We start from the raw sequence: 65,554 nt of genomic DNA, 5'->3' as shown, positions 1-65,554 counted from the left end.
TGGTTCGAATATAGTACTATTTTTTCGGATCGGATACAGTTCGGTTCTTTGGATTCGGTATTTTTGCCTAGCCCTAAATATATCTAATGAATTAGAGTGAAAGCAAAGTAATATTTTAAAGCATCTCTAGTGAAAAATTCTTAAAATGAAGTTTTCAATTTTAATCTAAATACAAGTATATAAAATGTCATTATTGAACCATAATTATCTTAAAGTTATGAAAAATATTACAAAATTATCCAACACAATGAGTGGGTTTAGAGTAGAAGAAAATAATAAAAATGTTTGAAGTGGTCAAACCGAGAGATGAGATATTTACAAATTATAACCAAATACAAATGCTACCACCCACCCCCCCCCCCCCCTCCCTCCCCAAAGGTCTCATATAAACCGAAAGATGAGCCATCTCTCTGTCTCGATATATTCTGTCTATCGTTAGCTCTCTTTCTCTATCTCTTTGTCCACAACTCTCTTTGTGTTGGCAAAACTGTAAGTCACCAGAGAACAGAGATATGGACTTTGATGAGGAGCTTAATCTTTGTACCACCGAAGGTAAAAATATTGATACTTCTTGTGAGAAGCTTCTTCAACAACTCCCCCAAGATCCATGAAGAAGATGAAAAATCTTGATCATCGACCTAAACCCTATTTCTCATTTTCTTCCTCTTCTAGTTCCTTAGAAGCTTTCCCTTTCTCTGTCAATCCAACGTTTTTCAAATAATAGAACAACATGTTCCTGTAAACAACAGAGACCATCCAGTCCCACATAATGAAAAAGAATACAATCGGCTCAAATAAAACACTCAGGAACATGTCTTAACGTTCTGAAGACAAATATTCACGACTTGTAATCATCACCACTCGCATGAATAACCAGAATACATCAACATAGCATATAGTATAAACACTACCAAGCTTATTCATTCTTAACTAGGATAGAACAATTGAACCAACAAACAAGTAACTTAAGGATGTTAATCCCAACACAATCAGATACAAACTGGCTCTTTCACGAATGAAACTCAAATCTAACTCTAATTAAAGAAGTCTAATCTCCTCCTTCAGATCAAGTTAGAGCTTTGCATCTTACAAAGCCATGAACCATATACAATAAAAAGTGAATACCTTTTGCTCGCTATCAGCACCGACTTGGAAGGAAGAGAGAGCTCGAGATGGGTCGTCAATAGAAGAGAAGAGAGAGCTCGAGATGGGTCGTCAATGGAGAAGAAGAGAGAGCTCGAGATGGGTCGTCAATGGAAGAGAAGAGAGAGCTCGAGATGGGTCGTCAATGGAAGAGAAGAGAGAGCACGAGATGGGTCGTCAATGGAAGAGAAGAGAGAGCTCGAGATGGGTCGTCAATGGAGAAGAAGAGAGATAGCTGCTGCGTCATCTATGGAGGAGAAGAGAGAGCGGCTGCATCGTCTATGGAGGAGAAGAGAGAGCTCAAGATGGGTCGTCCATGGAGGTGAAGAGAGAGCTGCGTCAATTACTTAGGTTTATTCGTAAATAATGAAATAGGTTAAGGGTAAAAATGTAAAAAGGCTAAGTTAACACAGCTTTTTTGACTCAGCCGCTGATAATTCCGGCGTCCAGATTTCATTGACGCCAGACGCAGCGTTTTGACGCAGCATCTATGACGCAACAAAAGCGTCAACGAAACGAACAAGATTTGAAAAAAACGATGACACCGACGCCGACGCAGTACCTGCGGCGACCAAACGAACAGCACTTTGGATGATATGATTTGTCTCTCTACCTATAAATGCCAGTCTTACATCAAATGTTAACAGACAGTTAACTGGATCAAAATCTATCGAGGATGAAGCTTGGGATCTATTGAGGCAATCCATTTGTTTATTACTGTGGCAGTCCTATTGGAACAAACGCTGCTAATATTGACATTAACTCTACCAGTGTACTCAATTATGAATCAGATTTTTATTCGTTACTTCATTCCCTCCGGGGATCGCCTTTCTTATCAAAAGTGACTATGACATTCTCTGCAACTTCATTCTTTATCTAAGTTGTAAAGCCATGACAAGTAATTCGACATGTGTCTGTCCGGTTAATTCTAGTGATAGAAGTTTATATTTTTCAACCATGTAAAAAAGAACATACATATATAGTTCTTTTTTGATAACCCAGTATCCGACCACTAAGCGTGATCGACTAGCCCACCGGGCTTATGCCCATGCCATTACAGGAATTTTTAAGCCTCCACTTAAGGGCTCCTGGTTACGCGAAGTGGTCTGGAAGGCGAGAGAAGCCCATGTAAATTCTCTCGTGGCCAACGCGGATCGAACCCAGGGCGGGCACTCCAGCCGGAGTTCCTTTACCACTAGGCCAACACGCGTTGGTTATACATACATATAGTTCTGGTATCATGTTACTTTCGATGTCATGTTTCAAATGTTTTAAAACTCCAGGCTTGTGGTGGATTATATTACTGAGAGCTTATGGAAAATTCATTTACAGATACCAGTCTGAGAACTCTTATGACGTGGCTAATAAGTTCAACATTTATTCAGATCAGATCCCTTCGTGGTTAGTGGACTTTATGCCAAACAGAGGCGGCTATTTGATTGGAATTCTTCAACCCGCTCACATGGATTTCAGATTCTTTTCTTCTGGGAACTTTTGGTCTATTAGTTAGCAGCTTGGCTACAAATGATCAGTCACATGCAATTGATTAGTAACAAAAAAAATCAAATAATCAAATAATATTTTAAATTCAAAGTTATAAAAATAAAAGTTACCATCACAGACGTGCGAGTCAAAGTTTAGTTGTAATTATTTAGGAAAATTAGGGGTGAAGTTTTATCTGTACTTCTCTTTTAATAGTTTAGATAGTTTAGATATTACTTAAATATCTATTGTGTAAGCTTTTTGAGCAACTATGTGTTGTATAAGCTAAAAATTGTAATATGACCAGTTAGTTACTTTAATTTTTTTTGACGAACAGTTAGTTACTTTAATTCACAGCAGATAGTTGTGTAGGTGGCTAGGTCTTATAACACACCTAGCTGTTTGAAACATCAATCGATATCTTTACTTAATTAAGAAAAATAAAAAAACAACGAATCGACTTCCCAACAATTACTGGCTTCCAGCATCTGGTAAATTTTTTTTACTATATAAATCATTTCGATCTATCCAACATTTTCACTAAACCATCTTTGCTTCACAACACAATAAACAAAACTATACACTTCGAATTACAAATTCGCGGTACGTATGGCAACTCAAGGGTTATTTAAAATTTATAGGGGATTCATGATTGTATCTTTATTTACAATGATCTGTTTGGTACAAGTCTCTGAATCAATCCCAAGAGATGTGTGTATAAAAGATTGTGTCATAAATCAATGCATGAAAACATCAAAAAAGCAACTCCAGCAGTTTGTGACAATCCGTGCAAGACCATTTGTGATCCATTGAGTAATGAGCTATTCGTTACCTCTGGTCAAGGTTATCGTACTCCCGTACAAAGGTTTTGTGATACATTTAGTTCGATATGTTAGTATAGTAACTGAAAAAAATTACAAAAGTTGGCAATTAAGTGTGTAATTTACTTTTATTGAACGTGTGATCTGTTTTTCATGCATAAGTTATATATAATTTGTAACATTTGATCGAATGATATTTTATATACCTACTTTTACAACAATATTTCGTGTACCTATATTCATATTTTGTAAAACAAAATAAAATATTTAACAGTTTAAATCATTATAAAGTTCTACTCATCCCTGGAGACTTCTTGAAAAGTATATTCATGTATTTACTCTTAAAATTAATTTATTAATTATGAAAAAATATTTTGGTGAAAAATAAATCAAAACTATATAAATATAAACAGTTTTAATCAATAAATTTATATTTAATAAAATTGAATTTTTTCAACATAGAAGAGTGAATATAAATTGTAAGTCATGATTGTTCTTTGGTTAGGGTTGAGTTACATATATTCAAGTAGTTAATATTAGTGTTTTTAGGGTTAGATTCTTAAAAATATTAAATAGTTTTTTATTGAAAATAAAATTTGACATACAAGTATAGTTTTGTATATATTAAACGTTTTATAAGTTATTTATGTTTTAATGAATTCTTTATTGCTATCTTATTAAAATATTTAGGGGTAAAATAATTTTTAAAAATCTGTCAAAAAGTTATGCACTTTTAGAAGTCTTCTAGAAGTGTAAAGTAAATTTAAGGTTATGAGACTTCTTGAGAAATATATTAAATTTAACCTGACTCTGAACTTTTGTTTACTTATATAAAATTTTCTACTTATTTTCTTATGTTTCTCTCAAATGAAATAAAATGCGCGGCCATTAAAATTCTTCTTCGATTAATGGTTTATATATATATATATATATATATATATATATATATATATGATATATGTAGTATTAAGACGGTCATATATAATTTGGCAGAAACAAAACTCTCTCTCTCTCTCTCTCTCTCTCTCTCTCTCTCTCTCTCTCTCTCTCTCTCTCTCTCTCTCTCTCTCTCTCTCTCTCTCTCTTCTCTCTCTCTCTCTCTCTCTCTCTCTCTCTCTCTCTCTCTCTCTCTCTCTCTCTCTCTCTCTCTCTCTCTCTCTCTCTCTCTCTCTCTCTCTCTCTCTCTCTCTCTCTTCTTTTTGCCTTTCGCGAGGTGAACAATTCGACAACTTTGTCACCTGCAGCCACACGACCTACTATGGCAGAACCTTGAAGATCTTCAAGCATGTCTCAAACATCTGTCCAGGTACACACTTAGTTAGAAAATCCGCAGGGTTGATAGATATGTGACTTTTATTTACCGTAACGTCGCCAGCCTCAGCTATGTCTATCCTAAAATGTAGTCTACTGTCTATATGCTTAGTCCTTCTGGAACCCTCCATTCTTGCCAAGTGTATAGCACTTTGAGAATCTAAAAATACTCTCACATCTTGTTTGAGTCCCAATTCACTAAAAAAACCCCTAAGCCATAAAGCTTCTTTAAAAGCCTCCGCTAGGGCCATATATTCTGATTTTGTCGTTGACAGAACAAAAATGTGTTGGAAACCTGATCTCCAGCTTATTGTATTGCCTCCGACTTGAAATACATATCCGGTAACAGATCTTCTTCTATCCAAATCGGTTGTGGTGTCTGCATCACAAAATCTTTGTACCATGAAGTCTTCTCTTTTAGTAAACATTAGGTCTGAATCTAGAGCTCCTTATAGGTATCTCATCACCCACTTAACAACTTCCCAGTGTTGTCTTCCTGATTTGCTCATATAACGGCTGATCAAACCACTGCAAAATATAAGTCCGGTCTAGATCCCAACATTGCGTACATCAAGCTTCCAACAGCTGATGCGTATGATACTTCAGCCATGAATGTCGCTTCCATGTCTTCTTCTTCTTGTTTCAAACTTTTAAGCTTAAACTGTGGTCAAATAGGCATTGCTTTCCTCTCGGCCATGTTAAAAGTTCCCAGCATCTTCAATAAATACTTTCCATGCGATAGTTTTAGAGTTTATTTCTTCTTGTCTCTAATAATATCCATTCCAGATATTCTTGAAGCTGCTCCACGGTCCTTCCATCTCAAATTCTCTCTTCAGCTATCAGCTTTGACTCTCTTAATTTCTTTAAATCTTTAGATGCTATTAGCATGTCGTCGACATAGATCAAAAGATAGACCACATTAGATAAGTCCAAACCTTTAATGTAGTCACAAGGATCGTAGGCATTTATGTCGAAGCCTTTTTCCTTCATGAAACTGTCAAATCTTCTATTCTATTGTCTTGGTGAATGTTTTAATCCATAAAGAGATTTTAATAGAAGACAAGCTTGATCTTCTTTTCCCTTCTCAACGAAACCTTCTAGATGTGCCATATAGATCTCTTCGTCCAGCATTCCGTATAAGAAAGTTGTTTTCACGTCTAAATGCTCCAAATTAAGATCATAATTTTCAAAAGTCACAGCATAGTTCTGATTCATATGTGTTTCACAGCTGGTGCAAACACCTTTGTGTAATCAATCTCTTCAACTTGTGAAAACCCCTTAGCTACTAATTTAGCTTTGTATCTCGGCTTCTCAATTCCAAAAATACATTTTTCAGCTTGAAGACTCACTTGCTGCCAAAAATATTCTTATTCTCTTGTTTTTCAACCAGCTTTCAGGTCTGATTTTTCTCCAATAAATCCATCTCTTCGTGTATTCCTTCTTTCTACAACTTCCAGCTTTTACTTCTTCTTGCTTCGGAATAGGATTTAGGTTCATCCATATAAATTTTTTCTGATGTAGCTAGAGCATACGCCACACAATCTGAATCATCAAACCTAGAAGGTTTCTTTATTTCTCTCGTGATTCTATCTCTAGTAAGAATATAGTTATCCAGATCTTCATGTTCAGCTTCCACAACTTCTTCACTTTCCAAGCTTGAAGATTCAGTTTCTGAGTTTTCTGATGCTGGAGAAACTCCACCTTTAATTGTATCCTATGTAATAATATCAGTTGTGTGAACTGAAATTCGCACTGTCGATTTCTGTTAAATAAAGAAAGTTAGTAAAACCCTAATTTCCCAAAGGTCCCAGATATCTGCAAAATCACACGCTAAACAATCAGAAATACAAAATAAACAGACAAAAATTATAAGAACCAAAAAGAGAGCAAAAGAGATTTTATTCGAATCTGCATAAGAACGTTAAAACAAGGTAAGAATCTCGGTCACAAGAACTGCCGGTGAGTTCCCTAGACAGTCCTCACAAGAGACAGTCCTCGGAGGATATTCATTTCACAGTCCAAACTATCTTTTAAACGCTAAAACTTTGGTTTCTGCGAGATGCAAATGCCACAAAAATGATATTGAGGACAACAATTAGTTAAAAAGTGATTTGGATGATATGATTTGTCTATCTACCTATAAATGCAAGTCTTTCATCAAATGTTAACACACAGTTAACTGGATTAAATTCTATCGAGGATGAAGTTTGGGATCTGTTGAGGCAATCCATTTGTTTATTAGTGTGGCAGTCCTATTGGAACAATCGCTGCTAATATTGACATCAACTCTACCAATGTACTCAATTATGAATCAGATTTTTATTCGTTACTTCATTCCCTCCGAGGATCGTCTTTCTTCTCAAAGGAGACTATGACATTCTCCGCAACTTCATTCTTTATCTAAGTTGTAAAGCCATGACAAATAATTCGACATGTGTATGTCCGGATGATTCTAGTATTAGAAGGTTATATTTTTGAACCATGTAAAAAAGGACATACAGATTGTTCTCGTATCATGTTATTTTCGACGTCACGTTTCATATGTTTTAAAACTCCAGACTTGTGGTGGATTATATCACTGAGAACATATGGAAAATACATTTACAGATACCAGTCTGAGAACTCTTATGACGCGGCTAATAAGTTCAACATTTATTCAGATCAGATCCCTTCGTGGTTAGTGGACTTTATGCCAAACAGAGGAGCCTATTTGATTGGAATTCTTCAACCCGCTCACATGGATTTCAGATTCTTTTCTTCTGGGAACTTTTGGTCTACTAGTTTGCAGCTTGGCTACAAATGATCAGTCACATGCAATTGATTTCGTCGAAGCAAAATGGGCCGAGCTTGTAGCAGACATGCCATTCAAGATCTGTTACCCTGCTATGGAAGGTGACCAATGGATAATCATAACTGGAACTGATCCAAAGAACACGTAATTCCCCTCTTTAATATGATCTTCAATACATGTTGTATATTTTTTTGTAGTCTTTCTTCATCAATCTTATCATCTTAAGCACCTTGCACCCTTGGTCTTATCACAATGGAGGTGCCTAACCAACTTTGTCATGGAATCTATGATTAGCGCTAATCCTAGAAGGACAAGATAAAGCCCACTATTTTTTCTCAAAGTGAGCAGCATTCAATAGAAGGATACAATTTGTATAAATATTTTATCTGCATTAGTGTTTCAAACAAATAAAATAAAATAGTTTATCATTATAAACCGGAATATAATACCTTTGGAAACATAAATCCACTTGCGTTTCGAACTAAATTCAACTGACACTATGATTTGCTCTCTATGACATCTAGCTGGCTCGTATATGTGGAAGTGGTGGTTCTAGCTATTTTAATCGTAAATATGTAGACTTTTAATCGTTCTCATTTTGGTGAAATAAATAACATAATAAATGTGTGACAAAAAAAAAAATAACATAATAAATTGGTAGCCAGTTGACAAGAAGTCGGTAGCACAGTGAGTCTATTTTGTCATTATTTTCTCTGCAGGCAAAGACTCAGTACTATTGACATTTATATGCAAGAATTTAAGGTTTTGGTTCTTTTAAAACTGAATATAGATTTTATGCTCGGATTTTGTTTACTGATTAGGGGACTGGAGCTGTTATGTGACAAAAGATGGCCATGAAAAGAAGACATCTAACACGACTGAATATCATATTCATAATTTGAGTCAAAGTCTCATTCATTCGTAGACTAGATGATTAACAGTTGCACGCCAATGAAAATTGCAAATTTGTAGGTATCATTAATAGTTCATGAACACAAGGAAATATATAATTAACGCTAATCCTAGAAGGACAAGATAAAGCCCACTATTTTTTTCTCAAAGTGAGCAGCATTCAATAGAAGGATACAATTTGTATAAATAGTTTATCTGCATTAGTGTTTCAAACAAATAAAATAAAATAGTTTATCATTATAAACCGGAATATAATACCTTTGGAAACATATAGCCACTTGCGTTTCGAACTAAATTCAACTGACACTATGATTTGCTCTCTATGACATCTAGCTGGCTCATATATGTGGAAGTTATAGTGACACTAGCCCTGTTCTTTTGTCAACCGCGATGCGGCAGAGACAGCGTCGAGAAAAGTAACGCTAACAAAAAAACAAAATAGTTGCGGAAGAAACAGAAATAGCCGCCAGCAACGAATGCGGTGCTATCCAAGGCATCTCTAATGGACGCCAGTATTTTCAGCGTCATCATCTGAGTGATATATCTATCGCGCGTCTTAATCTAGCGATACTTGATAATTCTGTCATTTCCGTTTTACTTTTCTCAACGTTGTTTTTTCTCGACACTGCCGCTGCCGCAGCGCGGTTGACAAAAGAACAGGGCTACTATCATAATCTTTTATGATGCGTTGATATAATATAATGATATTACACACGGGAATTCCAATTCATTTCAGTACTTCACAGTAGGATTTTACTAGTATTCAAGCGCATAATTACTTATATATAATATGTATATACTATAATATTTATTGTTTAAGAACATGGGTGATGAGGCCAGGAATGTGAATGTTTGCCATATAATCGTCCCAGTTAATGGACTTGGGGTCGAACTCGAACGATCCATCTAACTCTTTGATGCTCTGTCTTCTCCTTCGCAGCCTTTCGGTATTTAAATCATCAAATCTGCACAAACCAAGAATATATAATGTCTGGACTTAATTAATTAAGCTGTAGTAATGGTGACATAAACATATGATAAGAACTCATGTGTAGCATAATGATTAATGTATGTTTGTTATCTATCATTAGTCTTAAGTTTTCCCTAAGTTAAGGAGTATTAATACGTACATGCCCTTGAAGAGTAAGTAAGGCTGATAAAGCTCAACTAATCTCAGAGCTAGCTTGATTTTGCGGCTGTCGTCATTGTATTTATCTCCTTGACTCCATGGGTAAATTATATTAATCAATCGAAGTATCTGAAATTGACATGAACAAAACAATAAAAAAATGAGAAACAAGTTTCATGGAAATATCATAGTGGATAAAAATGTTTGTAAAGTACCAGTAGAGGAAGCTTGTAACGAAGAGTGATGTAAAGGCTGAATTGACCCATAGTGGATAAAAGTGTTCCTTTAGATACTATGATTGGTGAGCCATTGCGAGCAACAAGAGGTTTCTTTGTAAAATAACGAGCCGTGGTCTCGTGGAGTTGTCCAAACGTGACCGGATTCTGAAAAGAAGAACCGACATGATATATGGTCTGGACCCCAGTTTCTCCCGAGTGAGCTGTGGCGGTTGCAATCATCGCGTTAACCACCATGTCTGCTGGTATCTGTAAGATGATATTGAATTTTCAATTCCATAAATATATGATAAGAGGTTTATATGTACTAACTTAAAGAAGTAATGTGTTATTTAACATGATATAAACAGATTTAGGTGTTGACTTACGATTAGACTTGTGATTTAAAAAAATTAATGGTAGGAGTTGGATCGGACTTACAAGGTCAAAGACTGTGTTTGGATCCGCAAGAAAACATTTAAGCCTTCCTTTGCCATATGCAACAATTACACTATCAATAGTTCTGCACATACAGAAAAATAAATTAAATCAAACATGAATCTTGAGTTTAACATAATTTATATAACTTGTGATATACTATCACTATAAAAAAAATTATTACTGCTACTCACCTCAATCCTTCAATCCAACCAGGAAATGGTTCGGCGAGAGTACTAGTAATCATTGTTGGTCGTACGATAACAAGTGGCAAATTTTCTCTATAGTTTCCCATTAGCATCTCTCCCATTGCTTTGGTAAATACATATGTATTTGGCCATCCATGAAGCTTTGCCCTATATAAATATTATTTGATTCACGAATTATCGGATGATCAAAGTAATGTTTAAGAACATATATAGGCTATGATTATGTGTGGCAAACCTTGTCATTCCAAGATCTTTCATCGACTGTGAGATCTCTTGTTCAGAACAATCTTGATGCTGGAGCTCTTTCAGTTTCTGTTTCATCAGCTCGAATTCAACATTGATGTCGAGTTTGTTATTTCCGCTGAGAGTCTCCCCCATTGTGAATGGTTTCTCAAGGAACAATCCCGAGTTTTCGCCGCAAACATATGCTACAAGAAAAGCAAATGTAGGTAAGCCACGGTTGGTAGCTGTTACATGTATGATGGGTGGGTTTTGTATGAGAAACATTATTACTCACCGGTTGAGACATGGAGAAGTAATTGCCCTTTAATACACTTTTTGGCGAAGTTGAGAACATTGAGAGCTCCAAATGTATTGATGCCAAGACCGATATCATATCTATGGTTTTGATTGAGAACATAAAAACCAACATAATGTTAAAAATTTCTGTATTTTCGTCAAAATCACAAGATATGAAAGGTATATATATATATATATATATATATATATATCTCTTTTTGGGTAATACCTTTCATCGAAATTCGTGGTGGCTGCGATGTTGATAATGATATCAATCTCGCTCCGCATACGTTGTAAGAGATCGGAGTCTTTGACTCCCAGATTATGGATGGATATATCACCGGGAACCGGCACTATTTTTTCACTCACCAAGTCATTCAGATTTTCTTCACCAAGATCGTTCCTCAACACCTTAAAAAGGTCTATCTCCACAACCTGTTTGTATCATTGGTCAAATAAATAAAATATATTTTTATTATCATTTGGTTAATTAATGGACTACCTCAAGATTTATCATTTATGTAAAAAGTGTTTAGGTTTATGGGATTAAATTTAATTTATGTTATACCTCGCTACGTAAGCGTTGCATGGCGGCTTTAGTGTCGGCAGCTCTCAACAGAAGGTACATCTTCTTCACATTTGGTTGCAACCTCAGAATTTTCTCTAACAGAACTAGGGAACAAAAACACACACGATGTTTTAGCTAACTCTGATACGTAGTAAACTACAAATGTATACTTCAAATACAAGTCAATTACAGCTCACATACATTCATGCATTCCAAAGGTTCTAAATATATGTGAACTAAAAACCCACTCTTTTAAACGCCACTTTTGTATATATTTTATATGCTTACACTAAATATTACTTTATAATATAATTAATACCGCTTATGAAGCATACATTTTTCACCGTTGCAACAAATTTTATAATATAGTAAGTACTAAGATCTAAAAAATTAAACATACATGGGCCACAATATTGTATGACAAGAACTGAAATTGAAAATTAATAATACTCGGAATAAGGTCAAAATCGTTAGAACCTATAATAACTGCAAGATAATATGAAGCATATAAGCGATTACGAAATTTTCATTACATTATTAAATATCAAAATCGTATAGTAGTAGAAACCAGACTGGGAGTGAACCAACATGTAGAAAGAACGTACCTTTGGCAAGAAAACCAGGAGCGCCGGTGATGAGAATCGTCTTGTCCCCAAGAAATTGAACACAGTTTGATTCCATATTGAAATAAGATATACTCAACCAACTTAATACAAAACACAAAACTTGTTTGTATTGGGTGACTTAAAGCCTTTGGAGTCAAGGTTGCTATATATATAGACTTGTAAAGATATAAATCCTTATTGTTGCCCAATGTATTTACAACTTCATCTACCACCCTATCCATTAATTACAGAAAATATTGGAAGAAATTATTAAATTAATGTTTTTCAGAATAATAAATATGACCTCTCCCCATTTAAGAAACGCAACTACATGCCGGCCCATCATCTCACTATCACAGTCCTCCCGTTGATATCATTTATTACTTTTGGTATTGGGCTTGTTTACAATGACAAACAGCTACTAATAAAATACTAAATTCAGTTTCATTAAATAAAACATGTTTAGAATAATAAAAAAGCATCTCATATGTAACATGTTGGTAATACAACGTTATATCGGACGTTAAGGGGTTAGGTCAACCACATGTCCCAAAAACTTTTTCAAAAACAGAATTATGCAGGTCATATACTAATATTATATGACTAACTCAAATAGGGAACTTGGGAGTAAAAAAATACCATAAACGTGTAGTTCAATTACTCAAATTACTCCAGTGATTAATCTTGTAGAACGTGTGGACACCTAACATATGCAATTAAGAGTTGGAAGCTGGAAGCTGCCGTTAATTTTATTTATCAATTGCCGTCAATTTATAAGGGTTTGCAATATCTGTACAATCCTGATTGGTAGCTAACATATATAATGTCAATAAAGTTTGGTAGAAACTAAAACGGTATGTTTTCCACGAACGTACATCTATTTTTGGAGTTAAGCTGTGATTGATTGCCAACTTGCCATATCTTTAGATTTTATTGCACAGTAGTCTAGACTATGCGTGCATGTTGCTCCAAACAGTTGGGGATTTTATCGCTCCAATCGGATTAGCTAAGCTTTCTGTGATTTGTTTCATTATTCTAATAAAAGATTATTTTCTATAAGAAGTTTGGCAATATGAACGGAATAACTATTTGCGTGTCTTTGACATTTTCCAAAGATAGGGTCTGACATTTTGAGTTGTGAGCCGTTCTTTTTTCACATTAGCTAGAAAGTAAACAAAATAACATATTTATTTTTATATTAATCTTATCATTTCACTTTCACCTATGCATGAGATGGATCATGTATATCTTTTATGCATTTGATCTTTTTTTTCTTTTCTTTTATGCGTTTGATTATACACCTACGTATAGCTAAGTTACAATATGGTTGGGGTTGGACGGTCTTGAACTTTTGACAATGGCTTGAGGACATCCTGAATTGTTCTAGATCAGATGCGTAAATTGTTAAAATCAGTGTAAATTTTAGTGATTTTAATCAACTCATCAGTAGGATTTTCATTTGAGGTTATGTGCAAATAAATAATGTATTAAGGAAATCAACTCATCAGTAGGATTTTCATGTAAATTCGATAGACGTTATACATTTCTGATGTTATGCAAAACATAGTTGCTTGCAATGTGCAGTGAAGGAGTAATATCACAGCAAGAACAGTACATGTAACGAGTGACACCTAAAATTTACTAAGAAGAGAAGCAAGGTGCGTAATTTCTCAAACATCTACGGGCATCAGTTTATATTTTGCTTTCGCAAAAAGATCAAAACAAATGAAATCAAGAATCCTTGGTAGACAAAAAGAGCATCCTCTGTTTGCATGGTATAGAAACAGGACCACAAACAAATTAAATAAGTATAATATAGATCATGAAGCTGTTAGAATGGCAGCCAATAGCCATGGTATATGGTAACGGAAGATTGTAATTTGTAAGAGTATCTCACCTCGAAATTGGAGATGATTCTAACACTTTTTTGCTTAAATAGTTAAATTGGGTGCATGATTCTAACACTTGCAAGTATATAAAAGATATATACCTCTCCATTCACAGGCAATGGTATCTTTTGGTTGGAAACCAAAGTCTGCTGACCAAGCTAACCGAGGTATATGTCCCCAGAGTAAGTGTTAAAGGCTAGCCCCTGACTCTCTATAGCTCATTTGCAAACTACGACCATTTTTATTAATAAATGGGCTTAGTATTATTTCTGTTACATAATTTCTAACACTTTGAAAGTAAGAGAGCCATACACAAAGAACCATCTTTCCCTATCTGATGGTCTTCATTAAGTTTGGATCCACGAAACAACGGACTTTTAAGAATCCATTAAGCCGGTGGCATTAACTGACAGGTAAGAGGAGATAAACCTAAATGTTACCTCAAGAATGTACAATAATGCATCTGCTTACATGGATCTTAAGAGTTCTATAAGGTTGACTCCATATTTGCATATCACAATCACAACTATAGAGAAAATTTGTAGAAGCCAAGAAGAACGAAGGATACCGCGTAAAAACACCGGACGACAGCTATTTAGGTAAAATAGTATATATGAACTCTTATCATTTTTGAATTTGGATAGCAACACATCATCAATATCAGCTCAAACTAGTAGCTACACATCTTTGTCATATCATATAAAGATTACAACCATACCCTAATAAAAATAAGAAATAGATATATATGGAACATGTGCAGTGGACTTATACAGACACTTTTTTTTGTTAATTATACAGAGGTATCCTGGCCCACATAAGTGGTCCAGATTAGTCACGTGTTGCCACGTGTCGGTTCTTTGTTGCCATGTGTCGGTCCTCTTTTCCTGGCGATACCGAAATGTTAATTCTTCAGTGGCCGGGATTCGAACCCAGGTGGCGGAACTCACAACTGTGAGTCATTTACCACCAGAGCTAAAAGCCCCGATTTAGTACTGAAAGAGATAATAACTGTATACAACATGTACAATGTCTAGTTCAGCGCATTTTCCCCTTTTTATAAAGTTTAGATATGGGTGTCATGTGGATTTAACTTTAGGAAACACCCTTCAAACTTCTGAACCCATACTCGACATCCCCACCTTAACGCAGACACATTTTATAACTTCAATATGATTGAGCTACCGCTGACTTATTAGAATCTGACCATACAAAAACCATTATTGTAGCTTATTAGATACTATAAAATAAAACCCATAAGATGCTTCTCTTCCTGGTCAAAACCATAAGTTAGGATTGCAAGCGGAGACGAGGGAAGGCGCACAAACAGTTAGAATTAAGGCGGACAAAATATCCGTAAAATTTGATTCGATCCGTTATTTGTTTCTATTGAATCCGAAAAAATCTAGATATCCGTAACTTTATGAATCAGAGCAAATACTAAAATTCAATATCCGTCAAATAAGGAGCAAATCACGAATACTCATCTTTATAAAAATGAATATTCGATCTAATCTGTAATGTACATATGTATATATATGTATATATAAAATTATATATAATTTAATATCTCTATATATATTTTTAGTTATTTTATGTACTAAATTAATTATTTGTTCATTAAATTCTTAAAAGTATCTAGATTTAAAATAATATGTAATGAAATATTATTATTTTATATTAAAAATTTTCCATTTCTTTAATATATTTGAAAAATGATTTTTATTATTTTCTACCAGATCAACAGATCGAATTGGATATCCGGTAAAATATACTGAATTTTCTGAATATCTGTAACACCGAATATCCAAAAAACCACAGATCAAATCGAATAAAAAATTGGATATTTGGTCCGTGCCCATCCCTAGTTATAATGATATTAAACAACCATTCGTTTGTTGACATGTTTACATAACTACACTTAGTGTCCAAACACGAACTTACACAGCCTTGAGAACCATTAGTATTTATTGTTGGAGAGAAGATCACACATTAAAAATATGTATGAGACTTAAAGCGCGGGTTTATTTTCCTTTATTTTTTTTTTAAATTGACAAATATTTAGTAAATGTCATATTTTTATATATTTGTTTTTTTATAAAAGACTTAAGTTTTTTTTATTTTTCTTTATCGTGTTTCATTTTAAAAGAGTATAGGCCAGAACACAATATTCGGACCCGAAGAACCAACCCAAAACCGACCCGAAAATCAGTGTCCCGATCCCGATCCCGATCAGACCCGGGGTAAATATCCGAATGAGTTCTAAATTGCTATATCCAAAGAACCGGTCCCGAATCCGACCTGAACCGAGAACCAAATGAGTACCCGAAGATATCCGAAATATATCTAAAAATATATATTATAATTATATTTATAATTATTTTAATTTTTAAATTAATTTTATAAGTTAACTATAGTAGTTATTTTCGGTAATTTTGAGTATTTTGGATAAAATATGATAGTTTGGATAAAAGTTTACCCAAAAAACTGTATAAAATATATATTTTTGGTTACTATTAAATAATTTGGATACAAAAATTTGAACCGAATCAGATACTTTGGTTACTTTAAGTACAAATAACCGAACCCGTTAGATACTTTGGTTATTTGGTTATTTTGCAGGTTCTTATGCATGAGAACCGAACCCACCCGGACCCAGAAAGACCCGACTCGAACCCAACCCGAAATTTTATAATACCCGAATGAGGTTTAATTTCAAAACCCGAATGGGGTTTAATTTCAAAACCCGAAAAATTCGATATCCGAAAGAACCAATCCGTACCAGAATGGGTATCCGAACGTCCAGGTCTAATGAGTATTTATGTTTAGAAAATTAAACTTTGTTTTTTAATGAATTAAGTTGGTATAACTCTGATATATTAATTTTATTATGTGGTTAATTTTTTAATAAAAAATATATACTTTTAATAAAGATTTATAATTTTCAATGAAAAAATTCAAAATTTTTATGAATGCTTAAATTATATTAAAAATAAAAAACATAATAATTAAGTTATTAATTTTTGTTCACTACACAAAATATTAAGAATGGTTGAAAATAAATTATTTGAATTAAGGAAAAAAATAAGAATTGGATCTGATTTCTTAATCAGCCCAAATGGCCCAAGAGAGATGATGTGGGCAGTGGGCTGGATCAAAAAAAAATGACCCAATAAAAATGTGTTATTAATATTACTTGATTGCCCTTAATGAAATAAACAATGTGAGTTAAAGAAAGGGCATGTTTAGTAAAAAATCCAAATGTGCTTGTACTTTAATAGTATAGATATAAAATACTTAGGCCACTTCACTTACTGCCAATTAGTTTTAAGTTAGAAACCATGAAACTTATCATGGTATCAGAGCGGACCTACACCATGACCCATAAATCCAACCCGGAGAGTGGTCCGATTAACCTAAGAGGAGTATAATGTATTCTGCGAGATTAATGGTTATAAACACTATTATCTCGAGGGAAGGTGTTGGAGAAAATATCTCATATTGGAAATATGTATGAGACTTAAGTAATATATAAAAGATTTAGGCCACTCCACTTACCGCCAATTAGTTATAAATTGGAAGCCCAAAAAATTTATCATTTATTTTATCTTTTATCTCGTTTCCGATCTATTTTGAACTTATCATGAGATTTTTAATATTCGAGGTAGTGATCTAGACCCAAGAATTTCATCTTGTGGTCGGCATTCATCTATTTTACCTCTGAAGTCTGAAGCAAGGCCAAATGGTAACAATCTAGCCAAATTTCTTTCAAACTCTAAAAGCTCATTTTTCTTGATCTTCCGAAAATATATGATTTTAGCTATTTTTCATGGATTATATGGTAAATTTTGGAAAAATCGTAATGATAAATTTTTAGAAATAAAACTAAAAACCTACATTGAAAACCCACATAAGTTTAGGTGCAGTTGCAAATAAGGTGAAATATCAGCAAACTAATATCAAAACTATTAATTTAGAGTCTACTTTTTATTTACTGTTGACAAGTATCGTAGGATCAATTAATTAATTACTTAATATGACATATTTAATCTCCTATATGTTCATAGATAAAAAATTTTAAAAATTGTAACATGTAATTTGTAATAATTAAAAAAATCTTGCTGAGTTGTCACTTAACTAAAATGTCAATTAATCTTACGTGGCAACTTAAAAATCAATTGAAAAAAATGTGGGTCCAAAATCTAATTGATAGATAACATTATATTAACCAAAAATATGAAAAGTGTGTTTTTTCTTAAATAAAAGATAAGGAATTACCTATTATGATTAACATATATATGACAATTAATCATTATGAATAACAAATATATGATAATTAATGATTATGAATAATAAATATATGAAAATTTAAGATTTGATAACATTTTTTGCATCCTTCCTCATTTTTGTTTAATGTATATTATTAAATAGATTAAACAATCATATTAACCATATAATACAAGAAATTTAAATTTTTTCTTATATGCTATATTTTATCTTTTTAACGAATTTAAATTACAAAACAATGTTAAAAATCCCTTTCAAAATTTCGTGATCGGTGAATTTTTTTTTGTTATAACAAGATATAAATTGTCATAATTTTTTTAATCTATATTTTATTTAATAGATATTCATATTAAATATAATATATATAATATCGTTTAAACTAAACAATGTACAATTTAAAATACATAAATATGTTAATTTTGAATTTTTCATTGAAAGAGTATTGAGACCTTAATATTTTAATTTTGAAATTTTCATCGAAAAAAAGACCACATCAAAAGTTTTGAGATTAATGGTTTAAATTTGTTTTACATCAAATATACAAATGTTAATAAAACCATATGAGTATAAACTCTCAATAATAAATCTTTATATTATAATATACTATATATATTTATGTTAATATCTTTTAAATATAACTATATACCATATAAAATAAATAAAATGATTATTTTGATTTATTTACCATAAATTTATTGTAAATAAACAAGTCGTATTTTTTTATTTATGTGATTACTCTAGTCTTCTATATATTAAATGAGAAACAATTGATTACTCTATCAAGTGTAAGATTTTATTAATGTTGTTCGAAATTCTTACAAGAGATCGATAAACTAAGATTTATTAGAAGTTATTGAAATAACCTAACAAAAACATGAATTACGCAAAAAAATTCTTTCTTAACCATAAGCCCCTTTCTATTCATCACAACACCGACCTAGAATATTTGGAAGTGTCGATTGAAAATTTGGAAAACCTTTAGCCTATTGTTTTTTTTAAATATGCCTATAACAGTTTTTAATGATTAACTTAATAGCTCAAGTACATAGTAAAATATGTTTTGGTTTAAAAATTACTGCATACCCAAAAACAATATGAATCTTCATCATTTTCGTTTAAAATTTTGTCACAATTAAAAATATAGGGTTAGACAAAAAATCCGAATCCAAAAAACCGAACCAAAACCAATCCAAAGAATAGTACTGAACTTTAACCAAAATTGGTTAGATATCCGAATGAGTTAAAAAATTTGGTATCTAAAGAACCAGAACCGAATGCGATCCAAACCAAAATATTTTGGGTATCCTAATATATCCAAACCAGATTATATGCTTAAATATATTAATTATTTTTTAAATTTAATATCTAAAATAATATACAAATATATAAGAAGTTTTAAAGTTATCTAAAATACTTGGAAGTATATACAAATAGTTATAAAGACATGTTTAAAATAACTAAACAATACTTAGAATACCTAAAATACTTAAAATATATATTGGTTTATTATCCAAATAGTTAAGCTAAACAATTTTATGTTAATTTTAAGTATTTGGCATACATTATTCAAATTTATATGTCATATGTCATTTTTATTATTAGATTTTGAAAAATTTAAAGTATATATACACTTTAATTTTTGAAAAAAAAAATGGTATTCAAATATTCATCCCTAATGAAATGTAAAAAAGGTTATTGATAACAAAATGAATATTGCTTATAATATTTAAGTAGAATTTTTTTTTTTAAAATTCACGCAGGCGCAGTTTATCATCTATTTATTTATATTAATTCATAATAATAAATAAATATATTAATAATAATAATCAATTTTAACAATAAATTTAAATTTTTATTTTTCGTTATAATAAAATTGTTGAGAAAAATCTAACAAAATCCTACTAAACATTTTAATTTTTTTTATAGAATAATGAATTAGTTATTTTATAATTAGTAATATAATAAAATTATAATTAATGTTGATTAAAAATTTATTAAAAAACAAAGAAAATAAAAGATTATATATTTTATAGGCTATATTATATAAATAGAGGTGTTCTATGAACTAAATATGAAAATATATTAAATTAGTAAATTAACCTATTTTAAAATGTTTTCATTTAAATAAATTTATCATTCATCTTTAAAAAGGATTAAATTTGTAAACCATTTAATATTTTATGAATAAAATTAAATTATTTATGTTAAATTTTTATTTACAACTATGTATGATATTTTTGTTTATATTGAAACTCAAAGCAATATATTACCTAAAATGATTATATAAAAAGTATAATAATACATAACTAACTTTTAGTTTATTTAAAAATATTTTACTAGAAAATTTTGAAATTTTAATAATTAATTAAAAATATTAATGACAAATTAATTTTAATATTAAATTTATATTCTTTAATTATAATAAAATCTTTTGAAATAATACTAAGCAAATTTTACCAAAAATTAAAATATATTTTTATAAAATAATGAACTAATTTAGTAACAAACAAATTCAAAAATCATATAATCTTCTAAAGTATACAATTTGAAAAAAAAAATATTAAAATTCAAATAATATATCATAGATTATAAAATGTAATTTTTGAAAAGGTAACACAAAAAAAACAAATTAGGTTGTAAGAATCAAAAGTAATATTATATTTTTAAATCTTAATTTAATAATTAAAAGTCAAAAAACTTAATACTATAACGTCCAAAAATATCCTATAAACTTTACTAAAATAATATGAAAATACTACTATGTATAAACTTTACTAAATTAATAAAATATATATTATTTAAGCATAACAATGTATATTTACTTATAAAAGTTTGCAAAATACAATAAAAAAGATAGATGTTCAAGTATATTTGCTTAAACACAATATGAAAATAAATGATCATAAACAAATATCCAATTATAGTATAATTAAATAATTTTAAAATGTATTGTATGCAAACTATAGAAATAAAAAAGCTATATTAAAGGAAATTTTGTTATTTGATTATTTCAGCCTGTGAATTTATTGTGCTGAACACGAAAATATATTAATAAATAATAAAAATTAATAAGAAAGTAAAATGTATAAAATAAATCATTGTATATTAATCATGACGAATAAGAAGTCTAACCAATAAGATTATAGAGTCATACAATATTTAATAAATGTAAATCATATATTTAAAATGTTTATGATGATATTAAATTTATAAAATTTGTAAAATAAAAAATATAATTCACACGTATGTACGGTCAAACTCTAATTATCTTTTATGTTCAGTTTTTCTTGATGAGAGAAAGAAAGAAAGTTAGAAAGAGTTGAGTTAATAGGCCGTTCTGATGTAGCCCAAAGATAAAACTCATATATTTTTGACAATACTTTTTTTTGGCAACAATTTTTTTTGTCAATACAATACATCGTTTCAAATGATAGGAACCACAACAAACAACGTCGTTGAGAAGAAAAGTAACGAACTAAACCCTCCTTCCCTCCAAGTTTCCACCCAGACTATCTGGCTCTGCTTGTTTTTCTCCCCGCGAAGTGAGTCTCTCTCTCTGTGTTCTTTGCCGCTCCTATTCAAGGTACGATGCTCGCTGTTTTGTGTCTCTTTGCCCATATCTCTCTTCTGTCTTTTCTCCTTTGTTTGTATTGTATGATAACAATCTTCTTTAACCTTATACACAAATTATGTACAGACCCTTTATAGATTATTAGTGTAGGGTTTGGTTTTGGAACCCTCTCATAATCTTATTCTCTTAGAAAAATGAGAAAAAAAAACTTCTAGATGAGTATAAAGTTTCCTACATTTAGCTTGTGTGTTTCTTGCAGACCAACCGCGTCTTCTGAAAGTCTCTGACTTTGCGGCTAATCGGGTTTCTTGGGATTGTTTGGAGCAACTTCAGAGATAATGGACAACGGGAAGGACCAACAGATTGATGTTAGATCGGCGGTTGAAGTTGTCTCTAGGTCCTTAGCTAATGGACAACATGCAATGTAGCAATCCATGCTTATTATATGAAACGGGAATAGCTGGTTTTAGTTGTCTCTAGGTCCTTAGCTAAATTTACTTTCATGTTTGTTTGTGAATACAGATATTTAACCTGCAAGTTGTGAAATCTGAATCCGCCACTGTTAAGGTGAGTTGTCTTCGCTAATTCTCTCTATGTCATCACTTTTTTAGAACCAAGATACTCTGCTATTGAAAACTCAGGTCGCTTCCTGCATTTTTATAAGAGATTGCTTCCCCAAATCTTCCTGAAAACTGTGAATTAGTTTGCTTGCCGGATTATGAAAACTGGACTGATGTAAAGCTGGAATTGATTATATATTGAACCATGACATTAGTCAGTATATGCCATTGCATAAGTCAGTATATAACGCCTTTACAAAGCTTTCATTGTATGGTTATTGGAAGTTTTTGGAGATTTGTTATTACCACTGGTGGATTATATAGCTCGTAGCAAGAGTTCACTGATTCACATTTGGTGACAATCTAGATGAGAGTGAGAAGAGCAAGTGGAGGTAATTTGGACCCATGCTAACTAAGGTGGTAACATAATTATTGAATTTCTGTTAGCTATTATTACCCTTGTCGTGTTTTTGGTGTGCAGGAAAAATCAAAGCAACGCAATACCTGGTTTCCATAATGAAGATGTTCTTCTCCTTTTCTTGCAGCTCCTAAGTTTAAAACAACAATAGACTTTGATTCTTGATGATGTTTTAGCAAATTCCTTTATTTCACCAACAACAACAGATGATATCAAAGATGATCATCAGCTCACATGTAAGTTCCTCATTGACCCTGGCCACAGCCTTGAATTGGATTTAAACATGTTCAGACGTTGGATTTGTATCCATCCACAGACGGATTGAATTCCAGTCATTATGGATCACGAAGAAACAAACATTCGAAAAGGAATGTTGATTTGTTGAATTTTGAAGACAAAGCATTGTGAATAAAGACAGCTAGGATTCCATGTGTTGTTATGTTTGATCTAGAGATGAGGAGTTTGAGAGGTCATGGGAGCAAAACGACATGGATACTTCTTCAGCCGATGCTGCTTATTGTTGTAAACTTCAGGAAATTGCAGGCCATCTTCATCACTTCTTTATTTACTCTGTCTTGTGTTCTTGTTCAAGAATAGAGAAAACGTTTTTGGACTTTTGAAAGCTTAGAGTGAAGTGGTGGAGAAACTGATTTTTCACGTGCTTACTCTCTGTTTTTAGTCACTTAAACACTCTGTTTTGTACTTGTGTTTCATCTTAACACAAGCTTACTCTCACTCTCTCATGACTCTCTCACTCACGTTTGGTTGTTGGTCTTGTAGAGAGAAGAGAGTTTATCTTGTATGTCTACATTGTTCTTTCTCCAACTTTTTTTCTTATTTAATTGGATGCATTCGTACAACACCACATATACATATTTATAGTAGCTTTCTCTAACACATATTGAGACTTTTAGCCTAACTATTCTCACTTGTCTATACCTAGACTAAGACCATCTCCAACTCCACTTCATTTTTCACTTTTTGCTTCATTTTGAAAAAAGTTTTGCTCTAACCCTACTTCATTTTTTGCTTCAAAATGAAGTCATGAACAATGTTGCTTCAAATTTGAAGATCTACTGTACATATCTTCATTTTTTTTTAAGATGAACTTTTTCATTGTAAATTGGTCCTTAACTTTTATTTATTCTTATCTTTGCCAAAATAAACAATATGCTTTAATATAATCCAATTAACTTCTAATTTCAGTTGTTATTTTCATTATATCAATTAAAAATATTAAATATACTTAAAATTTATACTAATAAATAAAATAAACTTACTTAATTAAGATAAAAAATCAAATACATAATTAATAACACAAACTAAACATATAAAACTTATTAATACAACATAAACTAGAACTTAATAATCTGGTAAATCATTTGTTTATTAACACTAAACATATAAAATATAATGTTTTTATTTATTTATTTATGTTTGGTGTAATAATTTTATTATAAGATATGTTGAACATGTTGAATTATGTTGAACAAACTAGTTGAGCAAAATTAGTAAATATGAAAAACTAGAAGGTGTTATTAATAATTAATGATAAAGTGAAGAAATAATATATTTGAAATATTTCTTTTACCAGAAACAAATGAAGCAAATCATTGGAGTGAATGTTACTTCATTTGTTTCTTCATTTTAAAAAAAATGCATATTTGAAGATAAAAATGAAGCCGACTATTGGAGATGCTAAGTTTACAAGAAAAGTCTGACCACTCCAAACAACTTCTTTGACTTCTCTTTTGATTTTGTTGGCTCTCGTCTCTTTCACATTTTTTTGGTTCTTCTTTTCTTTTTGTTTCTTTTTCTTGTTTAATCAAACTATACAATTCCAATTCAACTACTTACGGATTCACAGAGAGAATTAAATTACCTTAAACCTAGAAAGCTGTCTTAAATAACTTGATTCTGTGTGGTAACAGTCCACGAATCAACGAGCAAACAAAACCGTGATAGCTAATTGTATGCTTAACTCCGCCATAACCGGAGACTGTGCAAGTTAATAGTTTCCTTGCAACCCAAGGGAAAAGCCTAATATTAGAAAACCCGATGACACCAAAATCTAACAGCTATCTGAATCTACTCTGGTTCGAACTATCTTGGTTCCCTTCTCCTCGTACTTCACTTCCACCAAGAACCTTTATACTTGTCTGACAAGAAAACTGATTCAGAGATCAGCCAGTTGCGTTAAGTGTATTGTTGGACAAGTATAAACAAGCTTGTCTTTTTTTTACCAGTTTCAGATCATACACGGCGTACTCGTTGTACTCGAGAGGACTGTCCTTATGATCCGACGACAAAACAAGTGTTCTCGAGCATGTAGGGGGATACACACCACATGTCGAAATGTATCTCTTTCTGTGGACATGTGGCTTTTTTGTCTCCAGTTACATTAATTTCTCTGCATGCTATCATCTTAGATACAACACATGCTTACATTTCTGTGTGTGAGGGCATCTCCATCCTCAGTTTATATATTACTCCATCTATTCTATTAAAAGTGAAGTACAAATGGGAATTAACCCTCACTTCATTTCATTATTTACAATTGACTGCCACTGCTTTAAATTAAAAATCTTTTGAGTATTTTTAAGCCCATCACGTTTTTTTGTTCTAATTTTTAATGGGCTAAACATTTTTAATATAACTTACTTTTAACTGGACCTAATTGTATTTTATCTAACCATTTTTAACCAGTTCACATGTCTAATTCTAACCATCTCTAACCATAAATTGGACTTATAATCATATTTCACATGAGCACAAATCTAAACTATTATAACAACCGTTTTCTACCGAAAGAGATACTAAAACGATGGTCAGAGATTTACCAAAAATCTAAATAACTATATATATATATATATCAATATTTTTGGTTTCTTACATAATATACTTCGATGCAAAACCATTTTTTTTTCCGATGCAAAACCAGTTGGTTTGTCAAATTCAGTTTGGAGTAAAAACCATTCGGTTTTCTTATTTATTTAATAATTGCAATATTGCTCGAGAATAAATCTAATCTTTCAAACATAAGATCAATATTTATGAAAATCTTCCTTGCACCTGTCAATTCAGAAAAAATGGATATTAACCAATATATCGGATACTAATCACTTCAAATTTGTTTAGACAGACAAGTACTGATATATAATGGAATCATCTAAACCATTTATTTAGACAGACAAGTATATACATGTACTATTTCAACATATTTATTATATAAATCAGTTAGTAACTAGCGATTCAATAAAATTAGAATTTATGTTTATTTTAGTACAGATGTTAATCCAAATGTTTTATATGATAAAAATTGAGATAAACTGATTAATCATTTTATTTTTAAATGTTAATTGTAATTTTTTTCTTTTTAAAAATACAATCTCATAGTCATATATTTCTTATGATTTTAAAAATACAATCTCATAGTTATATATCTCTTATTGAAAATAAACTCCTATTGATAATAAACTTATCCAATATAATTTTTAAACTCACATTTTAAATTTTTTAATGATAGATTATTGTATATTATTTCCATATAAATATAAGTTTAGTTATTTATAAATAGGGGATATGTTTATATGATACTAATGTCGGTCAAAAAAGGTTTTAAATTTTTATTTTTATTATATTAGATCTGTAATACATTTAAAATTATTAATATATATCATTTATACAAAACAAAATTTTATTGATAAAAACGTAAAATATACACCCACAGACGTCCGCGTCAAGCTCTAATTCTATATTATTAAAATTGAAGTACTAATTATATTTGTTTGGAAACATGGATAACAGTTTAAAAACAAGTTTGTTTGGAAATATGGATATCAATTAAAAAAACAGGTTTGTTTGGAAACATGATTAGCATTATAAAAATATATTGTTGTTTGGAAACATAGATAGCAATATACTAATAAAAATAATGGGTTTATGTTATTAACAAAAATTAGAAGACTTTATATTATGAAAAACTATCTATTTGAGTCAACTTTAAAATATACGAAAATGGACTACTCTAATTACTTAAAAACATTTTTTGTCTAATATAATCATAAAATAAAATTTAAACTTTATATACATATTTCAAATCAAAATAATAATTTAAAGTTGATTTGTATCAGAAATTGATTTAAAATATGCATACATTCAAAATTTTATTTTTACTAAAATATTTTACAATAACCATAATTAAAAAATGTTTTCAATATATATCAAAAAAATAATAAAAACCCCAATTTAATGTACCGACTTAAGTTATGGTTTTTATATTTCACATTAAATTTTAAAAATATAATATATGTAAGTATTTATATGATAGTATATATAAAATACTATTAATTATATGACTATTTATGATATATAATAGTGACTTCATAAATAATAGTGACTAGAGGTGGGCGTTAGGGTATCCATTCGGATTTGGTTCGGATCTATTTGGGTTTCGGGTTTCCGGGATCAAAGATTTGAGCCCATTCAGATATTTCTAAATTTCAGTTTGAATTCTATTCGAAACTTTGTGGGTTCGGTTTGGGTTCATATAATCTATTTAAATTAATTTTAAAATTTTAAAATTCATTATATATACTTTAAATTTCTCAAAATCTATAAATAAATAATATATTACATATAAATTTGAATAACATATGTCTGAATACCTAAACTTAACATATAAATTGGTTTGATTTAAATATTTGGATCGAGAATCAATACTTATTTGGTATTTTTGGTGTTATGAGTATACTAACTATTTTAGATATTTATTTTTGAATATTTTTATATATATTAAGCATTTAAACCAACTTAAAAGTATCATATATATTCTGGATATTTTTATATACATTAAATCTAATATATATAGTATATAAATCTTTTTTTCGGATACATTTTGGTATCTGAAATACTTCACTTCGGATCGGATCCGGTTTCGATTCTCTAAAACATCAAAATTTTGAACAATTATATATTTAATCATTTTGGTTCGAGTTTGGTACTACTCTTTCGGATCGGAATCAGTTTAGTTCTTCAGATTTAAATTTTTATTCAGCCTTAATAATATAAAAATAAATAGCAACATAATTTTGAAAATACACCCGCACGGGCGTGCGGGTCAAGATCTAGTTTATTTTATAAACAGAGTGGAAAACAGAGTAGTGAACAAAAAAAGAGAGTAATGTTTTTATTTTTCCCACTTTATTTACTCTATAAATAGTGTAAAATATGGAATGTTAAAAAATAATTTAAAAAAAAATATAGAGTGTGAATGGAGATGTTGTTAGTCAAGATATTATCGAAAAACTGGTTATATATAATTCAATATTTCTATTCTATTAAATTATGAACATAACCTATTGATATATATACATTTAGTCCAAATATTTTAATACAATTATTAAAAAAAATTACTAATCATTTAAAAAAATAGTTTACACAAATATGATTACAAATAAAAACAAAAATATGATTAAAATACAAATATGAAAACTAAATTTCTAAAAAATAAAAAATAAAAAATACATCCTCCCTTTAAAAGGTGGATCAGAATCTAGTATTTGTTAAATAACCAAAAAAACAAAATTAATTATAGAGAGATGGTAGAAAGAGATAGGACAAAAAAAGGAAAGAGAATATGCTTTTGGTTACTTAGTCAATTTTTGATTTTTCTATATTATTAGGTGCAATTTCCTAAAACCTCAAAACATCTTATATTTAAAAATAACTTAAATTTTCTATAACATTATATAATTTGAAACGTGTGGAGTATTTTGTTTCATATTTACTAAAGCATGAGTTTCTTTCTTCAAAAATACTAAATTGTGTAGCTAAAAAGTGGCGACGTTTAAGTAGTTGAGAATATCTTACTGATTTTATCTTTTCGGAAAAAGTGTTACAATATCTTATTGTTATCCCACTATATATTAATTGAGAAATCACTTAATTGATTTTTGTTTATGTGTTGATCTTAGATGAACTCTTAAAAATTGTTATAATTTGATTGGTCCAAGATTTTTAATTTTTATTTATTTTAAATAGATCTAAAAAGAAAATGTAAGTCCACAACCAATTAATATTACTTGCCAAATAAACTACATAACATTACAAATAATTATTGTTTATGGTAGCTAACTACTGAAACTATATAAAGAATAATAATGTGATCAATTTTTTTATATATTTATAAACTAGATAAAATAATAATAAAAAATTTATTAAAATTTAAATAATGCTTTTATATTCATATATAAAGCCTTATATTTGTATATAAAGTATTATAATAACTATTAATGTCTATTATAGTTCATACATGTTTTATAAATCATTTTTATAAATTATTTATCCTGGCTTATATTTTTTTAAAAATTATTATAAGAGGTTGTAAGTCATTTACACAAGCTTATATATTAATTTATAAAATCAATTTTGAAATTTCAATATATTAAATGAGAACTCACTTAGTTTATTTTTCTTTGGTGTCTATGAGTTTAAGAAAAATTATTATAATTATATTTGTTAATGAATTTTCTATTTTATTTATTTTATGAGTAAGAAAATCAGTTCTAGAATCAATTTGTATCAATATCCAAATGATATGAATATATTGCTTAAAATAATTTATGGTAATTAAATATGTGATTTATATAAAAAATATATATAACACTCATAAAATCATTTTTAGTTATCAATTATTTATAAACTATATAATATTTTTTTGCTAAAATACTTAAAAATTATATAATATATTGCAGAAGTAATTTATAGAATTGATATAGTAGTTTTATATTCTATGTAATTGGGTATGAATATGTAGAGAATGTGTAACAATTATATTGTTTTAACTTTTAATCTTATTAAAGACATAAATATTTAGCTATAAATTATTTTAAAATAAAAAAATTTCAAAACTATATATCTTCAAAACTTAAGCAATTTTATTAGAAACTGGATTATAAATATTATATATAACTAATTTTACAAATTTTAATACAAAATATCAACATATATTTATAATAGTCATATTCTTTTTTCAAAAACATTATTTAACAGAAAACATATATTCAATTTTTGATGATAAAAATATATTATAATTTGACAAATTATAATATAAATTTTTTTACAAAACATTTAAAATAGCAAAATTGCGGGCATCCACATAGTTAAAATTTATTTTGCTAAGTTCTCTATTTATAGTTACTTGATCTGAAATATAAATGTGCTATAATCTGATTATTAACACCATATATTTATGATTATCACAATCTATAAAATGATTATATTGCATTATTTTATATTTGCTCTGGTTATTATTTAAGTAAAGAGAAAACTTACATTCATTATTACGCTCAAATCTATGAAATCAATTTTATTTCTTTATTGTTCTTTTATTTTATTTTTTCGTCTTAGACCATTTTCACTCGTCTCTTATTTTTATCTCTATATTTTTTTCTTAAACTAGAAAAACTAAATTTTAGAGGTAGATTTATTTCAATGTATACTTTTATAATGGAGTTCATCTTTTTATAAAAAAAAACAAAAAATTGTTATTTTCAACTCTAAATATAGAGGTAGAAAATATAATTCCTCTATATTTTCTTTTAAAATAAAAAACTCTTTTGACATATATTGGAACAAATACACTTCTATAATATAAGTCTCTATTTTAGAAAAAAATATAGAAATGTTAATTGAAAATATCTTTTATCATTTCTCAGATTTTCATTTTTTCTCATTTACTCCAAAAGTAACTCAATCACACAATAAAGTCATAATTTCAGAAAAAAAAAAAATAAGAGTGGACTCTGAATATTTTCATCAATGGGTATCCCAACTATAAATATATGAGATGTTTAGTTTCACCTAAAACCAATTCTAAACTCTAGAAGCATCTTTCCTCAAGGTTTCTCTCTCTTTCTCCTCATATTTCTAGTTATTATTTTCAGTTCTAATCAAGTTAAACATTTAATACCTAAGGAAAACATTGAACACCTAATTTTTGATGTTATTATGATTCGATCAGAACTTTTTTTTCTTAACATTTTCTTTATTCATCTTTTCTTCCTATCCTTCTCGAGAGAGGGGGTGCAGTTTATGATTTAGAATCTTAAAATTTATGCAATTATGTTAACTCAAGATTCCTTTTATTTCAGGTGTATATAGCAGTAATGATACTTTTAATGAACATTGCGATCCTTGTCTGCCTTGTTTGCTACTTTTACCGATCATTGAAGCCTCCACCACCGCGAATCTGCGGGGTTCCTCACGGTCCTCCGGTTACTTCTCCGAGAATCAAGCTCAGTGATGGAAGATATCTTGCTTATAGAGAATCTGGCGTTGATAGAGCCAGTGCTAACTACAAGATCATCGTCGCTCATGGGTTCAACGACTCCAAAGACATGGAATTTCCCATCTCTAAGGTACTCCCTGATACTGTATATAACTCATGCACTGCTCTCTGCACTTTCTATGATTGATTCTCTTGCATGTCACACATACCATTTTCACAATTTAATAACTATAATCTAGCAGCATTTAGTTTTATCTTTACATGTCATGAGACATGAACACTTGTTATGATACTTTTTCAACTGATTCCACTTTTTGGTATTTAAAGCTAGATCCATTTATTTTAAAACTATAAAGTGTTTTTCTAATTGGGACTTCTAAGACAAAAGTAAAAGAAAATTAAATGTATATATGCCTTTAGTCTACAAAGATATCTATGAGAAACTGAAAAAATAAATTATTCTCCTACAAAGTGACTTTTCACGTGTGTTACATTTGAACTCAAACGCAATCGTTACCTTGCATTTAAAATTATATGTTTTCTTTGTGTTTTCTTTGGCAGGATCTTATTAAAGAGCAAGGGATATACTTTCTGTTTTTCGATAGAGCAGGATATGGAGAAAGTGATCCACACCCTTCACGCACAGTCAAAAGCGAAGCATACGATATTCAAGAACTCGCAGATAAACTCAAGATCGGACCAAAGTTCTACGTTCTCGGGGTATCACTCGGTGCTTACTCGGTTTATAGCTGCCTCAAATACATTCCCCACCGGTAAAAACTGGAATTTACTGTTTTTTTTTTCTTTTCTATCTCATATATATTTCATTTCATTTTGGTAATTTATAGACTAGCTGGAGCAGTTTTAGTGGTTCCGTTTGTGAGCTATTGGTGGACTAAAGTGCCCCAAGACATACTGAGTAAAGCGCTCAAGCTAATGCCAGAAAAAGACCAGTGGACCTATAGAGTTGCTCATTATTTTCCTTGGCTCTTGTATTGGTGGTTGACCCAAAAGTTGTTTACCTCTTCGAGTGTGATATCTGAGAGAAGTGTGTTATGCAGCGACAGAGATTTGGTCATCCTAAAAAAGAAATTGGAGAATCATAGTCCTCGCATGGTAAAAAGTTAAAACCTCTTTTGCATTTTTATGAAAATGAGAGAGCTAATTGAAAATGGGTTGTCTGTGCAAAGTTTCAATATAATTAAAACAAAAAGAGTAAGCAAGCCATATTGTATATTTGATAACTGACACAATGGACTTTCCTGCATGGAAAGTTAAAGGGGATAAAAACAAAAGATGCCTAAAGTCAACGGAAGAAGCTGGAAATTAAGTTTGGATCCATTGCCTTCATTTGCAGTGTCTTTTATTTAAAGTTCTTACAGTTTCACCCTATATTTTATTTGATGATCTATTATAACCCCAGGGAAAAGTCAGGCAACAAGGAGACCATGAATGTCTTCACCGGGACATGATAGCTGGATTTGCGACATGGGAGTTCGACCCGACTGAACTAGAAAATCCATTCGCGGAGGGTGTAGGATCAGTCCACATGTGGCAAGGGACCGAAGACAAGATTATTCCGCGGGAAGTTAACCAATATATATCAAAGAAGGTTCCATGGATAAAGTACCACGAACTCTCAGGCTATGGGCATCTTCTACACGCCGAGGAGCAGAAATGTGAAGACATTATAAAGGCGCTTCTTGTCGAGTGATGATCATCTATCTATACAAAGATGTCTTAACGTTGTTGTTCACTAGTTTTGAAGGTCTCATTTAAACCAAACAAAATCTTGTTGAAATATAATTTACTAAATCCATCTAGTAAGCCAAATTAACTCATTCAAAATATAATTTTATAACCAAAATGGTATGAATTTTAACACCCACAGTAAATAAACATGTTAAAAAATAAAACGAACTGAACCCAAGACTCCAATTGGTGATACAAAATATGATATGAATTCTTCAAGGTTTATTTATTCTATTCATGAAGAACTTAATTTCAATATTCAGACATATTTCTCTCTCCCTTCACTCTTCCAGATTAATTCTTTTAAAATAGATACATACTGATATTTTTACCAAATTTTTTTAAAAGAAAACAATTAGAACAATCTGTTTTTGTTATTTTTTTTTTTTTGAGCAACTGTCTGTTTTTGTTATTATAAAGAGGAGAGAAGCATTGATAGACGATGACATTGAAAGATTAGCATTCCATGATTTAGAAGAAATAAATGAGCAAGCAGATATAAGAAACTGGTTGAGGGTCTACAGGATACAGATACAGCAGGGCTTGATTAGGTTCCGATGGATGATCTCTCTTTTATGTTTGGATAAAGGAGGACAAATCTTTGACAGAGGAATTGGTCACAAGTAAGTTGTATATTTGTAGTTTGTATCTTCAAGGAAGCCTAACATATATCGAACTATAATGTATTTCAATTTCAAAAGTAATTCTTTGATATATATAGCTCCCTTCTGAATCACATTTGCCTGAAAAAAAAGCTTAGCGTAATTATAACTCGACGTTTGAAGCTTTGCATAGTTCAAAGTTTGAGACAAGAAGAAACTGATAGAATTTGTTTTGTATAATGGGCTTGGCTTGGGAGGGAATAATAGCCAGCAACTACCACTTGCTGAACACTTACTTTTGGGCCTGAAATATCCTATTGGGCTTTTAATTGGTTTAGGCAAAATGGGCTTAGGGTTACGTTCCCCTTCTTTCTTGCTCATATCATATAAGTTACACAAACCTTACTCTTGCCGTTTTTTTCTCTGTTCCCGATCTTCCACAGGTAATCTTCTTCTTCTTCATCAAAACGTTTCTCGAAAACCCTTCTTGTAATCCAACACTCACGTAATTTTTGTTTCAGGGGGAATAGTATCTGAGAAACTGCCAAAATGAGGTTTGTCTAATGATCCATCTGTCTCTGGAATCAAATGATTTGTGTTGTTACTAGTAAACCCTAATAAAGTTGTGATCAAATCAGTATAATTGTAGATTGCGTAGGTGAAAAGTATTGGCCTTTTTGAGTGAAAGTCATCACTTTGGTTGATGAAGAAACAGAGTTGTTAGGGTTTATTGATTTGTATGTAAAGTCTCTGTCTTTATGGGTAATATTATTGAAAGTTCGAATTTTTAATTGGTGGGCAGTAAGCTCCAGAGTGAAGCCGTGAGAGAGGCGATATCCTCCATCATCACTCATTGCAAGGAGACAAAGCCACGCAAGTTCACTGAGACCATCGAACTCCAGATTGGTCTTAAGAACTATGACCCACAAAAGGACAAGCGGTTTAGCGGATCCGTTAAGTTGCCTCACATTCCGAGGCCCAAGATGAAGATTTGCATGCTCGGTGACGCTCAGCACGTTGAAGAGGTAACTTAACTCTCTTTAAAGACCTTGATCAAGTATTAAAGACATGAGAGTTAACTTTGGGTTACTTACTTAGGCTGAGAAGATTGGGTTAGACTCTATGGATGTTGAAGCTCTTAAGAAGTTGAACAAGAACAAGAAACTTGTTAAGAAGCTCGCCAAGAAGTTCCATGCTTTCCTTGCTTCTGAATCTGTCATTAAGCAGATTCCTCGTCTTCTTGGTCCTGGTCTCAACAAGGCAGGCATGTGCTCTCCTATCATCCATTAGTGGTTTTATCATTCGGTGTCCTGTTGTGTTTACTATATGATTTGACGCTTTTGAACAACGATCATACAGGAAAGTTCCCAACTCTTGTTAGCCACCAAGAGTCTTTGGAAGCCAAGGTGAATGAGACAAAGGCAACAGTTAAGTTCCAGCTGAAGAAGGTTCTGTGCATGGGTGTCGCTGTTGGGAATCTCGGCATGGAAGAGAAGCAGATCTTTCAGAACGTTCAGATGAGCGTCAACTTCCTTGTTTCGCTCTTGAAGAAGAACTGGCAAAACGTCAGTAAAATCCTTTTTCCTTGATCTTTCTCTCTCGTTTATGTATCAGACTCCTCTAACCCGAGCTGTTACTTGATATTTATTCGCAGGTGAGGTGCTTGTACTTGAAGAGCACAATGGGTCCACCAAACCGTGTTTTCTAAGATGTTCTTATTCTCTGAAGGTGTCGTCAGCAGACGGATAGAAAAGTTGATTTTCTTTTCAGTCATGAGCCTTCTTCTTCTTGGATTAGTTCCTGAATCTTTACTTTGTAGGATCAAGATTTTGTTGAAAGACAGTTTTGTTTCTGTTATTATTAGTGGGATTTTCTCTATTTTAATTATTTCGTGACGACACATCATTTAAAGGTTAGTCTTGGGTGAATGTGACAAATTAAACGGTCTTCTTGTCATGACATTCTTCAATATCAACCAAACATGATTATTACCTCGATTCATTGACTAGGTTGCGACCATATTAAATTTTATTTTACTTTGGTATATCATTTTTGTTTTTCATCAAAAAACATCAGCTTGATCTCTTATTCTGTGTTTGTTGCAAATTTGTAGATTAAGCCTACGTTAAATTACATACAAAGATGACATTTCAGTCGTAATTACAACTTTGTTGGACTAATCCAATCTTATTATTATCACAAACTTGATACAAAGCAACGGACTAAAATTTCAAGAAGCCAATAAATTGATACAAAGCAACGGACTAAAATTTCAAGAAGCCAATAAACAACATTTTTTATCACATAAACTTATCTTAGTTAATATCTCACAAAACAAAACAAAAAACTTTATAACTTGCCGTATTATTGTCTTGGCTCTCTTAGATTCACATAACAACAAATTTAAATATATGAATAAATACGTTTTCAAGTCTTATCAATCACATTTAATTAAATCATGGGATGCCAATGATTGGTAAGAAAGGAAAGAAGCTAGCAGGTGGGAATCCAAAACCTCCTGTCCCCGGAAAGTTAACAGTCTTCGAATCTCCGATCATATTTCCGACATTATCTCCCGTTGGTTTGGGGCATGAAAGAGAGAAGGAAAGTGGGTTTGAGGTAATAAGAACCTTGGTGTCGTGTTTGGACTTAACTAGTTCAGAGACCATGTTGTGTTTGTGAGCATAAAGTTGTTCAGGACCTCCCAAGATCTTTGCAAGACAGTTCATGGAGTGTTTTTTGTCAGTAGTTGGAAGCACTGACCGGAAAGTTCCGTCAGAAGCTGCCATTGCGGTTATTGGTTTCTTCTCTCCGTCGCACTTAAGGAGAAACTTAACGCCTGAAAAATAAATTACTCATATATAAACTACATTTTCTATGGTAGAAACAAAAAAACTAAGCTGAAAATATGAATTTATAAAAAACGTGCCAAGAAACTTATACAATATTTAACTCACCCTTCTAAAACGTTTAAGCAAAACTCTACAAAAAATATGAAATAAGATGCATTGAAATCCAAGTGGTTAACTAGTAAAAAGAGTAGACCTGAGAAGTCGAAATCGCTGTGGCAGTCAAGGCAAGAGACCTTGCCAATGACAAGGGTTGAAGCTGAGAGCTCGAAGTTGGAGAAGACAGCCAAAACGAAAAGGAAGAATGCTGCAACAGCTGCTTGATTTGCCATTGATGAACTTCAAATTTAAAACAAGAGTTTATGGATTTGATGGCTTTAGACTTATTGTCTGTGTGACATATATATGGAGAACGTATGGAAGCTTTTATATAGAATAAATGAGTAAATTGTAATTAAAGAGACCATAATGCGTTGATCTTTGGTGGTTGGCTTTGCCCTTACAGCGATCGTACTTTTGCATTTCTTCTACATTAACGGCTCTTTAATTCATCTGCCTTTACTTTTGCCGTAACTTATATTCAACCAACCATTCTTGGTTCAAATGATTTATTATATGCGTACGAACGCCGCATGTCTACTAGCTGAGTCAAATAGAGACCCTGTAAGTAGAGATTATTAATATACATCACCATTTGGTCTGTGCTAATGAACACAGTTTCTTCTTCGTGTATATCAGTTTCTTTTGAAATAATAGTCTAGTGGATGTGATTTATATTATTCAGGCGTTGGTTAAGATTTTTTATCTCTCATGTGGGATCTTAGGTGGTACCAAACTACTAAACTAAATACAAATAAAGGAACACATTAGTCGTATATACATATATTTTTCTAGATTGGATCGAGTCTTAGATAAAAACTGGATTGGAACTTTTGTTTAGAATTTTTGATTCATACGAAGAGGATAACTCTCTGAGTGTTCTTCTACGATTAGTTGATCTTTCACATCTCTGATGAGTGACTGATTCTTTTCTTTTGTTGATACGTTTTGTTTGTTTATGGAGAACGTCAGTCGGCTATAAAACTGCGAAAGATACATGATATATCATGACCGGGAGCTTGTGGTCAAGTGGTAAATAGAAGGGTTTAGGATGTGATGTGCCCTAAATCAACAGCAGAAACAAATCAAGAAAGTTTGGCTTTTGGGCTTGAGTTTTAAACGAGATAGGCTTGACGATTTATGAAAATATGTTTATGAACATGCTTCAGCCCAAAGAAAGAAAGGCCCAATAAAAAACGAGAAGGTATGGTCAAATAATATATCAATCTGACGGTAATCCAGAGCCCGTCGACCATGCAAAAAGACGAAATCAACCGAAGAGTTTTGCGACCACAAATTCTCATTTTCGGTCAAAAGTCTTGGTCTTTGGTCTTTGGTCTTTGTTCTTTGGTCAAGTTTTAATATTTATTAGCTTACAAGTTTCTAGGTTTTGACTAAACCTTTTGTATGCCTTACCTATTATATAAAGGTCATTTGATCAATGAAATAAAATAAGTTTTGAGTGGTTATTTTTGGAACCTTGAGAGGGTATCTCACTTTTCTTGTTCTTGGTGTGGTTAGCTCCAAGTAACTCTCTCTTTCTCGTTGGACCGGTGCGTCACATCCGGCAACAGATCGAGTTTGCTTCCTTGTCGGACCTGTGAGTCATATCAGGCGACAATTAAGCACCTCTGGTAGTATCATTGGGTCATTCCGCAACCCTTTGTGTCACCGTTCAATCCATCAGTTCTCTTCGGAGTTCACCTCTGGTAGTATCATTGGGCCTTCCGCAACCCTTTGTGTCACCATTCATCCCATCAGTTCTCCCTTTTGGCGAGTTCATATCCCTAAGTCCGTTTGAGTGATCCTGTCCAATCTCAGGACGTATCAAGTGGTATCAGAGCCATTCAACCGGTACTTGTCTGTTCATTTTTTTCTCCATCTTCTACCTTTCATCTTCTTTTCTAAAAAAAAAGAAAAAGAGTTCTACGAAAAGCCAAGAGATCATTCTATCTGAAGCTAAAGAAAGACAGATTTGAGGACAAATCTTTTTAAAGAATGAGGGAATGATGTGCCCTGAATCAGCAGCAGAAACAAATCAAGAAAGTTTGGCTTTTGGGCTTGAGTTTTAAACGAGATAGGCTTGACGATTTATGAAAATATGTTTATGAACATGATTCAGCCCAAAGAAAGAAAGGCCCAACAAAAAACGAGAAGGTATGGTCAAATAATATATCAATCTGACGGCAATCCAGAGCCCGTCGACCATGCAAAAAGACGAGATCAACCGAAGAGTTTTGCGACCACAAATTCCCATTTTCGGTCAAAAGTCTTGGTCTTTGGTCTTTGGTCTTTGGTCTTTGTTTTTGGTCAAGTTTTAATATTTATTAGCTTACAAGTTTCTAGGTTTTGACTAAACCTTTTGTATGCCTTGCCTATTATATAAAGGTCATTTGATCAATGAAATAAAATAAGTTTTGAGTGGTTATTTTTGGAACCTTGAGAGGGTATCTCATTTTTCTTGTTTTTGGTGTGGTTAGCTCCAAGTAACTCTCTCTTTCTCGTTGGACCGGTGCGTCACATCCGGCAACAGATCGAGTTTGCTTCCTTGTCGGACCTGTGAGTCATATCAGGCGACAATTAAGCACCTCTGGTAGTATCATTGGGTCATTCCGCAACCCTTTGTGTCACCGTTTAATCCATCAGTTCTCTTCGGAGTTCACCTCTGGTACTATCATTGGGCCTTCCGCAACCCTTTGTGTCACCATTCATCCCATCAGTTCTCCCTTTTGGCGAGTTCATATCCATAAGTCCGTTTGAGTGATCCTGTCCAATCTCAGGACGTATCAGGATGTCACTACATTTTAAGTTCGATTCATCTGCCATGCGAAACTAAATCATATTTTTCTGGTCACCTAACACGGATATAAGCTACTGCATTTCGGCCCATTTAACTACCCGGTAGAAGGTCTATCCGTGGATTGTATCTCCCACCCGGAGATTAGGTATTTGTCTTTAATAGATCTGGGTTTAACCCTTTACATGATATATCATAACAGATTGTTAGTATGTTTTCGAGAATTTTTTTGAACATATTTATACCATATTAATTCAAACTACTGCTGGTTAATTCATATTATATATAATTAAAAGTTTATCTTGGTCAACCATTAAGCTGCATAAATTTAGTAGCATAAACTGTATTAATCATACCAACTATATTTATGCAGTATTAGCTACATTTAAACCATCATCACTCGCTAGGGTTTAAAATGTTACTAAAAATGGAAAGCCTAGCTAGTGGGGAATCACATTTCTCCTACTGTCGTTTTAATGAGCCGTGAAGGTTTGCTCAACAGTAATAGTGTCAGTGGTCGTTGCATCATTTATATCTGATAAATTTGTTCCACTTGTCTATCAAAATTGAGTCAATTTGTATTTGTTATAAACTGAAATAGGTAAATACTGAATACATGCGTTATGTATATGTTTGCTCAATCATAAATAAATTGTTTAATGTTTTCTTTGTTATTTCTGTATTACTGTATATGTTTGTCGTTCTTTTTCTTAAATGCTTTCTTTTTGTTAAACCTCGTATTAATATGGAAGGAATCAAGGAGTGATATACTCAATTTGGTTTCAGCATTAGAAAGAACTCTGGACCTAGCCTTTTTTTTTGTCACAGAACTCTGGACCTAGCCATTCTAATTAAGCTGGCCTCTCTATATTTGCTTCCTCGGAAGTGATTCAAATGATTCCTGCTATTGCGGAAACTTTGTATCTTCAGATTTTGTTCCGCATGATCATGTAAACTGCACATGTTTCTCATTTACAACAACTTTAAAATCAACCAACAACTTGAGATTTTATTTAGTGAGTCATTGTTTCCTGGTTGCTTCCTTATATTTTAGGATTTGATATCCTACGAATCAAGCCATCTGTATACTTATCTCGCATCTCACTCGAATTATTTCCTTGATCTCTCTACGATCAAAAGTCATAACCTTGTAACATTTCTTTGCAATTTTGACAGAAAGCCCTTGTTAAAAAAACAACAGCAACAACCAACAAGTACTTAAACATTACTCATATATCAAAATATCAATTCCTACCAAACTATTAATGCGAAGTGTAGAAGTGTACTAATGCCCAAGACCAAGAATAACACCACTCTAAAAGAATCGATCATCAATAAATTAGGCTTACTGACTCTTCTTGATTTAGCCATTATATTTGCTACTCATGTGAGTCGATAAATAGAGATAACTTCAGGATACTTGAAGAGAAGACAACAATAGAGAAGCAAACAAAACGAAGATTGGTCTTACTCCTAGTTTCCGAGATTATTTGTATTCATGGTTATATTATTCCTTTAGATAACTCTCAAGAAATAACAATACACAAAAAATTGCACATGTAATAAAAAAAAAGACAGGACTTGGGTTCACCCCCTGTGGTGAATCTTTAAATTCACCACTTGATTTAAATCAATCAAAATGATATGTGGATAATTAAATAAAAAATATTAAATATATTTAAAAATAGTTAAAAAAGAAAAATGTCAATTCTAAATCCGAAATCTTAATTTCTAAACCCTAAACATTAATTCATAAATCCAAACCCTATACTCTAAACTCAAATCCTAAACCCTAAACCCAAATCCTAGATCCTAAACTCAAATTGTATACGCTAAACCCAAATCCTAGACCCTAAACTCAAATCCTATATTCAAATGCTAGATCCTAAATCCAAACCGTATACTCTAAACTCAAATTCTAAACCCTAAATCCAAACCGTGAACCCTAAATCTAAATTATATACCCTAAACCCAAACCGTATATTCTAAACCCAAATCCTAAATCCTAAAACCAAACCATACCTACTTCGGGGTGCTATCAATAAACTAGACAAAATTACGTAGTAATTCTTTGGGGTTTACAATTTGGGTTTAGGGTTTAGAATTTGGTTTTAGAGTATATGGTTTGGGTTTAGGGTCTAGCATTTGGATATAGGGTTTAGATATAAGGTTTACGGTTTGGCTTTAAAGTCTAAGATTTGGGTTTAGGGTTTAGGAATTGGGTTTAGGGTTTAAGATTTGAGTTTAGGGTATAGGAATAGGATTTAAGAATTAATGTTTAGGGTTTAGAAATTAAAATTTAGGGTTTAGAATTGATATTATTATTTTTAGCTATTTTTAAATATATTTAATACTTTTTATTTAATTATCCACATGTCAATTTGATTGGTCATAAATCAAGTGGTGAATTTAAAGGTTTACCACAGGGGGTGAACCCAAGTCCTGCCAAAAAAAAAAACATGCATGACAAAATGAAAACCGAAAGTGTCAAACATAATAAAAACGGAAGAAGATTTATGCCGTGCAAAACAGATTCTTGCAGGAACGACACGATGTTCTGATCTCACCAGTGTCCTTGTCTTTAACTCCAAATGATCCCAATTTCACCATCGCCTGACCAAACCTAACCAAGAAATCGTTACTGACGGCTAAATCCTTCACTATCTGTTTCGTCATTTCATCGGTGGCGAGTTGGTCATCGATTTGAAGTATTCCTCGGCGAGATTCTATCTGCTTGTAGTAAGATGCATCGACAATATCCGAACTCGGAACATTTTGATCCAGATTGATGGCTCCATTTTGTCCTGATTTTTTAGGACATTTAAGTCGTAATTCTTTGACCAAATTGGGATCCATAGCTGGATCAGGTTTTTGTGAATTCTTAAAATTGTATAGCCGGTCCATAATGAATGAACAATGCGTTACTCCAATTGTATGTCCACCTACGAAAAAGCATTTAAATGTCATTAATCAAAAGAACAAAACTTAATGTGTTACGGAATGTAATTCATACCAAGAAGTAGAACCATATCGGTAAGGCTAAGTTTTCTTTTTTCAAACATCTTAAAGGTGTCCGAGACACTCATTTGAGGACCAGGCAAATCTACTGTTGAAGCCAGAGACTCTCTACCATCAAATCGTCCCGTTGGTATCTCATATCTTGCTTTTCCTCCGCTTGCCTTCAAACCAAAATGTAAATTATCTTTTCGCAATCGATTAGACAAAAAAAAACATGACATATAAAATAGAGGAAGTAGATATGAGAAAGAAGTTGAGTGTGTTTAATTACAAGATTCACAAGATCTCTAGTAACAAGAGCTATGGTGTCAGCACAAGAAACCACCCCGGTACAGTTTCCTTCGAGCGCATCTTTCACGGTATCTATCAGAGCACACCCATCTACACTTAGATTTGGCCCCGCCTTTTTCTCGCTGGTAGTACCATCTAGAAGAAGCGACGCATCACATCCCTACATGCATTTTATTTTAATACATTAATCATTGGCTTCGTTCAAGACTCTTTAGAACATTTTATAATACAAGAAGAATTGGTTAGCTTACGTTGCTAAAACAATCGTGAAAATAAAGGCGGATCATCAGGGGTGCAAGCCTTGAGTTCGTGCTGAATGCCTTTTCAACAACTCCAAAAACGATCTGCTCCACGTTTGGGCAAGTTTCATTGTAGAATCCGAGTCGAAGTTCGCCATGACTAAAATGGCCTAAGCTAAGCAGAGCAAGAAAGACGATCAATGTTGATATGGTCGAGATCTTGACGGCCATTTTTCTTTCTTTTTTTTTGCTATAAAAATTCGTAGTGTGGGAAATGTACAAAAATATTACATTTTATAGTGTTCAAGTTTAATGCAAAATGTGAGGCAAGCACGATTCTCCAACGTGCTTTTGTTGAAATAATATTTGACTTTCTCTCATACCGATCATATGATAATGATTTTCTAACTAAACCACAGAGAGAATCTTCCTTGATAAAAAATTGTGATAACTTTCCCTAATAATCAAATTCAATTCTCAAGTATGCATCTTCAAACCAATTCACATGTCATTTTTCTTTGTTTTTTGGTCTAAAGTTTATTGCCAAATTTGCAGATTAGAAAATTTGATTTAACATACATGTATCACATGAGAAAAATAAAGCAATCATATGCATAACACGGGTTTATGATCTATAAACATAATTCCTTTCCGCAGCTCGAGGTATTGAGCTCTGAGTCATGCGGATTACAACCAGAGACCCAGTCACCTCAGGGTCAATCGGTTAAACAACATGCCGAGACTTTCAGAGTTATGCACATAACATATGTCTTATATACGCGAGTAGTTGGAGCAAGTTGATCAGTATAAAGGCAAAGCCAAGATCATTTATACAAAAACGCTATTTTGGACTTACTCGCTTGAGATCTGGAATAGTCTATCTCTTTTGTATTCTCTTGTGCTTTGTTGTTTGTGTGTTACAGATTCATCATCATTAATATATCAGTCCAGTTCATTCGTGTAAACTGTCTCAGAAATCTATTCAATACCTTTTCCACCGTTTCCGTAGAACCTTACTCTAATCGTATTAAATTTCTAATTGCGGAATTTAGCTCCGACAAACATCATGGTAAGTTGATGAGGGGAGCTTGACAGAAAAAAAAAGTTTCATAAGAAATGTCAGAAATATATATGTATAAGTATAACCTAAATATTTTCTAACTAAACCACAGAGAGAATCTTGCTTGTTAAAAAAATTGTGATAACTTGGTCTCAAAATCAAATGTAATTCTCAAGTATGCATCTTCAACCGAACTCGCATGTCATTTTTCTTTGTTTTCTGGTGTAAAGTTTATTGCCAAATTATTCTTGCAGATTAGAAAATTTAGTTTAACATACATGTTGTATTCAAAAAAGGAAAAAAAAAAGAGCATGTATAACATGAGAAAAATAAAGCAATACTATGCAAAACTCGGGTTTATGACCTATAAAACAACTTTATTTGTTAAAAAAAATTAAATACAATTAACATACTTGTTCTCTTCTTTGCAACTTTTTTTTTTTTATCAAACTCTTCTTTGCAACTTTGCAAACTTCAACGTATATTCTTTCTTCCAGGTGCAACATAAAACGTATGATCAAACATTTGGATGGTAGATTTTGTGTATACGTGGATTCTACTAGTTATCTACGCAGTACGCACGTCATGGTCTCAGTTTTAGAAAGACGTGCAAAAATCTCTTAAACAAACCAGATTTTCCCCAAACGAAATCCACATTTATAGTGACAGAATTAAAAACATTATCGAGATTTGTTGTTTTAAAAATCGGTAAATAAATATTACTAGTATATAAAGTAAACTAGTCTCCGAAAATTTGTACTAGTTATCGGATTTTGAAAATGACAGTGAGCGTGCACTGATATTCACATTTTTGTTTTCTAAAATTTGGTGATATTCACATTTTCTTGTATCTATTATTTATTTTGGTATCAAAACCTCTTTCACTTGCTACATCCGACTTATAAAGTTACATATCAACTTCCAGTAGTTTTATATCTCATGACAGGTGAGATCCAAAATCTTAATCCAGATTACTGAACAAGTTAAATGAAACGTAGTCAATTATTTATTCATCAGAAAATGATGATTATGATTGGTAAGCTGCCGCAGACGGTACAATGCTTCGCTGATTATATAGGTTTTTTACCAAATGCACTAAACTTCTTATGAAATTATCACTTCGATTAGTAATCATCAAAACCCAATATTATAATGAATAAAATAACTAAAGAGGTGATTAATAAAAATGAAAAAGGAATATTAATTGTTTAAAGAGAAAAATAAAACTATCTCCGTTTCAATATAGATGAAGTTTTAGAGTTTTTTTATTTCATAATAGATGATATTTGCACAAATATAGATAATTTTAACTTAATCGAAAAATGTGTAATCAATTGTATTTTTATTATATCTATTTATAATTAAATAAATTAGTTTTATATTACATTTAATTAATTTTGATAAAAATAATTTTCGTAATATTTTCTATAAGGATAAAACATGATCTAATATGAAACAAAGAGAGTATATTGATGTCTAGTTATCCGGGATCGATGATAAATTCGGTAACTTGTAATCTAGTTTGGATTTTTTTATAAAAAAACTTATTATTTAAAAATCCGATAAAACTCATAAAAATCATTAAAATCTAGAATCCGTCTATCGGTTGATTCACTGGTTGAACCAGTATGTAGCTTTTACTTATTTTTTCTTAAATTTTTTAGTTACATTATTAAAATATGTTTTGTATTAAAATATGTTTTGTATTTTAGTTAAGAAATTAGGTTTTTAGTTTTCAAAAATAAAAGATCATTTTGACATCAAATAAAAAGATCATATAATCATGTGGATTATGAATATATTGATAAAAACAAAGTTTGGACTGTTGAAGAAGAAAAACATGTCAAACTTTTATAATGAGTAAAAAATGTTGTTGGTGAAGAATATCCCAAAAGTAATAAAGTGACAAATCTAGAAAATATTGATTGTAACTTTAAAATCTTAATTAAACTTTCTTATTTTTATCATATATGATATAAAATTAACTATTTTATTTGTGATTTTTGATTTTGGTGAAGATTTTACTAAACCATCTGAAAAATAAAGTGAACAGAAATCGAAATAACCAAAACTAGTGATAAGATTTAGTATTGATTTATTTTTGTTATCTCTATTACAATTTGAAATTTTAATTTTGGTTTATTTTGAATTTAAAGTTTAATTTTATTATTCAAATTAGACATTTAAATGTTAACTATTTTAAGTCTTGATACTCCTTCTGTTTCAGATTACTTGTCGTTGTAGAGAAAAATTTATGTTTCAAAATAAGTGTCGTTTTATTGTTTCAATGTAAAATTTATTAATAAGATTTTTTTGTTTATTTTTTATTGGTTGAAATATAGTTAGGCGTATAGATAATGATGTTTTGTTTCGAAAATATACAAAATTAATTTTTTTTTTAATCTGTGTGTACGAACCCAAGACGACAAGTAAAATGAAACAAATAGAGTATATTCTATTATATGTCATAACTCTAAAACTTATTACAAAGAATTTAAATAGTCTAATTTAATTTTTGATATTTTTGTATATGAAATAAGAAAAATAATGAAAACTAGTGCTAAGTATTTTTCTAAATTTTTAACATAAATATCTCTTATATTTTCCAATAACTAATATATTAATATATAACAAAGTTAATTATATATTAATCTACGTCATTCGAAATTGATCCAATAATCTGATGATCCGGAAAATGTTGATTAACTGTATGCATCCGGTTTGAAAACATTAGGTTAGTCTAATAATTATTGTGGTTAATGACAGCGTCAAAAAAAAAAAAAAAAAACTTCACCAAAAGTTTTCAACTTTTATTGTCTCCTATTTTCCATTCCTATAATATATTTTTTCAGCGTTATTAACTTATTATGAGTCATAGAGCCAATAATATGGCGACAGATTATTAATCGAACAAAGGTTAATAAATCAAACAGATTATTAGGGTTCCAATAAACATTGATTGCACAGTTAATGTTTCCCACCAAATCCAATCCCTCCATCCTCCTCACCTCTCTCTCTCTCTCTCTGTAACCTTGAAAGCTTTTCTCTTTAACTTTGCATGATTTGATCCCAAAAAGTTGATTCCTTTCTCTCGTTCTCGATTGCGTGAATCTGTGAAGCCTCCGCCATGACAGAAGTCCTTCACTTTCCTTCATCTCCAACACCAAGCGCCTCTTCGTCTTCCTCGCCTTCCCCATCCGCCTCCCGCTCCAATGCCACTCTCCTCATCACCTCCGACCATCATCGCCGACGTAACCCAGTTCCCGGATTCCCCCAAGATGTTGACTTTCGCGCCTCAATCGAACAACATCAAGATTTGGAAGAATTGAGACGGAGCGTCGTCGACGAAGACGGAGACGAAGAAGAAGAAGACGACGGAGGGGAAGGTCAGCAGATTTCGCTGCTGGCGCTCCTGGTGGCCATTTTCAGGAGATCTCTGGTCGCTTGCAAGAGCAATCGAAGGGAGCTCTGCAGCATGGAGATCGGGTGGCCCACCAATGTACGGCACGTGGCGCACGTGACTTTCGATCGGTTCAATGGCTTCTTGGGCTTGCCCGTTGAGTTCGAGCCTGAGGTTCCCAGAAGAGCTCCTAGCGCCAGGTACATTGCTCTTCATTTTTTTATTCTTGCAATAAATTAGGGTTTTTGATTACCTTTTTTAGCCCCTTTTGTTGGATTTGACGGTTAGGCTCATAACTAGAGAATCATGATTATGGAATCTTGTCTTGCATTTTTGGTTAGTGTCATGTGGAGTAGTGGCTGTAGATGGATATATATAATGCTTTCTCATCAATGCTATGTTGCATACAAGTTAAGTTAGTCTCTCATATAGTAGTGCTTAAGAGCACATACTTGTCTCTTGCGGTTTTTAGTCTTATCAGAAGCTTTTAGTTTGATCTCTATGTTTCTGCCTTGGCTACTGACTCATCTGAATGCATCTCAACATAGCTTTATAGTTACTTGTCTTTTTTTTTTATGTGGAAGAGACTATCATATCTATAGGGTGAAGTTAAGTTATGTAACGGTTGCATTGTTAATCCACTGTTTACATGTTTTATTGATAAGATATAATTTTATTTCCCTTTGTATCTCATCTATTACTTGTTTTTGCTATCTCATCACTTTAGTGCAACAGTCTTTGGGGTATCAACGGAATCGATGCAGTTATCATATGATTCAAGAGGCAATTGTGTCCCAACCATTCTCTTGTTGATGCAAAACTGCTTATACGGTCAAGGAGGCTTGCAGGTACATTCTTTCCTCCAAAGTGAATATCTTAAGCTTTCAATGTAATCAAATTCTTCATTACTTTTTCTCTTTTTCAGGCAGAGGGTATTTTTAGACTCACTGCTGAGAATAGTGAGGAAGAGGCAGTTAGGGAGCAACTAAACCGAGGATTTATACCTGAGCGAATCGATGTTCACTGTTTGGCAGGGCTTATCAAGGTATGTAACATTTAACAAACTCAGTTCCATACGCAAAAGAAGTATGTATCATTAATCTTTCTAAATCTACTGTTTCAGGCATGGTTTAGAGAACTACCTACAAGCGTTCTTGATGTTCTGTCCCCTGAACAAGTCATGCAATGCCAAACAGAAGATGAATATGTCGAGCTTGTTAGGCTTCTTCCACCCACAGAAGCTTCTCTTCTTGATTGGGCCATCAATCTAATGGCTGACGTTGTTCAGTATGAGCATGTTAACAAGATGAACTCACGCAACATCGCTATGGTTTTTGCTCCTAATATGACTCAGGTTAGTCCCCAACAACATGGCTTTAACTGTGTCTGTATTAAACGGAGTGATTGAAATAAACCCTTGTCTTGTAGATGGATGATCCATTGACAGCGCTGATGTATGCGGTTCAAGTGATGAACTTCCTCAAGATGCTGATAGAAAAAACACTAAGGGAAAGGCAAGACTCTGTAGTAGAGCAAGCTCACGTCTGCCCTTTGGAACCTTCCGATGAGAGCGGTAACCAAAGCCCTTCACAGTCTTTGGCTTTTGATCCTACTGAACAGAGTGAAGAGACGCAATCAGACTACGTTGAAGATGCAGAAAACCAGAGTCCAAGCAGTGAGATATCAGATGAATCAACCTTTGAGACCAATGCCAGGAGAACCGGGCCAGTAAGCGACTTTGGTCAGACAGAAACAGAGAGAAAAAGTAGTGTGCAAGTGATGGTTCTGGCTCCTCAGGCTCAGTGGCCTGTGAGCAGAACAAAAGCATTAACCAACTTGAGCCGTGTAGGTTCGAGGGTAGAGCGTACTGAAGCTTGGCGGTGAAGACAGAGGAGCAGAGCAAAACCCTCGAGGAGACTCTAAAACCAAAATTGTTGGTTGACCTGGTTTTGTATTTGTTAATGTTCTGTTCATGTCGTTTCTAATTTTTTTTCTTTTCTCAATGTGTTTCTTTTGTGTTAAACCGTCCATACTACCAATGCTTAATCAAACTTGTAAACCGTATTGAACCGGTCTCTCTCGGGCCTTTGAAGATGTTATGGTGAAGCATGTTCTTCCTATGGTATTGTTCGCAATATGTACAAGTTGAATTGCATATACAAATTGGTTCTTCGAAGGAACCAAGGGACGATTAAAACTCTCAAGAAAAAAGTGGATGACAAAAGCATATTGTAGAGGGGAATATGTATATTTGAATTTCAACATTGTATAAGTCAGGCAACTTTTTTTCTAGTGGGTCCAAGAAAAAAGTTGAACGTCATTTGCATACTTATTATGCACGTATTTGGATACTCCTTTTTCAGGAATGATTTTATATAAAATCTATGTTAAGATTTCTTTTCTTAAAAAGCTGCATAATAATTTAGAAAGATAGAAATGATGATATTTTGAATCGATGGAACTATCTGTTTTTCTAACTTTTAGGATACCTCTTTAACATTTTTCTTAAAAATTGATAATTTTAAAAGTCACAAACTATCATTTTCGGATAATAGATCTAATTATTGGCAAATAAACATTATATATATATAGTACTAATAAGTAATAACACATGTGATGACGACAGAATACTACTCAATCCATAGAAAACAATTTACCAAAAAATTAATACAGAGTCTATAGCATTTTACAGATTAGAGTTTGAACTTTATATTGATATAAAAGCTCTATCTTTTGGGTTGCATTATAAAAGTTTCACAAGTTAGTATTTGTCCACATATATGGGTTCATCGCCACTGGTTTGGCTTGATGCTGTCGATTTCTAATCTTTATATCATCGGTTGAAAAAAGGAATAGCGATAACATGATCTCTTTAAAAATATCATGCACTATATTGGAATCAAATCTTGAAAGTTGATATATGATATTTTGTTTTCTTGACCATGCTTTGTTTGTTGGTTCTTGGTACTTCTCACGTGGGATTTAGTTTTTATTTTTGTAATCAATTTTTATAAGATAGTTTCTGTTATGGTATTTAGCTTCTTTTTTTTCTGTTTCATGAAAGGTATATGGATATAATACTGATAATTACTTGACCTGTTGACCACAGAACATATTTTACCTTGAATATCTATAGACTAGTCTATAGTATTGTCCATTCATTCCACATGTATAAGATATTTGCATTGAATGGTTTCGGACCAAAGTTGGACTGTGTTTCTTTCAAGCAATTTGTAAGTGGAGATAACCAGCGGGGTTAGCCTAGTGCTATTTGAGAGAACTTCGGTCTCAATACGGTTTCGGGTTCGATTTTCACTGGCCACACGGATATGAGTCCATTGTTTTCGACTCATTTGAATGCCCAGGAAAAAGTCTATCTGTGAACTGTACCTTCACCCAGAGGTTAGGCTTGTGTCATCATTGATCCGGGTTTAACCCTTTTCAGTTTCGGAAAAAAAAATTGTAAGCGGAGATAGTTAGTGTTTAGTAACAAGAATCAGAATATGTAACATTCAATACTGCATATGGCTTTACTTTAAAATATGTTTACAAAGCTTTATTTTAGAAGTATCGTGGCTTTACTTTAAAATATGTTTATAATAAGGCTTTATTTTAGAAGTATCGTGAAAACGTGGTTAGTGTATTTTTTTTTCTCCACCCGTTGTTAGTGTATTTAAAACCATTCTCTTGAAATTTCACGAATTAGATTCTTTTTTTTAATTAAAAATAAATGATCGGTTATTCGGTATTGTATAAACTAGGAGACATCAATGGTCAATTCGATGGATTGGTATCCGTCAGTCGCTAACGATTAAATCATATATTTTGTGGACGTCAATAAAATTCGAAAAAAATATTCGCAAAAGCTTTATTATCTATTATCTATGGGTGTTGGGGTATCTATATATAATAAAGATGTAGATAAAGAGGTATCGAGTGCAGATGTTGTTGGTCATTGACCAAGTGGAAAAGGTGAAATCGTGATATCTTGTTGGGTGGATAGATTCGGTCATGGCTCCACGGACCACCGGTATGCGGACGTTCGTCACACATCACAAAACATTTATTTTATCTGGCAGGTTTATTGACCAACGACATACTAAAATGATATATACAATTAATAAAATATTATTACTAACCTAGAAATCATTGTTTTCTTTTTGCTAAAATTTGATAGAAATTATTGTTGATACAGAAACATGTATATCATTAACTTTATTGATCAATATAAAATAATTTAAAAAATAACAATTATTCGAACAAATAATTTCACAACCCCTAACAATTTTGAACAGAAATTATAATAGCAAGGTTAAACATAAATATATGAGAGGCTTGTGGACACATGGGTATTTAAATGGCTAGGATATTTTGAATATCCAGCCTATGGTGAAACGGGTTTAACGAGAAGGACCGTCCCGCATTAACAGTCTTACCTACTAGCACAACTGCACAGTGTTTAAAACTCGTGTACCATTTAAATATCTAGAATAACAAAGTATGGTTTCATATTGAAGGGTCGTATGATTCCATAATTTAAAGAATATATAAGTAGTCAGTATAAAATTATTTGGCTGTGACCAAATAATTACAGCCACCAAAATTCGCACCACTTGGTGGCTCCTCTTTATTCCACTCTCCTCATCCTTGATCTTCTATAATAAATAAATAAATATATTTTATTTTTTTGTAAACTAAATATATTTTATTTGTTGACAATTTTTTTTAATTAGTTACTTATTTATTTTATTGGATTACTAGATCTTTAGTTTAATAATATCAACTTTGTGTAACAAGGTCATGGAAATGTGTTTTTAGTGGGGTTAACATTTAACCTACCAACATATAGATGCATGTAAATATACGCTGAAGTTGCCTTTGTTGGTTAGGCCAGAACTATAGTATTATTTTCAAAGTCACAGAATCATCTCTAGAACATTGTCATCATTCATCACCATTGTCAAATCAAATATCAAATTGACTAACAAAAGTAATATTTGTCTAACCATTAAACAGATTCCATTTGAACATTTGAATATAACAAATCTTTTTAATCATTTTATTCGAGTATTTTTCCTCCTAACGAATATATATTTGACAATACCATCTTCTCCTTCATGCCCATCTCGTGTCCTCTCTCTTTCTCCCCCAACCTCAGAAACAAAACCGAGAACCAAACACAAAGAAGAGAGCAATGGCAGCTTATAGAAGCTTTCATCAAATATTCGAGAGCCAAAGACAAGACAAGGCTCCAAAGTCGCTTCTTGATACTCTGATCTCCTCTTCTTCACCCTGGAACCCGCTCCCAATCAAAGGGCTCCACGTCACCGACCACAACGAAACGCCACCTTTTACAGAGATATTCGGTGAGCTCCACTTCAGGGAATCAGCTCATTCTTCTTTCGAGAAAACCTCATCAGAGAACAGTAGCTTGCAGCTGTGTACTGAAGGTCTAGGGTCAGAGAGCTATTACGACTTGGAAGATGGGAAAGTCAACTGTGACGGTAACGGAGAAGAAGATGATAATCATGAGACCGAAGTGATGAAGGGTAAAGATAACGGAAGCAGCAATGAGGAGTGTGGACCATGGAGGAAAGAACGGAGAGAGTATCCTCCACCGATGACAAGGATGAGTTTCAAGACGTATAGAGAAGAAGGGAGGCTTGTGTTGGAAGAAGTTAGAATTCCAAAGAGAGAGTTTCTTCTAGCCAGCCGTGAAGACGGTAGACTCAAGCTGAAGTTGGTTCAACCAGAGGATGAGGATGAAGATGAGGACGAGTACGAAGAAGAGAAGAAAGATAAACTGGTTTGACTGATTATCTGCGAAATAATTTTGCTGATTATGTGGAAGTTAATCCGCTATTCCATACTATTAATGACAATTATGATTGTTAGAACCTTCTTTAGCATTCAAGAAGGATTTTGTAGTTAAATTAAGCTTATATCTCTAAATCACTACCATTCTACAATTTATGAGTGTCAAGGAATTTTTTTCTTTCGTTCAAAAAGGTACGTAGATTTGGTTTTGTATTAAAGATTTTGGGAAATCTTCTATATACACTTTATAAAAATTATAAGCAAAGACAGAGGAATCATGTTTACGTGACACAGAGAAATTAATTTATACAAATTTATTAACAAAATTTGGAAATAACTTAAAAATATGATATATTACATTACATCACTTAAATTTTATTTACTAGAGTTTATAGTTAAAATTTTTGTATTACATATGTTGATATGTACATTCAAAAGTGAATACATCTTTAACGTTACTACTAGATCATGACCCGCTCGACCGAGCGGGAGTCATTTTTTTTATCTTTGTTTTTACTAAATGTTATACATGATCGCCAATGTGTATTAATATAAAATTTTGATAAATAACAATGTGTACTAATGTGTTTAAATAACAATGTGTTTAATTACTAAATTTGATTTTTAAATTTTATGATAACGTAAAGTGGATTTTTTCTGTATTATTTAAAATATATAGTGCTATATATTTTGTATTTTCAACATTTATCATACAAAAACTTACATTGGGGTATTATTTATATGAAAATATGTGTAACATAATATATTTATATATTATATAAACATATGCACACCCGCACGGGTTTTATTTTTAAAATGTATTCTATATTGTTTAGTTTTATATAGTATCGAGTTTGTATAATTCAATTTTGTGTTTAAAGAACAATATCAAAACTGTCTTTCGTATGTAAAAATAACATTTTGCAAGCGCGAGTTGTGTCTTTTTATTGTAACGCAAAATTTTATATAAAACTTATGTTTTTTTGTAGATTACGAAATTTAATTTTTTAAAATAATTATTACGTAATATCAAAGTGAATTTTATCTCTGAGGTCTAATATATTTTGTGTGTAATGGTTCAAAGCATTTTCGATATATATTATATTTCAGTTTGGTTTGTTTTTAGTATTATTGTATAAGTATAATACTATACAATATTACTATATTCTATACAATATATGAAGCTATGTGTTATTTGTTTTAGAAAGTAGATTAGGCCCAATGTAGTTATAAAAATAGTCATATTTTTATGTATGTGTCTATGACTTATCTACCTAATGTTATTCGTACTAATAAAATTAATATGGTCAATGAAAATATACTGATCAATTTAATGAATTGTATAGGGTAATTATAGAACGATTAATATTTTTTAGTATTCTTAGTATATATCTTATTTAAATCGACATGTAATAAATGTAAAAATCATATATGGAATATGGACAAAAAGAAGAATTGTATTTAAGGAAATACATCAATGCAAAGTTAGACTATGGTACGTATTATATATAAAGAATGAGACATTTAATTTAAATATATGAGGTCCACCTTTAAAAATCCACCTAGAAGAAGTTGTAATGTTCCTGTTTTAATAAGATAGATTTCCGTGGTCAGCGCGCAAAAACGCCTGATCAAAAAATTATTGTTGGCTATCTATTTATGGATAACCAAATGCTAACGTGGGAACCGGAATAAACAGTTTTGTACAAGACTGATGATAGGCAAGAGATGGGCCTAACGTTGTAAAACCCAACGTGAGCATTTCTACCAATAATTTTGCTTTTGACAAAAGGTTTACCATTAATACTAGAAAAGCTACAAGAGAATGGCTCAGCTATAGTGTTTATAAATAGAAGTTACGCAAAGCAAAGCACCAGATTGATTTAAACTCAGAACATAAAAGAAAACCCATGTGAAGATGAAGAACTCTTGTGATTTTAAGTTCTAGTGGGATGGACAACTATGAGGAGCACTACCTCTTCCACGTCTTCCTTTCCTGCTAATTGTAAACCACTCTATATCCTTTAACTTCTGAGATGGTTTTAAACAACGACCTCCACGAGATCTCTGCACCATATCAAAACTATCAGAGTTTGTGGCCACATCGTTGTACATTTCTAACAATATTCAAAGAACTTTTTATAAATTAAATAGGAAATATTTCATGTATATGGAGTGGAGTATACACTGATTTCTCTCAAGATCTCAATCTCAATCCTAAAAGGTTTCAGATTTCTGTTGTATGTAATCACTACAAGAAAAATGGGTTTTACTAGCGGACGAAAAACGCTATTTATCGATATAACAGCGGTTTATGAAACGCTGTATCATCGCCCGTGATAGTAGGTCATGTACAATAGATAGCGGTTTTTGGAGTTGCTATCATTTATTGAGATTCGATAGCGCCTTTTGTTTTGCAATAAAATAATATTTCATAGCGTGTCATTAATGCTATTTAATATAATAATAATAGCGTTTTCGTTTAGTTATTGATAATACTATTATAGCAGTTCAATATTTTGCTATATATATTTGTTTACAATTATAGCATCTAATTGTTTCTGCAATATATATATTATATATAGATATTTGAAATATATATATATATATATATATATATTTTTTTTTTTATTTATATATTTTATTTGTTTATATAATAGTTTTTCTTCCATTATATTATGAAACATTAACTTCATTAAACATAAAATATCCTTGTCATATATTACACAAAAGCATTAAAGCAAAGCACACAAGTAGTGCAAGGTACAACCGCAAAGCATTAGTTAAACGTACTAGCATAACAAGTTCAAAAGCAACCGATCTGTCTTACAGTGGAACAATCTTATCATTTGGCCAAGCCACAATGCTTCCCACCGCATCACCTATGAATTCAATTTCAGAGTTTGGCCTCCACACTGGTGCCCCATCAAACTCGGAAACCTCTATCCAGACCTTAGAAGCATTAGGCCCCAAAGGAACGAAATGCACCTTCTCTGCTGGATCAGTTGAGAACACACGACCTAAAGCAACTCTTTGTCCAGAGTTGTTACAATCCATGAGAGCGCACTTCTGTTTACCACCTTTGCTGCTACAACCACTGCTGTTACTTGCACTCTAAAACCAAAAAAAAATAACAAACGCATTCATCACAATATCATCGTTGAATCCAAGTATCAGCAAAACAGAAATATCATCTAAGAAATAAGATGTTAGATAAAATACCTGATTCGAATTCTTGGTAGATTCTTTAGGTGACTCTTGAACTGGTACCCGTATCTTATCGAGAGGCCAGGCAATTGTCTCATGTAGGGTATCACCCATCTTCGTCATTTCAGGCGTAGGTCTCCAGATGAATGCATTAGATTTCATAACCTTTTCAACTCTCAGAATTGCAGCGTTCGGTCCAAGCGGTACTTTGTTGACGAGTTCACTTGGTTCAGTCGAAATCAAAACACCCTCAGCAATCAATTCATCTTCTGCTTTCCAGTAATCGAAGATTTGAACTTTTCCAAAAGAAGTATCAGTAGGCTGAATCATTAAAAAGATGAATCAGTTGGGTGAATCCTTCTGTTTTCTTTAAAAAGACACAATTTAAATGTTTACCTCTGATTCGTTGATGTTGCCATTGTTTGCTAAGTCAATATCAGCGTCCAAGATTAGCTTCTCAGCTGGCCATGCAATTTTCACTCTTACCGCCTGACCAAGATTAGCACAAGTTGTTGTAGGTCTCCATATAGAAGCTGTTACGACTGTAACAGACTTCACAACTACAGCAGCCGCATTTGGACCCAATGGAATACGACCAATCTTATAACTGGGTTCACTAGAGTGAAACTCTCCTTCAGCAACAACCACATCATCATTCGAAACCCAATCAAGAAGCTGGCACCTTATTCCTCCCTTGCTAATATCGCTTAACTCAGAAGTAGAAAGACTATCGGATTTTTTCTAACAAACAAACATAAGAAACATATTACAATCTTCATCCTTCTGAAGCGAACAAGTTATAATAACTAAACATAATAAAAGAGTTTACCTTTTTACCGGCTAAGTCAGAAACCACATTTTTCAAATCTTCAATCTTATTCAAGAGTTCTGTTTGAGTATCTTGAAGCTTCTGTACATGGGAGTCTCTAGCATGTAAGAATGCCAACTTGGTTGCAGTAACCCCTCGGCCCATCCCCCTAACTCTTCCAGATTTATCCTTTCCTAGAACCTGACTGACAGCATCTTCACCTATATTATCTGCGGAACTTGAACCCATTTCACTGTCAATTCTCTTAATCTTCTCCTGCATTAAAAAAAATTCACCACATTTGAGTATCTTGAAGCTTCTGTACATGGGAGTCTCTAGCATGTAAAGTGTCCAATACAAGCAAACAATCTTATTCAGTTGTAGTAAGAACTAAAATAACTTACTATTGTTTCTGCAAATTCTTGACTCACGGGTCTTCCATCAGAATGTGTATGACCAGCTACCCAGACCTTAGTTCTAGTAACTTTTGAAGGATCAGTACTGTTTTTCCTCTACAAGGTAAATTAAAATGTTGTCAACAGTTGAATTTAAGCATATATCGAAAGTACTAACATTAATTACATACCATCTCATCTGCAAGTCTAATCATGCCTTTACGGCTAGTTGTGTGAGGTATTTGCCCCTTCATGAGTTCCCTGTATTTATCACTTTGTTCCTACACAAACAGAACTCACAAACATAATATCAGAACATAAAAATAATTCTAATATCAGTACACTATTTATGTAAGTAATCCACAGTTATATAACCTTGAAAGATGTAGTACATCTTCCTTTAACCCAATTATTCCACGCTGTAGAAGATTGTATGTTGCTAGGCTTTATTTTCTGCAGTTGAGACTTATTTTTTGTTGCTCGAACTTTCGATGAAAGTCTGGATTTATATGCCCTCCACAAACAACCCATCTGCTTAAAGACTCCATCTTTTTGCCATTCTTCTGTCAAGTTGAATCTTCCCTGTAAAACATATTCAAGGTGATAACGTTACTAATTCTCGGACATTCTCATATATACAAATATAAAGTTACGAAAATAACCTGAATCTCCTCCCACAAAGCGTCTTTTGTTTTCTCATCGAGATGTCTCCAGTCATCTAGAAGTACTGGGGCATGCTCTCTAACGAGAGGACCTAGGAAAGAAGAAAGTGTAACTGATCCACGACCCACATGCTCACCTAGGCCATTAAACTCCACCTCAACCTTGTCCTCTATATGTTTCGCTACTTTTCTCATTTTGTTGGACCTCTTGTCTTCTTTACATTGTTATCTGACTGCTCTGTCTGTGTCTGCGTCTCGCCAGGAAGAATGAACTGTTCTTCAGATGGTGGTTGTGTTTCATCATCATAAGGATCATCTCCATATCCTGTTTCTGGGATTACCTCTTCGTCCTCTTCTTCAGTCTCCACGTCTTCTTCCACTTCTTTAGGCTCCCCGTCTTCTTCCACTTCTTTAGGCTCCCCGTCTTCTTCCACTTCTTCAGCCTCACCGTCTTCTTCAACTTCCTTAGCTTGTGAGTGTTGTTCTACTTCTTCAGAATGAGAGTGTTGTTCAACGGTCAGCAGTGGATGATTTTTCTTCGTTTTCTTCTGAGCTAAAGACACTTCAGGACTAACATCCAGCCCTGCTTGACGTTTACTGCGACGGCACTTCTCATTTAAAGCCTGCGAATTCATGGTCCTGAAAACAAATAAACACAGTTAGCATTACTCTTATATTAGAACACCCTCACAATCATTCCTAACACAGAAACTCTCGTCATCAGATGATTCATCTCCCATTTCTTCATCATGCTGAACTGTTAAAGTTGCAGAACACATCTCTGCTTCTGACTCTAACTCATGATAACCTCTCGGAGGAGCTCTCATAACAACATACCAAGGCTCTGTCTCTTCCTCTCTAGAGTAAAAAACCTGTTTAGCTTGCGATGGCATAATGTAAAGATCTTTCGCAAATGCTGACTGGTTCATATGGAGATTCACAAGAGTGAAACCGTCTTCCTCTTTAACTCCTCTACCCTTATGAGCCTAACTACACTTGAACAGAGGCACCTGAAACATGTGATAGTCAAGCAATATGATCTCCTTTATCACTCCGTAGAATGCTACTATATCAGCTGTATGCCTAGAATCTTTGGCACTAGCTCTGCACATGGAAAAGGCTTCGTACGCAACACCACTATTCTGTGTCTTCCTCTTCATATCGTCTGTATGGTATCGATTACCATTAACTACAAATCCCTTGTATGTATGAGCAATATTTCTGGGTCCAAAAGCAAGCCATCTTAGTCTTTGTGAATGGTCCTTCGAGTTATTTGGTATCTATCATGTAAATAAAATCATTAGTAACAATTTTAATGACAGAAATGGGTTTTAAGTAACTCATACCTTTTCTTTAATCCATTGTGAAAACCTTTCTGTATGGGTTTTCCACAGGATGGTTTCATTGTTGGCACATCTCACATCCGTGCTTTGTAGTTCTTCTAAATGCATCATGTTATCGATAAAAGAAATATTAATAAATTTTGCTTAAAAATAGCATAAATATATAACAACAATGACATTTGAACTTACTGAACATATGGCTCTATCACTGCAGTATTCATGAGGACATAGCGGTGAGCTATATCTCTCTCTTTGTCACTAAGTATAACTTCTGTTGCTTTCTGGAGTGCACGACCTTCAAGTACATTCTGCATAGTCTCAACATCTTCGTTTCTTGTAATTGTTTCTTCTACTGGAACCGATTTGTGCATGCAAGTTGCTTCTAATCCCCATATCTTCTAAATCTTTTCTTGCTTTGAGGCCATTCTTTGATTTCGCATTGTGCATCAGGATAGACAGCAGTGCATCAGACACATTCTTCTCCACGTGCATAACATCTATGTTATGCCTCACAGGCAAATCCTACAATATAATGTTCAAGTATTTTTGAGAACCAAAAAATAGTAAACAAAATCGATAAATAAAACTATATATGAAAAGTTAAAATACATACCTTCCAGTAAGGTAAGTCAAAGAAAATGGATTTTTTTCTTCCAACGCCACTTATCATCATCTTCTTCGTACTCCTCATCTGAAACAATATCATCCTCGTCTACTGCAGTCCTTTTTCTTTTGATCCTCTTACTTATTTGTTTCCCAAAGTCGTTTTTGAAGTCCCTGAGACTTTCACAGATCTCAGCTCCACTCTGAATCCTATTCGAATAACCAGCTTCCACCGTGTTGTCAAACCATCCTTTCTGTCGCCTGTAAGGATGATTAGGCATGAGCCGCTTCCTGTTCCCCATATAAACATGTTTCCGACTAAACTTTAGCCACCTATGGGGTGTGTCCTTCCCACAGACATTACATGCTTGCTTTCCCTTCACTTTACACCCGGCTAATGTGCCTAATCCAGGGTAGTCGGTGATACTCCACAACAGCATAGCTCTAAGAGTAAAACTCTCCTTTTTAAAGGAATCATAGACTTCCATACCTTCTGTCCACAAACTCTTCAAGTCATCTACCAGTGGCTGTAGATACACATCAATGTTGTTCCCAGGTGCAGATGGTCCTGGTATCAGCATTGTCAACATGATGTTCTCGGATTTCATGCACTGTGTGGGAGCCATGTTGTAGTTGACTAAGAAAACAGGCCATGTGCTGTGGTTGGTGCTCTGGATAGAGAACGGATTCATGCCATCTGTAGAAATACCAAGTCGTAGGTTTCTTGCTTCAGCAGCGAACTCCGGCCATTTGTTGTTTGTCTGAACCCATGTCAGTGAATCTACTGGATGTCGCATACTTCCATCTTCAGAAGCATTAGTAGAGTGCCAACGCAATTCCTCCGCTAAACGCTTTGATCTAAACATTCTTCTGAACCTGTCTTTGATCGGAAAATACCTAAGGACCTTGACCGGAATCCCTTTCTTCTCCTCACCAGTATGCTTATCCTTCTCCCATCTTGATTCACTGCATCTTGGACAGCTCACCGCATCTTCATACTGGTTTCTATACAAGATACAGTCATTCTTGCAGGCGTGAATGACATCGTAGCCAAAACCAAACTGCTTCAGAAACTTCTTCATCTCATCAGTAGACTTAGGTAGAACATTGTCTCCGGGAAGCATGTCATGAACTAATGACAAAAGCTGATCAAAAAAGCTCTCAGACATCCCACTTTTGACTTTTATCCGGTAAAGACCCATGATTGCAGCCACCTTGGTGTAGTTTGAACACTTCGAGTACAATGGGATTTCTGCATCCTCCAACTTTTTCCTGAAATCAGCTTCTGCTGGGCTTTCACTTCCCTCAAACGCTTCTGCATTCTCTTGATGAGCTGCTGGATAATCTTCACTTGGCATGAAAGCTGTTCTCAACAACTCGTACGCTTCATTTTCAGACGAGTTGATACCAGATGACTTATCAGGCCTTGTATCTCCGTGTTTAGACCATAATCTACAAATCTTGTACTTTGGATCCATCCCTCTAATCACCAGATGCTCCAAAACTTTCTCAGCAGACTGATGGCAGACATTGCGGCAATCGACACAAGGACAGAAAATTTCAGCTGGACCACCTAAACGGCTTGATGCAGCAGACACAAACTCACTTGCTCCTTTTTCATACTCAAGGCTATTTCTGTCGGATTAGAACAAGTGATATATAATCTTTCAGAATTACAAAACAAGTTATATGTAAAATTACAGTAAAGTGAAGTCCATACCTTGGCAACCATACCCATGATTTATTCATGTTTCAGCTCCGACAAAGTTTACATACAAGAGATTCACGGAATCAAGCCACAACAAGATAACCGAAAGAATTTTCTAAATTTTAGTATCTATTATTACTTTTTTTACCTTGTAAATCTCTTCAACTTGCGGTTTGAGTAATCTACAAAAGAAAAGAACGGTGTTAATAAACCCTAAAAAATTAAGAGAAAAGAGAAACCCAGAAAATCAGATTGCAGATACCTTAAGCCAAATATCTGGAATCGAGTAAAACCTGAAAATCATAGAACAAAAACGAATCAATTTAACATGTAATAACCCAATATCACAACTACGAAACATAAGTGCGTAATACAATCGATAAAACTCGAGTTAACCTTCGAAATTGATTTCAATCGGAGGAGGTAGCAAAGTGATAAAACCCGAGAATAAGTAAGGAGCTTCGGGATTGAGAATGAAATATGATGTGAGTGAGATTCGTAGAAAGTCGAGATTCAGTTTGAGTGTATCGATCAAAATGGAGGAGAGAGTTTCTAAATGTGAAGAATGAAGAACCCTAGAAATTTGGGGGTTTTTACTTTATTCGTTTAGTGTAAATGTTTTGAGGAGGCAAAAATTTTCTAAGTCTCGCGGGCACTACCGCCAATGTCAAAGATAACACTTTTTAATTGTTTTTGCTATAATACAGAGGTGCCCTCTTCAAAACTATACGCTGAATTTTATTTTTTTAATTCAACATTCTAACATAGCGTTCCAAAATATCCAAACGCTAACTAAAAAACACGGGTATCACAAACATAGCATAACCGTAAAAAACGCTATCCTCGTGTGCTATTAAAACCCTTTTTTCTTGCAGTGAATATCTTTTGTAACAAGTAAGAATTAACGTCTATGTACTCACTAAATCATATACGCACAAGTCATCAATCGACCTTCAGAATAAACTTACAGAAAACAACATATATACAAACCGGTCTTTTCTTTTTAATTGCATTACCGCAAATGTCAACAAAAGATATCTGAATCTCTATAATTTCGTATGCCCTCACGGCTCATTCATGCATGTCAATGGCATGAGTCAAAAGAATCATGTATACATGAAAGTAAATAAACAAAAACTTTAGTGGAGTTATTACAACTAATAGCATTCGTGAGACTGGGTCGTTGCCACTTGCCAGTCTAAGCCACATTATACTCTCTTGAACCAACTTATAGTGGGGGAAATGGTCAAGACGTCCAGTCTTATGATTATTACATTAATTGATTTATGGCCAAAAATATATAAATCTTGCGTGTATGCCATATTGCCTTGTAAATCTAGTCTTCGTGCAGCAATCTTGAAATCACAACCATTTCTTAGATTTTAGTTAGATTTAGGGACGAACCCAATAACCATGATTCACAACTCCTGTATATAGTTCACTGAAAAGTAGCTTATATGCTATCTAGAGAGCTAGTTTTGGACTAAAACTCACGAACACTATATTTTAACGTCAATATTTACAAAGACACAAAACCTAATATAGAGATTTATGGATAAATTATCCCCCTTTAATCTTTATACAGCCAACTATATAGGATTAGAGAGTCTGTTCGACCGAGGGGCTTTCTCCGGCTCCTATAGAGATGAAGGAGAGGGGCTTTTTGTGTCTTGGTTGATTTGATATGGATAGGTGATGCGGAACTTCGAACGAACCGGTTCGGTGCGGCTAAATCTATCAATGGGGTTGGCATAGTGGTAATAAGGGGATTGATTTCTTTGTGTCCGGGTTCAATATACCTTAGACGATGGGAGGTTATTTTGATAGATTAAATGATAAGTGTAGTTCTTTGCATGAATGGCTTTAACTTTCTTTGATGTACGACTGGGTATCAGTGTCACATCTTTAATCCCAACATACTGCTCAAGTGTCCATAACCTGTTTTCTCTTGTCACCTACTGCTCACACAACGTGTTTAACATTCTTAATTAAAACTCGTTATTGCGAAACCCCATGCTCACGTAATTGCTATGGAAAGTCTTAACATATTTAGTTAGATAGTACTTTCCATAACAAAGTAGTATGCTTTTCTTTTGCTTTTTATTTGTTACGGTACTTATAATATTTGTAGTTTATTGGCAATTTAGCATCATGGACAAGAAAGTCCCACATTTTTAGCAAAAAAAAAAAAAAGAAAGTCCCACATCGTTGAGGTGAAATCAACGCTCGTCAATGGTGACAACTTCACCAAGATTTTCATTTGGATATGGAGTTGTCATTTCATTAAACTATGCGTTCACACCTAATATCTATATACACACGCCAGCACACACATCTGAAATCTCTCGAGGTGATTGGTATTTGGCGATGATATTTTTAACATACATTATATCTTTTTAACATACATATATGATATATTGAATCAATTGGATTATGATATTTTGTAAATTTGAAATAAATAGACTAAACAGTAAACACTGATTATTTGGAAAATTAGTAAGATTTTAGGACATCCACATCAGTCTATCCTCAATAATTTTTTTTTTTTAAAACTAAAACTTAGGATGTGTTCCAAAAAAAACTAAAACTTAGGAGAAAATATTTAAAGTTTCTTATAAGAAAATTCATCAAAACATTTGAAAATTGTAACTACACCAATCATTTAATTAATGGTTCATTTTTTTGAAAATTAAAGTAATTTATTAAAAAAACATTAGTAGTACTATTGTTGAGAAAGTCAATATATTTCTAAGATTAATGATGTTCTTAGTCCATAACCTCATAATGATCAAAGAAAAAACTGATAGACATAGAGTCTTACTGGTTAATTGTGGAGTAAAGATCACAGTTACTCTAGTTCGAATAATATTCTTTGTCAATCAAGTGAAAAACAAGAAAACAGAATGTTTACTCTCATTCTTGCTGTGAATAGTTATATTTTTGTGTGTGTAATAGTTATGTTTATTTTGTCCTTTTTTGTTCCACACTAAATCTTTACCTCAGTTTTGTTGCAGATAATTGAGATTAATACATAAAGATTATATTTTTTTTCTCTTTTCTATTATCCTTTAAATTTTATTTTCTTATTTCCTCTCAGTTATATGTTACTTTATTTTATTTACTCTAGTATTTTATCAATCACACCCGTATATTTTCATCAAGACCATCCCTAACTCATTGATATTATTACTTCTATAATAGCATTTATAGGTAAAATGAATTTCTATTTTTTTCTTCTATTTAGAGTATCTCCAATCATTCTCTAAATTTACTTCTATAATAGTATTTTGAAGTAAAACTATTTCATCTCCTCTATTTCTTTTTCTAAAAATAGATTGTTAGAGAAAACTCTAACCGTTAAGAGAGAAAAAGTGATTTTTTAATAGTTTCAAGTTGATGGCTGGAGGCTTCTATAGTTCAGTCATCGGATTATTTGATTCGTTTTACTTTTCTTTCTTTTATTTGATTCATTTCTGGTTATTTAGTTTGTTAGGTTACCAATTTATTTTAAATTTGAAAAGAAATTTGATTGTTCTTTTGTATGCTTCTTCCAATGGATTTGGAAAGACAAAAATCCTGGTTCAATTGAAAATGTAATTGATAGATCTATTGTGAATTGAGGTAGTGGGTCTTATTGGCTTCAATCATTAGAGTTCTTGTTGCAGACTATAGTTATTTCAAAAAGCATCCTCAAATTTTGTGGAACGGTAATCTCTTTAACTCCATTATTATTAAAAAAATAGCACCAA

General features: G+C 32.5%; 8 protein-coding genes across 9 annotated transcripts; 4 read left to right on the top strand and 4 right to left on the bottom strand.

Moving 5' to 3' along the window:
• The first annotated feature begins 7,711 nt into the window (after positions 1-7,711).
• Positions 7,712-35,393, top strand: LOC108823919 (60S ribosomal protein L10a-3). 2 transcript variants are annotated; one of them, XM_057002536.1, is made up of 6 exons: positions 7,712-7,721; positions 34,028-34,063; positions 34,312-34,534; positions 34,608-34,773; positions 34,869-35,074; positions 35,164-35,393. In XM_057002536.1, exons 2-6 carry the CDS (start codon positions 34,059-34,061, stop codon positions 35,215-35,217), a joined length of 654 nt encoding a protein of 217 aa, XP_056858516.1. In that variant the 5' UTR covers positions 7,712-7,721; positions 34,028-34,058; the 3' UTR covers positions 35,218-35,393. The 2 variants fall into 2 exon arrangements, with proteins under 2 accessions (XP_056858516.1, XP_018452733.2); XM_018597231.2 differs by lacking the exon at positions 7,712-7,721 and adding an exon at positions 33,881-33,952 and having other exon boundaries at positions 34,031-34,063.
• LOC108828320 (fatty acyl-CoA reductase 1) lies at positions 9,127-12,303 on the bottom strand. Its single transcript, XM_018601975.2, has 10 exons — positions 12,144-12,303; positions 11,539-11,642; positions 11,200-11,405; positions 10,969-11,069; positions 10,687-10,879; positions 10,437-10,598; positions 10,246-10,327; positions 9,805-10,074; positions 9,591-9,718; positions 9,127-9,425 (listed from the first exon to the last, which is right to left on the bottom strand). Exons 1-10 carry the CDS (start codon positions 12,217-12,219, stop codon positions 9,269-9,271), a joined length of 1,479 nt encoding a protein of 492 aa, XP_018457477.1. The 5' UTR covers positions 12,220-12,303; the 3' UTR covers positions 9,127-9,268.
• Positions 30,695-32,975, top strand: LOC108841171 (uncharacterized). The gene is made up of 5 exons (XM_018613952.2): positions 30,695-30,768; positions 31,019-31,285; positions 31,717-31,928; positions 32,004-32,271; positions 32,579-32,975. The coding sequence occupies exons 2-5, from the start codon at positions 31,034-31,036 to the stop codon at positions 32,867-32,869; spliced, it is 1,023 nt and encodes a 340-aa protein (XP_018469454.2). The 5' UTR covers positions 30,695-30,768; positions 31,019-31,033; the 3' UTR covers positions 32,870-32,975.
• Positions 35,394-35,713: 320 nt separating the features above from the next.
• On the bottom strand, positions 35,714-36,771 carry LOC108840134 (uncharacterized). The gene is made up of 2 exons (XM_018612960.2): positions 36,555-36,771; positions 35,714-36,348 (listed from the first exon to the last, which is right to left on the bottom strand). Exons 1-2 carry the CDS (start codon positions 36,688-36,690, stop codon positions 35,966-35,968), a joined length of 519 nt encoding a protein of 172 aa, XP_018468462.2. The 5' UTR covers positions 36,691-36,771; the 3' UTR covers positions 35,714-35,965.
• Positions 36,772-41,768: 4,997 nt separating this feature from the next.
• LOC108837033 (peroxidase 60) lies at positions 41,769-43,045 on the bottom strand. Its single transcript, XM_018610112.2, has 4 exons — positions 42,815-43,045; positions 42,544-42,723; positions 42,268-42,433; positions 41,769-42,196 (listed from the first exon to the last, which is right to left on the bottom strand). Exons 1-4 carry the CDS (start codon positions 43,031-43,033, stop codon positions 41,769-41,771), a joined length of 993 nt encoding a protein of 330 aa, XP_018465614.2. The 5' UTR covers positions 43,034-43,045.
• Positions 43,046-46,786: 3,741 nt separating this feature from the next.
• LOC108819632 (rho GTPase-activating protein 1) lies at positions 46,787-49,382 on the top strand. Its single transcript, XM_018592689.2, has 5 exons — positions 46,787-47,462; positions 47,990-48,110; positions 48,188-48,307; positions 48,386-48,616; positions 48,691-49,382. Exons 1-5 carry the CDS (start codon positions 46,990-46,992, stop codon positions 49,144-49,146), a joined length of 1,401 nt encoding a protein of 466 aa, XP_018448191.1. The 5' UTR covers positions 46,787-46,989; the 3' UTR covers positions 49,147-49,382.
• Positions 49,383-52,278: 2,896 nt separating this feature from the next.
• On the top strand, positions 52,279-53,223 carry LOC108840017 (protein FANTASTIC FOUR 3). Its single transcript, XM_018612828.2, has one exon. It carries the CDS (start codon positions 52,457-52,459, stop codon positions 53,072-53,074), a length of 618 nt encoding a protein of 205 aa, XP_018468330.1. The 5' UTR covers positions 52,279-52,456; the 3' UTR covers positions 53,075-53,223.
• Positions 53,224-59,812: 6,589 nt separating this feature from the next.
• LOC130508614 (uncharacterized) lies at positions 59,813-61,846 on the bottom strand. Its single transcript, XM_057004198.1, has 3 exons — positions 61,818-61,846; positions 60,193-61,732; positions 59,813-60,016 (listed from the first exon to the last, which is right to left on the bottom strand). Exons 1-3 carry the CDS (start codon positions 61,844-61,846, stop codon positions 59,813-59,815), a joined length of 1,773 nt encoding a protein of 590 aa, XP_056860178.1.
• Positions 61,847-65,554: the final 3,708 nt, after the last annotated feature.

This window comes from Raphanus sativus, chromosome 2 (genome assembly GCF_000801105.2).
Source record: "Raphanus sativus cultivar WK10039 chromosome 2, ASM80110v3, whole genome shotgun sequence".
In the NCBI taxonomy this organism is placed as follows: domain Eukaryota; kingdom Viridiplantae; phylum Streptophyta; class Magnoliopsida; order Brassicales; family Brassicaceae; genus Raphanus; species Raphanus sativus.
Note: the sequence above shows the minus strand (reverse complement) of the source record. Positions and strands in the feature narration are given on the sequence as shown.

Excerpts from the sequence above, each read along its gene's own strand:
- LOC130508614 (XM_057004198.1), bottom strand. The coding sequence starts at position 61,846 with ATGAATAAATCATGGGTATGGTTGCCAAG. Across the intron at positions 61,733-61,817 it reads TCATGGGTATGGTTGCCAAG|AAATAGCCTTGAGTATGAAA; the intron begins GTATGGACTTCA and ends CTAATCCGACAG. Across the intron at positions 60,017-60,192 it reads CAGTAGACGAGGATGATATT|GATTTGCCTGTGAGGCATAA; the intron begins GTTTCAGATGAG and ends ATTATATTGTAG.
- LOC108841171 (XM_018613952.2), top strand. The coding sequence starts at position 31,034 with ATGATACTTTTAATGAACATTGCGATCCTTGTCTGCCTTGTTTGCTAC. Across the intron at positions 31,929-32,003 it reads CTCAAATACATTCCCCACCG|ACTAGCTGGAGCAGTTTTAG; the intron begins GTAAAAACTGGA and ends GGTAATTTATAG. Across the intron at positions 32,272-32,578 it reads AGAATCATAGTCCTCGCATG|GGAAAAGTCAGGCAACAAGG; the intron begins GTAAAAAGTTAA and ends TTATAACCCCAG.
- LOC108819632 (XM_018592689.2), top strand. The coding sequence starts at position 46,990 with ATGACAGAAGTCCTTCACTTTCCTTCATCTCCAACACCAAGCGCCTCT. Across the intron at positions 47,463-47,989 it reads AGAAGAGCTCCTAGCGCCAG|TGCAACAGTCTTTGGGGTAT; the intron begins GTACATTGCTCT and ends TCATCACTTTAG. Across the intron at positions 48,308-48,385 it reads GTTTGGCAGGGCTTATCAAG|GCATGGTTTAGAGAACTACC; the intron begins GTATGTAACATT and ends CTACTGTTTCAG.
- LOC108840017 (XM_018612828.2), top strand. The coding sequence starts at position 52,457 with ATGGCAGCTTATAGAAGCTTTCATCAAATATTCGAGAGCCAAAGACAA.
- LOC108823919 (XM_057002536.1), top strand. Across the intron at positions 34,535-34,607 it reads ACGCTCAGCACGTTGAAGAG|GCTGAGAAGATTGGGTTAGA; the intron begins GTAACTTAACTC and ends TTACTTACTTAG. Across the intron at positions 35,075-35,163 it reads TGAAGAAGAACTGGCAAAAC|GTGAGGTGCTTGTACTTGAA; the intron begins GTCAGTAAAATC and ends ATTTATTCGCAG.
- LOC108840134 (XM_018612960.2), bottom strand. The coding sequence starts at position 36,690 with ATGGCAAATCAAGCAGCTGTTGCAGCATTCTTCCTTTTCGTTTTGGCT. Across the intron at positions 36,349-36,554 it reads CAGCGATTTCGACTTCTCAG|GCGTTAAGTTTCTCCTTAAG; the intron begins GTCTACTCTTTT and ends TTTATTTTTCAG.
- LOC108828320 (XM_018601975.2), bottom strand. The coding sequence starts at position 12,219 with ATGGAATCAAACTGTGTTCAATTTCTTGGGGACAAGACGATTCTCATC. Across the intron at positions 11,070-11,199 it reads ACCACGAATTTCGATGAAAG|ATATGATATCGGTCTTGGCA; the intron begins GTATTACCCAAA and ends TCAAAACCATAG. Across the intron at positions 10,075-10,245 it reads CAAACACAGTCTTTGACCTT|ATACCAGCAGACATGGTGGT; the intron begins GTAAGTCCGATC and ends ATCATCTTACAG.
- LOC108837033 (XM_018610112.2), bottom strand. The coding sequence starts at position 43,033 with ATGGCCGTCAAGATCTCGACCATATCAACATTGATCGTCTTTCTTGCT. Across the intron at positions 42,724-42,814 it reads TTCACGATTGTTTTAGCAAC|GGATGTGATGCGTCGCTTCT; the intron begins GTAAGCTAACCA and ends AAATGCATGTAG. Across the intron at positions 42,197-42,267 it reads CGATATGGTTCTACTTCTTG|GTGGACATACAATTGGAGTA; the intron begins GTATGAATTACA and ends GCTTTTTCGTAG.